The following is a 72,089-nucleotide window of genomic DNA, read 5'->3' on the forward strand; positions in this document are numbered from 1 at the left end:
GAATTCAGATGGAGATTTTCTTCTCACTACATATTTTTCTGTATTTAAGAAAATTTTTAAACCAAGAACTGTTATTAGTTTTACAGAACAATATTCCATTTAAAATGTAAAGTAAAATCCTGAAGAATGGTAAAGAGAAAGGAGAAGTAAGAAGAAAAGCAAATGATTCAAGCTTAGAATGCAACTTAATGTTGGGCTAGCCAATTCTCAACAAAACCACTCCCCTGAATTAAAGCAATGAATCCGTGGTGGGAAGGGTAAAGGAGCTATTTGGTAAATGACCTCTTCGAGTTCCCTTAATAGTAGTACTTAAGCGCATATGGAAGAATTCCTTACTTTCATGTGGGTGAGAAGATCACTCCCCCAAAAAGGATTTCAGTCAAAATGAGGGAGCATCCTGCAATTTAGCAACCAATAAGCCTCAGTTTCAAGCAAAGTGCTGAGTCAAACTGGTTTGCTCTCCCCTCTGCCCTAAGTCAAATTTCTGAAGTCTCTTCTCTATACAGCTTGTCCAAGTAATAATCATTCTTCACATTTCCAGAGAACGTCATTGATCCAAGGAGGTGTGCGTGTGGGACAGAGCATTGGACCCTGGGTCAGACAACATGTGTTACGGTAGTAGCTATCTCTGGGGTAAATTGATAAATTGTTTAATCTCTCTGGACTTCAGTTTTCTCATCTGTGAAGAGAAGGATTTGAATGAGATACATTACCTTAAAATGTCTTAAATGCTATAGGTCTCTGATTCTGGAAAAATACAGTTATCAGGCTGCATGCATATGAAGCCTTGTACACACTGCAGGCCAGTCATGGGTTTCCATGGTCGCACTTGACCTTCAGACAGCTGCATATATGAAAGCACTTTCTAACTTGCTTCTTCATCAATTAGGGATGATTGAATTGCTGTCCCCAAAATGCTATTCACCACCAGACCATGAAAGCAAGGTTCTGAAAGTACATTTGGCCTTGCCACGTGACAAACAGAAGAAACTACTACATTGTGAACTAAGTCTCAAAGGTGTCCTGGTATTGCTTTAAGACCTTAGGTGGCTGGCCCACTGCCCCATCCATCATCTGATAGGTAGAGGTTGTCACTGGAGGCTACATCCCTGGTTAGACAAGAAATGCTTCCAAAATGAAGACCTCTCTTCCCATTCTTCATCCCACTGTAGGTGTCTGGCATATCACAAAGTCCTTTCTCCACGTCAGGACAAAGTACTCTGGTAGAGCAGCTTCATAGTGATGTCATGGTCATGTGAACCAGATAGGCCAGAGAGATGGTGAGAGAAAAAGAATAAAAGAACTGCCAGGACAGCAGCCCCCATCAACCCACTTTACTCTCAGGTGAGAAACTTAAGAACTCAGTTGTTTAGCAGCCAACCTGAAACACATCTGATTATTTCTCTGTGAATTTCCCCTCCTCCAATGTTTCCATTCAAAACATAACTGTTCCTCATTTCTTTCCCCACATATTCCAATTCATCATTGCTGTGTATGTCCTATTCTTCTCAACCCTATAACACAGTCTTGATTGGTCTTTCCTATTTGTCTGTGCTTTTGAATTTATAACCCTGCCACAACTTCAGTACTCTAATATAGCGATGAAAAACACAGATTCCAGAGAGATAATATAGGATAGGGGTTGAGAACATGAACTGTGGGGGCTTCCCTGGTGGCGCAGTGGTTGAGAGTCCACCTGCCGATGCAGGGGACACGGGTTCGTGCCCTGGTCCGGGAGGATCCCACATGCCGCAGAGCGGCTGGGCCCGTGAGCCATGGCCGCTGAGCCTGCGCGTCCGGAGCCTATGCTCCACAACGGGAGAGGCCACAACAGTGAGAGGCCCGCGTACCGCAGGAAAAAAAAAAAAAAAAGAACATGAACTCTGGTGCTAGAACACCTATCTCTGGCCTTTACAAGATGGCAGCACCTGGATGGACCATTAGGGACCAGTAGCCTTGGATGTACTGCTCATGGAGGAACAGGAGCTGTTGGACTGGGCCCAGCTCTATCCCAAGAAAGTTGTTGGTCATTAAGAGAATTCTAACAACAGTATGGAGGTTCCTTAAAAAACTACACATAGAACTACCATACGACCCAGCAATCCCACTAGTGGGCATATACCCTGAGAAAACCATAATTCAAAAAGAGTCATGTACCAAAATGTTCATTGCAGCTCTGTTTATGATAGCCAGGAGATGGAAGCAACCTAAGTGTCCATCAACAGACGAAAGGATAAAGAAGATGTGGCACATATATACAATGGAATATTACTCAGCCATAAAAAGAAATGAAATTGAGTTATTTGTAGTGAGGTGGATGGACCTAGAGTCTGTCATACATACAGAGTGAAGTAAGTCAGAAAGAGAAAAACAAATACTGTATGCTAACACATATATATGGAATCTAAGAAAAAAAAAAAGGTCATGAAGAACCTAGGAGTAAGACGGGAATAAAGACACAGACCTACTAGAGAATGGACTTGAGGATATGGGGAGGGGGAAGGGTAAGCTGTGACAAAGTGAGAGAGTGGCATGGACATATATACACTACCAAACGTAAAATAGATAGCTAGTGGGAAGCAGCTGCATAGCACAGGGAGATCAGTTCGGTGCTTTGTGACCACCTAGAGGGGTGGGATAGGGAGGGTGGGAGGGAGGGAGATGTAAGAGGGAAGAGATATGGGAACATATGTATATGTATAACTGATTCACTTTGTTATAAAGCAGAAACTAACACACCATTGTAAAGCAATTATACTCCAATAAAGGTGTTTAAAAAAAAGAGAATTCTAACAATGAACAGCTCCTTGACAAGACATCCAAAAAAGTTTGAACTAGATTTGTGAATGCTCCAGCTGGTAGTAATGTAATGAAATTATAGATTCAAGTGAATGAAAAGGTAAACCTTATGGCTGCCAGGTTTAAAATATTTGGCTGTGGTTCTGAAATTGATCCAAGCTCATTAGCCATTGAATGGGTCAAAGGAAAAGGGTTAAAGAAGCCATGACAATCAAAAGCACAGATGCTACCGAGGAACCATGCCTTCTTCCCAAGGAGCTGCACAGCCCCATGCTAACTGAAGATACAATCAAGATGTCCCTGGTAAACTCTAAACTGAAAAGTTATCTCAAGGAAAGAGAGAGAAAGAAGAAACGAGCCGCGAGCCCGCAGATAAACCTTTGTTGGACCAAGTCAGTTGTTTTCCCAATCTCAGTGTAATCACCTTAAATGTCAAAAAGACTGTTACACGGTCATAAAGGATTATAGGATAATATACAACATTTTACCATTCAAATTATTGCTCTTATCCAAGTGAAATACATAGATTAATTGTTCAGAATCATTTGGTTTATTTCAGCCTGACTGTATTGTCTTAACCCAATTGGTGTTTACTTTGAAATATGTGATTGTGGCTGAAACAGCTCCTTGATGAAATCAGTAATGATTTCCAAAGAGTGCTTATGTTTAAGAGTAAAGTGTGTAAATATCCACATTTTCCTGAATCTGTTGTTAAGGAAAGAGATGTTATTAGGCTTAAATGAGTATTTGAAAGAGCCAATCATTGCCCATAAAGCAGATGCACATTAAATAATACATTGGAAGAATATAAGAAAACAATAACAAATCACAAGCTTGCCTTTTACTAGCTGTGTAAGCTTGGTAAAGTTCTTAACCTGTCTGTGCCACAGTTTCCTCATCTGAAAAATGGGATGATGATAGATCTACCTCACAGTGCAGCGTCAACTGTTAAATGATTTAACATAGGTAAAGTGCTAAGAAAAATGCCTGACACATAGCACTATGTATTAACATTATTATTATTATTGTTGTTGTTGTTGTTAGCTCTCTTGGATATTAGATTATCCTTGAGGCCTTGGCTCACTGTTTTGGGTTCAACAAAAAAAAGTAAGGATGCTATTTGTGAATCTTTCCGGACTTTCCAGAGCCTCCGACTACTTCACCCCTTCGTCATGACTGTCATTAGCTCTGTTTCTTCATGTGCAAATGTAAAGCTTCATCCATCTTTAGTGACACATGTTTACTTACTTACATACCTATCCCTCACTTGTCCATATCCTCTCAAAAAAATAAAGCTTGTCTTGCTCTTTAATTTTGAATCATTTTCCTCCACTTGCGTGTTCAAAGCTCTCCTAGTATTTAGATTGGAATACTAACAGAATAGCTGAAAGTTTGAAAGGAAGAGTCAAACTAACGATAATATTTCATGGAATTCTTGTTTCCTCAACATCTTTGTTTCTGTAAGGCAAAATGTTCCATTTGGGTCTGCTCTCAGTCAAGGGAAATTAAGGAAGGCATTTTTCCATGTGAAATGAATAGGGTAGTGTAGCAGACACTGTTCATTATCTACCTAGCATCCATCTCCCCATCTTACCTGCTAATTACACTCCAAATATATTTAGGTAGCCAGCAGACTCCATACTTCTGAAGAAGTTTAGCCCCTTCTCCAGCCCCACTTGGCATTCCCTTCTCTTTGCCAGTGATCAGAGGTTGGCATGTGACCCAGCTCTCGCTAATGACACAAAAGAGAAAGTCTGCTGGGGGCAGGTGAGAGAAGCTTCTAGAAACTATTTTCTTTCTTTAAAAAAAGAAGACAAAAACTCTCAAGGAGCAAAACTTTCCTTCTATCCCTAAATGTAACGAGGTGAGAATGGGATGCTGGGAGCTGTGGCAGTCATCTTAGCATAATGAGGTACAAGTCTAAGGACGAAAAGACAACATGCTGACAATGGTAGAGTAAAAAGAGAGGAAAAAACAGGGCACTTTGATAATGTAACTGAGCCACTCCAACTGCCCTGGAACAGTTTATCTCCAGAATCCTTTTAGAAAAGTGTAAAGCAACTGTAATTTGGTCTTCTATTCTTGATAGCTGATCATAATTTATGATCAGATCACAAGGTATGTCAAGTCCTTTGTAATAGCACATTCATTCATCCTTGAGAATCTACTGTGAGAGCTAATAAATTATTCATACTTTTAAAGATCTTTCTGTATTTCAAAGTATTATCACATCTCTATGATTTCTTCTGTATAGATTTTTCTCTTAAAATGTACTTATCATATAATGTAATTATCTCATCTCAGTTTACTCCAAATTTTTATAAGTACAAAATGTTTTATTCTCTCAAATTACAAATTTAAATTATTATAATTTTTTTATTTTTCTGTTCCCTGTACTTATCATTCCCTCCTAGGGAAGATTTTGCTAAAAGCATGGATTTGGAATCAGAGAGACCCAGAGTCACATCTACTAGCCCTGTGAAGGGTAAATTACTTATTTTCTCTGACACTTAATTTCCTCATCTAGAAATAATATCTAGGGCTGATACCTAGATGAAATGAGATGACATCAGTAAAATGCTTGTCTAATCTTGTTACAGAATGAAAACTTTAAAAATTGTACAGGAAAAGAAAAGAGGAAAGTGGGGATAGGGAAGAAAAAAGTGAAGGAGAAGAAGAAAAGGGAAAAAAGAGGAAAAGGAAAACATCAAGAGAAGAAGAAAATGAAAGGAAGAAGGAGGAGGGGCAAAAGAAGAAAGGGAAAAGAAAAGGAGGAAAAAGAGCCAAGAAAAAGGCAAAGGAGGAAGAAGTTAGAAAAGAAGGAGAAGAGGGAAAATAGGAGGAAAAGAAGAAGGATAAGATGATGAGAGGAAAAGTAATGACAACGATGATGATGACGATGACGATGATGATGATGATTTTCCAAAGAAGAACTGAGAGGTTAAGGTAAGTTTTAGAGCCCAGACAAAACCCCTATCATCTACATCTTAATACACTGTGATTTTTTTCCCCCTAAAGCTTTGATATTATGTATGGCTGACTGTCATGCAGCTTGAATCTAGTTACTCCAATATCACTACAAAGAAAATTACAAAGGATTATAAACCTTGGGCAATAGTCCTCATATTTCAAAGAAGTGGTTGATTCATTAAGATTCCAGTGCAATCAAAGAACTTGAAGAAGTCCCTGGAGTTTGTTTTTGTCAAACGTGAGGTACAGCTAAATTAAATGAGTAAAAATTAAATGAGTGATTCATTGGATTTCTTCTATAATGACCAGGTGTCCTCCTTCTTCAGTGATGACGCAACAAGAGGAAAGAGGCTTTTTTCCTGACATGAGAGAAAGGTCTTCTTGACAGTGAGGGCTAATAGAAACCTTTTAGTTACCATCCCGTTGGTTACAAGTCATTTCCTACAGAGTCTAAAAAGCTGGACTGATTTTATGTAATCAGGGCAAAGTACAGGGCAAGTGACGATAGGTAGAGGACTAGAAAAATCTCTCAAGGACCTTCTAGACCCACACTTTTGTACTGCAGTCAGTTCCCATCTATTTTCCACTATGGGGAACTGGGGGAGGGGTCTTCCTTTCACTTCTTTAGGTTTGTTTGTGAGCATCAGCTCTCTCCCCTTGTCTTCCTTTCTCTCTCAAATGCTGGCATGGATCCTACATCTGAAGCCCTCTCCTTCCTGCTATGAGAAACACATCTACCCTTCCCCTTTTATCTGTCCTTCCAGCTCCACACCACTTCTGTTTCAAGCTTTTATTGGTATGCATTCGAGCCTGAGATTTTCTGACTTTCCCAAGTACCATATTCCCACAAGAATCCTCTTCCATGTCAGGTTGTATTGTCATTAGCAACCACTTCTCAGACACATTCTTGGATGTTATTGCTATTTCTCATTCTCCCCTCTACAAGGTAAGAGCTTAGTCTAATGCTATCCTTCATCACCATCACCCCAACCCCCATCCTCTAATCCTGATGCCCCTACCTTCTGCAGGGTAAAGCTTAAAAACTTAAAACCTTCCACTTTGGAATTTTGTTGCCTTGCATCACAATTCCAGTACAGTGACTTCACCCAAGAAAGGCAAAGGAAGGAAACTCTTGCACTAGCCTGAATTAATAATGAAGAAAGGGGAGAAGTCTAATCTTTCCAGTGCAGAAGATGTGTGTATTGTTTGTTGCGAGTAGCCCTCGGGGAGGGAGAGGTTTCAAGTTCAGCATTTATGTGGCACATTTTTCAATTAGACAATATACTGTATGGCATTTCCCTTCCTCCCCCAACCCCTTCCCTTTTATTACCACATGACTTCATCTCCCCATGTGACTGACAGAGCCCATTGGGCTCAACATTGATAAAAAACATCTGGGGAGAAAAATTGCAATTTAGAAAACAATTAAGTATATCAATTTCAATTCATTTAGTTGGCCAGAGAAAGAAAAGTTCTTTCAAAGAGGTAACTTGATCTACAGTGCTCATGGATTAAAGGGCACGAAGATCTGTTTTCTCCAGGTCATAGTGTGGAGGAATGCATCTTAGCTCAGAGCTCTAAATGCAGACATAAACTATTTGTGATTTTTAACAAAGAATAAACCACTGAGAGTTTCCCTAATTTTCTCATTTCTTCGACATTTTTTTCCCTACTCTTCCCAAATTCCCAAGAACTTAAGAGCTTCCTCAATGGATATGTATTTCTCGCTCAAATGCTCACCATATGGTCATTTGTTATGGGAGCTCTGTAAGTGAACCTCGGTTTACTATTAAAGACCCTATTTGAGGGACTGAGGTTTGTGGGGTGTTTATGACTTTCCCATCCATTTTCCTCACTAACTCTGTGAACACCCATGGGTCCATTATCTTAAGGTGTTCAGAACCTTTATGAATCACGGTATAACTTTTCATTCACAAAACCTTAAATAAAGAATTTTTTTCCAGTTTTACCGAGAAATAATTTATATACATCACTGTACAAGTTTAAGGCATACAGCATGATCGTTTGATTTACATCTGTCGTGAAATGACTACCACAATAGGTTCAGCTAACATCTATCTTCTCATATAGATACAATAAAAAGAAAAGAAAGGAAAAAAAAATTTCTCCTTATGAATGAGCAGTCAAGATTTACCCTCTTAACAACTTTTCTATATTTCATTCAGTAGTGTTAGCTGAACATGTAATTACATCCCTAGTACTTGTCTATCTTATAACTGGAAATTTGTACATTTTGATCACCTTCCTCCAGTTCTCCCTCCCTCAACCCTCCTCCTCTGGTAACCACAAGTCTGATCTCTTTTTCTATGAGCTTGGTTTTGTTTTGCTTTGTTTGGGTTTTTTTTAGATTTCATATATAAGAGAGATCATACAGTATCTGTCTTTTTCTGACTGACTTATTTTACTTAGCAACACGCCTTCAAGTTCCAAATGGTAGGGTTTCCTCATTTTTTTGGCTGAATAATATTCCATTGTGTGTACATATACAACTTCTTTATCCTTTTATCCATTGACGGTTGTTAGGCTGTTTCCATGTCTTGGCTATTGTAGGTAATGCTGCTGTTAACATGGGGATGCAGATATCTTTAGAAGTTAGTGTTTTCATTTCTATTGGATAAATTCCAGAAGTGGAATTTCTGAATCATATAGGAGGTCTATTTTTATTTTTTTAAGGATCCTCCACACTGCTTTCCATAGTGGTATCTTATCCTTGAATAGATAATATTCTTCTTGTGAGGGGAAGCAAAGTTAGAAACAATCTATGTCATCATCTTGGTGATGTCACCTCCCAAATAAAGAATCTTAGTACCAGCAAGGTTGGCATATATCTAGGTAAATATTATAACCACTGCTCTCATTTATTAAACACCTATCATAGAACAGTCACTGTAATTCACATCTTGATTATAATATCTAATTTACTTGTCACATCAATCCCATTAAGTAGGTATTATCATTCCCATATTTTACAGATGAGAAACTGATGATCTTATTTTAAGATTATTAATATTCTCACCCACATAAAAGAGGAAACACTTGAACACAGATTTCTCAGCTTCTTCGATTCATGTTCTAAATACCACATACAGAAAAAGAGCAGCCTAGGAAATAAACTCTAGAAGGTAGAATTCAGTGATAACTTTGAATCAAAAGTCTCTAGCCACATTTAATTAAGAGAACGTGTATAAAATAACTAGCTAGCGCCTGGCCCAAAGTAATTCCTCAATAAATGATAGCTTAATTATTACATAAAACCATCTCCACTTATTCCCCAGCCCTTACCCTCAATTTCCCTCAACCTTTACAATACACTTGGGATTATCATATACACTGCTGAGGTTTTATTACAGTCTCCACTCAAAATCATCACCTATGTGGTCTAAAGACCTCAACATGAGATCCAGAAGCAGGTATTTTATGTGATCTGACTGAGAAATGTTAACTATCAGGAAATCCCATTCCAGGAAGGAGCCAAGAGGTAGAAAAGGTCCTAAAGGTGACCTCACTCATTTTCTATTAAAGTCTGCCTTGGGAACCAGCTTGAAACACACCCACTCTTACAGCATGTGTTTCATTTTGCCTACTGTAGATGGAGAATGCAATCACAATAATATCGTGAGGCCATATGGAAGTGTGGGGTTAGGGCATACTCATTTTGTAATGAGCCAGAGTCGACTGATAGGATCACTCAACAAGTGGACCACTTTGGCACTAGGAGGGCTGGAGGCTAGGAAACATGAACAAAGAGTGGATTTGATGTCAGTGAATAGATGGTAAAGTGAAAAGAAAAATGATGTGTGGATTAGAAGGCATTTGAAAGGCAGAGGGAGCTGACCACTGGAGGCGTTACAGTTGAACAAAGGAGCCTACAGGCTACTGAAATTCAAGGGTTTGGGTTTCTGGGTAGGGAATCCAGGCATGATCTGGCAGCTCAGAAAAGTCAGAAGGTTGCTGGGAAGAGTTTATTTGACTTAATTGTAACAGTAGAGAGATGGAAAAAATACCTAATTCCAACAGAAGAGTACTTGGGTCCCTGGAAAATCTTGGCTATAGGTGAGCGATGGGGAGATCACTGTGAATTGGAATATTTAAGGGATATCTGTTAGAGGAGGCCTCTTGGTAGAATTTGATGAAATGAGAAATCAGGATGGCCTGCTTCTTAAAGGTGAACAATTGAACAATAGCAGGAAAGCAAAAGTGGACACGGTGACAGCAAGGAAAAGATGGAACTAAAAATGTGTCTAAAGACTGCTGAATCCCTCACCATTCCCCACCCCATCATGAGTCCAATAAGTAAGCAATGAAGAAATCTTGTGCTTGGTTTCTTGATTAAAATAGGAAGAGAACAGCTACCTTTCCCTGGCTCAAATTTGCCTTCTGAGAAAGGAAAACGTTGTTCATGATATGCTGGTTTCAGTTTTCGTTTTTATTTCTTGTTTATTTTGGTTGGGTTTGGTTTTTAACCTCCCCAGGTCAGTTCAGGACAATAAGGCAATTCAAATTTAAAGGTATTGCTGAACTTATCAGAACCATTTGTCTTCTTTGACTTTAAAAGCCAGGCACAAAATGTTGCAAAATAAGATTTCCAGTCTTCCTGGCCTCTGTTCGTGCCAAGAATGCCCCATGACTGCCCTTTCAGAGGTAACAGCCTTTCAGATCATCAAGAAACCCCGGAGGTTGCTAATAAAAAGAAAATGATTTTCCATACAAAGTAAACAGATCCCTACCGCACGTCTAAAAGGACTTGGCTTTAGATGCGGGTAAAGGTTTGGAGCGGAGTTTTAATTTTTATATTACAGAAGCTCATTCTGAGCTTGAATTTTCAAGTTATTCTTCAAAGCACAACAGAACCCCCTGTCAGGATATATCCAGCAACTGCATTCTTGGAACAGCTGTAAATTAGCCTGCTTTTCTTTTCTCTCTTGAACTTGAAGTCCCTTTTAGGGACCCAGCAGAAACCCTTTAGGAAGAAGGAAGTGAAGTTTAGAGGATCTGTCCTCTTACCTAGAAGGATAGTTTCTATGGAATCTAGTCTTCTCTAGTTTCCCCCCCAAAACTGAAGCCTACTTTATGGCATCAACAAATCATAACAGGCAGATTCTGAACCAGAAAAATCATCTTCCTGGGCTAAATTCTTTGTCATTGCACAGCTGAGCAGAAGATTTGTACAATAAATACAAATAGTTTTAAGTGTGGCCCATTATAATGGGTCACCAGATGTATTGTTACGTCAGTCCTTCCTGGCATTGTAAAAATAGGAAAGTCTTTCAGGGGTTGCGAGTATATGTGGAAATGCAGGGAGGCTGATTGAGCTTTACAACTCTGAGGAAAAAAGGAATCCATGAGGAAGCCTGATTTTATACCTGGGATATAAAATACAAGAAAACAAATAGGAAATGTGTTCAATCGTAGTACCTTTGTTGTCACATGTAAGATTTCTGACTGTTATTTTGGTTTTTTTGTTTCAGAGTTTTGGGTTTTTTTAACCTCCCTGCTGGTTGCATTTCATTTACTCATTCGGAAAATATTCATTGAGCATCTATGTTGGGACAGCACTCTACTGAATTCTGGGGATGACAATGAAAAAGCAAAAGCAATGCTTTCCAGAGCCTATATTCTGTTGTATAGAGATAAACAGATATATCCATGGTATGTTGCTGACATAATGTCAGATACTGATAATGCTCTAGAGAAAAATACAGAAAGTGAGGAGGAAAGGGAAGAAAGAGGAGAATTAGGGAAGTCCTCTTTCAGCTGAAGGAAGTAAAAAGGTAAGCCATATGCATACCAAGGAGAGGAAACAGCAAATGCAAAGGCCACGAGGCGAGAGTGTTCTTGGTCCTTCCAGGAGCAGCAAAGAAGTAACAGCCTAGAGTATAGGTCCCTGTGAGAGATTCCAGCTTTATTCAAACTTTTCTGAAGTTAAAGATAAGGGATGGAAGTGGAATGGGATAGAACTTGGGTTACTGTTATTTAACTGAAAGTAGAAATTAAGGCAAAGAGGCAACAATTAACCTACTTTCCAAGCCCCCAGGGAAGTAATCAGAGAGGATGGTATATGGTTAACAGGGAATCAGAGGGTGAAGGGAGAGAGGGAAGAACCACATTTTGACTGAAGACTAGGTGAGTATTGTGACGCCCTACCAGGCGGGCATCTGTAGAAGGAATCACAGTCATCACATTCCAGATTAAAAGCAATCCACCATAATTTCCAAGGGACATTAAATTTTAAATATGCCTATTTGTACACTGAGTCACCTGGCCTCACCCTTCTTCCTGATCATAGTGGCTTCAAACTGCAAGGGAAAGAGTGACTGTGTTGATTGCTCATCTTTCCTTAGCCAAGGAGCTAATACTCCACTGTGGACAATCTGGGCTCTTGGCTCCTTACACCATTTCTTCTGAAGCCAGGCTTGTGGTCCCAGGATCTGCTCACATTACAGAGAGGGTTAGGCTTTCTCATTAATCTCTGTCTGGACCCTGTCCTCAGATTAGCAACCACTGAAACATAATCCCTGTGATGAAGAAATGGAGGGCCTGGCCCAGAGGATGTTTGTTTGGCATTTGTTTGTTTACTTATTTCTTAATATTTATTTATTTTATTGAAGTATTATTGATTTACAATGTTGTGTTAGTTTCAGGTGTGCAGCAAAGTGCTTCAGTTATACATATATGTACACATTCTTTTTCAGATTCTTCTCCATTATAGGTTGTTAAAAGATATTTAATATAGTTCCCTGTACTACACAGTAGGTCCTTGTTGTTTACCTATTTTATATATAGTAGTGTGTATACTGTAATCCCAAACTCCTAATTTATTGCTCCCCCCTCCCCCTTTGGTAACCGTAAGTTTGTTTTCTATGTCTGTGAGTCTGTTTCTGTTTTGTAAATAAATTCATTTGTATCATATTTTTAGAGTCCATATATAAGTGATATAAGATATTTGCCTTTCTCTGTCTGACATATTTCACTTAGTATGATAATCTCTAGGTCCATCCATGTTGCTGTAACATATATATATATATGTTATACATATATATGTTATATATATGTTTTTTATATATATATATGATAGATATATCACATCTTCTCTATCCATTCATCTGTCAGTGAACATTTATGTTGCTTCTCTGTCTTGGCTTTTGTAAATAGTGCTGCTGTGAACACTGGGGTGCATGTATCTTTCTGAATTAGAGTTTTTGTCTTTTTCGGATATATGCCCAGGGGTGGGATTTGCTGGATCATATGGTAGCTCTATTTTCAGTTTTTTAAGGAACCTCCATACTGTTCTCCACAGTGGCTGCACCAATTTACATTCCCACCAACAGTGTAGGAGGGTTCCCTTTTCTCCACATCTTCTTCAGCATTAGCTATGTGTAGAATTTTTAATGATGGCCATTCTGATACGTGTGAGGTAATAACTCATTGTAGTTTTGATTTGCATTTCTCTAATGTTTGCTTATTTTTTAAAGAAATAAAAAAGGCTCAGTTTCCTATTTCACAGGACTGGTGAAAGAATTAAGTGAAATAATGGATGTAAAGAACTTAGCATTCACTGAGTGTTTACTACTATGATTATTTCACCACTTCAAAAGAAATTCCAAAGGGTTGAAGAGAGGAAGAGACAGAGAAAAGTACTTCTCATGTACCTTCTGAGCCAGGGAGAGGGCCAAAGGGCTAATATTCCAGAGACAGACTAAAATTTCACGTCAAGAAATGGTAGCTTGACCCAGTGCAACACCCAGAAAGGCCTAATGAACAGGACTCAACATGCCACTGGATATTTCATTGTTTGGTGGGCTGGCTCTCATAATTTAAATGTAGTTTTAACAATACATATTGTCAGAGAACATCTGGTAGACACAGAGGGCCTGTCTGCCACATTCCTTTTTCCTTCTTGACAAATATTCCTCTAACCCTAGAGGGGGTGAGAACCAGACATTCTTCCACGACATCCTTTTGTTCTTCTTACAATAACTGAAATCCTTTCTGTACACATATTTAATCCAGCAGTGCACGAAAATCGCAGCCTTTTTCGTCTGGCAAAAAGTCCCAAGTGCAGGTGTTGGCTGCCTTCCCAAGACACTCTTTTTAAGAGTTCCTATCAAGAGACTGCTTCATTTCATCTCTAGTGCACAGCATGAAGATGTTTCGTGATTTAAAATTTTCTTATTATTTCCTGATCTCAGTCACTAAAGACACTCAGACACTGAAGACAATTTGGAATATCTTCCCAGCTCTACCCCTCCTTTAACTGTGTCCCTCAACTACAGCCCACAGCTGGGGGGAGAGAGGATGGGATACACACAGTCATATCGCACAGCTCATGGGACAAGAGGTGAAACTCTAACCTGTGCCAGGTCAATTGGTGACCCTTTCCAGTGAAATGAGAATTGAGAGAAAGATCAAGGGCTACTGAGAAAGAGTCAGCCGCTCCCTGTGGCTAAACCCAGAACATGCAAACCAGAAAGCCATGGTTGCCCATGTTTCCTGTTATACAAAGTAGCGAGCAGAGAATGCCACCCACAGGGAAAGAGAAAAGTGAAGCATTGAAGGCAAATCCAGCCTCTGTACCCTGACACTGAATTAAATCTCAGAGACAGAGTTTTGGGTGAAGTAGAAACGATTAGCTTTATTGCTTTGTCATGCAAAGGGGGCCACAGCAGCCTAATGCCCTGAAAACTGTGTGTCCCCGCCTGGAGGCGGTAGTGAGAAGTTTTAGAGTAATGGTTCAAAGAGGGCGTGATCAGCTCGTGGACATTCTTCTGATGGGTTGGTGGTGAGGTAAGTGGGAGTCAGCATCATCAACCTTCAGGTTCCAACTGGTCTAGTGTCTAAGTGCTTGTGGACAGCATACAGTTAAATTCTCCCACCTGGTGAGGGTTTCGGTATCTGCAGAACAGCTCAGAGATATTGTTATGTGTATTCCCTGAGGGGGAACCAGGACCCTGCCCCAAGTTTGCACTGTTGTATCTTTCGACTGTTCCTCCCGTGTCTCCACATCCATTCCCTTCCCTAATTAGCGACTGTTTGAACCTGCTCATTGGAACTCAGGAAAGGTCATGGAGGCTGAATAAAGCCTATTTCCTCTAATCAAGAAATGGGGGCACAGACAGGTTTTTGTGGCCAGGAGCCCCACAGGAACCTACTTTGTTTCAGTGTCTGTGCAGAGAGAAGAAAAGGCTCAAGATAGAGAGGGTCTATTTCCTGGTTCCCAGTGGCTTTCTTGCCTCTGGTCCCATCCTGAGACCCAGCTGTACTCTGCCCTTGAGTTTTATAAGGCACCCTTGCATCCATATACTAAACCTTCCCCTTTTTAACCCAGCTAGAGAGTGACCCAGTATATTTCCTGAGTCCTCTATCTTCCATTTCCCTCAGTACACTGACCCTGCATTTCGTACACAGGGGGAGACACATTCTCCTATTTAGGGTCCACAGATGACTAGGTTCCTTTACCTGCATTTATATCTCCAGTTTGACTGTAGCTAACATAGAACCTGTCGTTGCTAGGGGAATGCTTATTACTCCATCCCTCAGTTTCCACAGACTTCCATTCCACTTTTAGGAGAGACAGTAGGGGAAGGAGGGAGCATTTCTATCCCTTATGGTCTCTAACTCATTCTTCTGCACAGAAAGAGCAGCTACTTTTTTCACTGAGATTGGGAGAAGTGACTGGAGTCACAGAGTAGGCATTTTTTTCTCTCTTACTTGCTCTTGTTTCACTGTGGAAAGAAAGTGTAGAGGCCTCACAATCCTTTGCCATCAGTCCTTCATCCTCCCTGGGTAAAGGGAGATTGCAGATCTCCTTATACATGTCTTGGCAAACGTCAACTCTTCAGACCTGATTCTTTCCTGGGAGTTGGTGTGGGGAGGAGGGGAAGCAGTGGGATGGTGACGGCAATAAAGTCTCAAGATCTAGACTTGTGGAGGGGAGACAGAGCATGTGAGGAAGGCTTATCTGGGCTGCAGATCCAAGATACGTTCTCCAGCCTTCCTTTATACACAGTAAAGTAATATTTGATCCTTGATTCCTGAGTCTATTTCTAAATTGGGTAAACCATTTAGAGGAAAGAATACAATTGGTCCCTCAGAATCCTCACCAGTCTTGAAGATACTTGAAGGAATGCTGAGTTCCATGAAAGAAATAAATATCTAACTACAGAATTAGGTGCACTCATTAAGACTCTGCTGTGTGATTGCCTATTAAAAGATGTGTAATTGGGCTTCCCTGGTGGCGCAGTGGTTGAGAGTCCGCCTGCCGATGCAGGGGACACAGGTTCGTGCCCCGGTCCGGGAAGATCCCACATGCCGCGGAGCGGCTGGGCCCGTGAGCCATGGCCGCTGAGCCTGCGCGTCCGGAGCCTGTGCTCCGCAGCGGGAGAGGCCACAACAGTGAGAGGCCCGCGTACCGCAAAAAAAAAAATGTGTAATCTACCAGGGTATCTTAGTTGTTCTCCTTTATTTCCTAAACTGGTAATAGGTAACATATTCTACCTAGTGACTGTACTTGAAAATATTCAAGTCTTTCTTGATTCCTTTTTCTCATTAACCTCATCAAAATCAACAACTCCTATTGATTTTGCCTTCCCAGGGTTTCCTCTGTTCTTATGACACTGCTTAAGTTCAGGTCCTTTTATCCCTAGTTTTAATTACTGTTGAAGCTTTCTGGTTGTCTTCCTGCCTCCAACCCCTTTCACATTGTAGCAAGAGTTACCTTTGTGAAATAAACCTGATGAGGTCAGTGCCCTGACTAAAAACCTTAGGTAGTCCTACAACCTTTTGCCTGTAGGACAATCTGAATGTACAAGACCTATCACAATCTGCCCCAATCTACAATCAGCAAGTTCACTTTCTTCCATCATGCTTTATGATGTCCCAGCATCTCTACATCTGTAGCACCATGCCCCAACCTGATACCCCAACAAGATTTATATACTCACCATTTCTTCGTACATGCTATTAAATGCCCAACCATTTCACTATGCCTGAAACATTGTTTTGCAGGCCCCTCTGACTCAAGAACAACACTTTTATCCATGGCTAAAATTTAAATCTTATGGGAATTTGGTACCCTTCGTGCTCCTCATTGCTATTTCCAAACGATTCTCATTCTCTTTCCTCCCTAGACACTCTCAGAGTTGTCTCATATAAATAAATTATATTACTCATTGTTCGTCATTGTTGATGTCGCTAACCATCCCCTAGATAATACCCCTTTATTTCCCACTGATTTTAGTTCTTGGTTCACTTTCACTCTCTCCAGTACTGCTAATGTCTCAATTCTTTGAAGACTGCAATATACACAGTAGACGACTCAATCCAACACTCTAGACTCTCAGTTTCTTGAATTCCTCTCTTCCAGTGATCCAGCCTTCCTCCACACCACCCAGGCCATTCATTTATATATTCATAACCCTAGACCTTCTCATTACCAGTAATCTCTCCATAATCTCAATTTAATTCATTCCTTTCTCTAACCATAACCTCCATCCATCCCTCTAGTGCCCCAGTTCCAACTTCACCAGGATCTCTAGTCCACTGATCTATCTTTTCACTGTCTCTAACCTTCTTAATAGTCTCTCTTTCTCCTCTCCTTATTCATCTTAAATTCCACAATCAATCAATATACTCACTTCTTTTCATATACCCTCAGTTCCTTGTTGTACTCACTTGACAAAACCACAACCCTGGTTAAATTCATCTCTTTACCTAATTTGTGCCTTCATTCATGCAAAAGAATGCGCTGAAGACAAATGCTCTTGATTATGAACCTCAAGTGAACCCATATGCTGCTTGATGATCATATTATTTTTCTCCCATCTAAAGTCAATTCCTCCACTTGCAAACTAGATCCCATCTTGTCTTACTTACTCAGTGACGTTGCTCTAGCAATTCTCCCATTTCCTCTCCTCAATCACAGATGTCTCCCTCTCTACCAAATCTTTCCCATCAGTCTACAAACTCAATCAAATTCTTTCTCCCACCTTAAAAACAAAAACAAAAAACCCTTCTCTTAGCCCTACTTCCCTTGCTTGATACTGCCTTATTTGCAAATATGTTTCCCTTTCTAGCAAAACTCCTTGAACAACTTGTCTATATTCATTCTCTACAATTCTTTTTCTCCCATACTCATAACTGCTCCAATCCAGCTTTTGTTCCTACTTACTTATCAAAGCTGCATGGTCAATTCTCAGTTCTCCTCTTACTTGACTTATTGGAAAGAGTTGATATAGTCAATCCCTCTGTCCTCCTTGATATACTTTCTTCACTTGGCTTCCAAAACACTCCACTCTAGCTTGACTTTATTGTTCATGCCTTAGTCTCCTTTGCTGTTTTTTCCTCTCCTTCCCAAACTCTTAACGTTTAACTGCTCCAGGGCTCACCCTTTGTCTTCCTATTATCACTCGTCCTTTTGGTGCTCTCATCCAGAATCACAACTCTGAATACCATCTCTATGGTAATTTTCCATCTCCAGCCCAGACTTCTCTCCTGAACTTCAGACTTGCCTATTCAGTGAGTTCCTCAATATCTTCACTTGGTGTCATCTAAAAACTCACACCTGTTGACTTTAAGCTGTTCTGATTCCTGAGCTTTCACCACGAGAATGGTTTCACTACCAACTTTCCCTACCTCAAATGATAGAAACTATGTTCTGGTTCAGGCCCAAACCTTTACTCTCATCTTTGACTTCCCTTTATTACACTCCCCCACACAATCATTTAGCAAACAGAATTGGCTTTAATTTCAAACATAGCCAGAATCCAAACACTTCTCACTATGCCAAATGCCTTCTCACTTCATTAGTGCTGCCACCCTGGTCTGAGCCACCATTACTTCTCCCCTGAATTACTGCAATACGATAATTTAGGGATCAGGAAAGTTGTGGGGGGGTTTTGGTTTTGGTTTGTCTGTTTTTGTAAAAGGGCCATATAGTAAATATTTTCTGCTTTTCAGGCCATATGGTCATTGTGGTAACTCCTCACTTCTGCCATTATAGTGCAATTGGGCATAGCTGTGTTCCAGTACAAGTTTAGTTACAAAAAAGCAAATTTGGAGCTGAATTGGACCGTGAGCCATAACTGAATTTGGACCGTGAGCCATAACTTACCAGATCCTGGTCTATCTGGTCTCTTTGCTTTTATCCTCACCCCGACTATTATCCTTTCTCAACACAGCAGCCAGAGGAATCCTTTTAAAACACAGGTCATAACATGTCACTTCTCTGCTCAAAACTCTGCAAAGGCCTCCTTTCTCGATCAGAATAAAAGTAAGAGCCCTTTCCATAACGTACAAGACCCTGTGTGATCTGGCCCCAGTCATATCCCTAAAGCTCCTATCTTATTACACTCTCTCCCTCATCCACTCTGCCGCAGCTGCACTGACCTCCTTGTTGTTTCTCAAATAGTCCAGGCACACTCAAGACTTGGGGCATTTGCACCAGGTGCCCCCTCTTCCCCCAGGTGTCCATATGGTCAGTGCTCTTACCCTCTTAACTTTGCTCAAATGCCACCTCTTCAATAAAACCAATACTGGCAACTATTTGACATTATAACCTTCCTCCATGACTCTCAATCCCCCTCACTCTATTTTTCCCTTTTACTTTCCAAAAATTTGCCATCTAACATTAAAAAAATAATTTACTAATTTCTATTTACTGCATTCCTATTTCTCCTAGAATACAAGCTCCACAAGACCAGTGATCTTTGGCTTTTATTCCCTGTGTAACCTGAGACCCTAGAGCAGTGCATGGCATATTTTTTTCAAAAAATATTTGTTGAATGAATGGAATCTGTGTGGCCTCCCTCAAATCCCAGAGATGTAGTGAGTCACTGTATTCTGTATATTACTTTAACGCTTCGTTCATGCTATTGTTCTAGTCCTCTTTATCCTGATTTATAATTATTTATGTATCTCTCTTGCCCGTTACAGTGTCATGATCTTCTTGGACATTTTCTGTATGTATATTTGCAGTAAGTAATACAGCCTGTCACACAGCAGAAGGACAAATAATGCCAACTTAATGAACATACAAAGGCGCTGTATGTGTGTAGTTCTCTGACACCAAATCATTAACTCTGCAAGTCAGTTATTATTTTAAAAGTCTCTCCTCAACCCCAGCTCTAGATACAAGTATATACACACACTACTAATTGAGATAATTTAAAACTATTTTTCACATATTTGCTTAATTAACTTGCAGTGACCTCTGCAAAAGCACTGGCCTCTGATGATTATAAGGGGTAGTTTTCTGGCATAGACACCAAAGCATCAAAGAGTCAGCTAGAACTAAGGAAAGCAATAACACAACTGGTTTTAATTACTCATGACAGGCAGCTGAGTATATCTGACACAGGTCTTCTCCCCAATACATCACTCAAAACAGGCCAGTTACAGGAAATGGTGGAGAAAAAAAAAAAAAGCCAGAATCGGGCCAAAATGTGTCCGCAATATAAAGCAGATCATCTTTCACGTGGATGACCTTGTTCATTTTGTGTTATATTTTTACGATGGTCCTGAATGTATAAAATTGCTGACCCCTTAAGACTTGGCGTGCTTCTACACTGATGCTGAGGAGGGGTGGCTCAGGTTCTCAGAAGAGGAGATAGGTGAAGACTGTGCCTATTCATGAGTCACTGTATAAACCAAGGGGTCCTCCAAAGTTAATCTAGAATGGCAGGCATGTTTGTGATGAATTCATCTGTGAAGGAGAGGTGAGCAACTTCTACGTCTCCTCAACATTCACAGAAGGATTAACTTCATCTAAACCTGGTTGCTTCTTTGGACTTGTTGCTTAGCAGGTAACAGGTGAGGATTCACCTGTGAGTCACTTTGTTAACACCTACTCACAATTTTAACATATCTCTCTTACGAGGTACATCCTCCCACCTAATGAAACGATGGGCTTTGGTTGGCCATATCCTTGAGTTGGCTCCTGTTGAAAAAAGAGATTTCCTAATCAGGCAGGGTTTTACCGCAGGACCTCATTTTCTTGCTAAAGTCTCCTCCCAGATGCTTGTATGATGCCTGAGCTCACTGTCTTCTTATTTCTGTGCATTTCCTGGTGCTTGCCAGCTTGCACTGTTTGATCACTCTTTTGTCCAGTCTTGCACATTCCAGTGCTCGTGGAACTTCAGAAGCCCTTGGTTTTTCCTGCTGCTTTGCTGATTCCTGTTTGATGCCTCCAGAAACACAGACTGCCTCCTGAGTCTTTCTACTTTTATACTTTCAATAAAAGTTGGAGTCCCTGCAGTGTGCTAGGGCATATGCTAAAGACTGAGACTCTAACATGAATGCTCCATTAAGAAGCTCAGAATTTAATAGAGGAAATGGCAAGTAAGCAGGCAATTACAATGCACATGATAAGTACTGTAATACGTTAAGCAGAGGGTATGAGGGTAGCATATAGTAGCGGCACCTAAGCCAGCACCTGGGGGGTGAGGGAAGCTTTCCTAGAGCCAGTAACATCTATGCAGTCTGAGCCAGACAAAAGAAGAATGAGAGATGTTCTACGCTAAGGAAGTTAACGTCAATAAATGCCATGAGCCATAAATCATAGCTCCTTTAGAGATCTGTATGTATTGATAATTAAGTACGGCTGCAGGGGATGTGGGAAAACTGAGGCTGGAGAGGGAAGCCAGGGTTAGATCACAAAAGGCTTTATATGTCATTCTAAGGTGATGGGAATTCATCGTATCAGTGATGGGGAGTCACTGAAAGTTTATACATAACATGGTCAGATTATGTTTTAGAAAGATTGGCATCAGCGTGGAGAATAGATTTCACCATCTAGCTACTTCCCTGAACCTGGCCCGCTTTCTTGCCTGCCCTGTCTTATCTTCCTTTGACTCTAAAGGGCCCAGTTCGACACCCCTTTCCCTATCAGTGTCCTTAAACAAAACTAATGATCAGAATCATTTTGAGACCTTACGAAAATACAAGTTATTTGATCCCATTTCACAGAATCAAACTCTTATGGAGACAGAACCTGGGAATCTCTATTTTATAAAAACTGCCCAAAGGATCCTGGGGCAGTTGGACTATGGACAGAATTTGTGAACTAATGTAGATTGTCACTTATAATACAACAGAGATGTGTTGATAAACATTAGCAATGTGTATGGCTTACTGAATCAGATTGAAGATGGCTGGAGTAGGTCTCACTCCTAATGTCTTCTTTCTACAGCATTAGAAGACCAAAACAATCAGCCCCTTACTTGGAACCTCAATATCTTTCCCTCGTTCTTTGAATAACATGTCCAGACCTTCACATGACCTGTTAGGCAGCATGATTTGGCTCCGATGGCCTCACCTCTCAAGCTACTCTTCCCTTTACCTTGTACTAATTATTAACTTGTTATAGATAGGGGATATTGATACATTTACTCACCAGTTTCTACATTCTCAATTAAATTACAGATAGATACGGTGTGGGGAAACTTTGTGAAACAATAAAGATCTGGAAATTTTCTAAGGAGAATGGAAAATGATTTGATTTAGGATGAGAAAAGGACTGCTGCTCAACTTCAAAGACTCACCTGAGTTAAAGATCATACATCCATATTCATAGGACAATTCTGTTATTTCCTCCTCGAGGAGCCAAGGAGCAGAGAAAATGGACAATTTTGTCAATCAGCACGTGAGTACTGGCAAAGCGTGAAGTCAAGAAGTAAGAGAATAAGGGTGCTCAGGTAAACGAAACAGAAAATTCCTGGGATGGGCCAAAAAGGAAGATTCAGTTAATTTGCTCCAAGACACAAAGGATGAAAACCTGAGTTCCCTTGTTTTGTCATACTACTTAGTCTGTTTGGTAATGATCCCCCATTTTATTTAATTCTGGTCTCTGGCTTCTCCACCAATGGTTCTAACTCACATTCTGTTACGTTACCCTAGAGCACTGTGAATAGCACACTGCAGCTGGAGGGTGCCAGTGGCAGAGTAAGTGACATAATTTTCCAGGACATAAATGAAACTACCTAGGTAAGGTTATATCAAGGTAGTAAATGTTTTATAACAATTGTTTTCCTCCTAAGTTACAGATATGACTTACAGACATAATTTTTATGGTGATAGCATATCCATATAATAGACTTTCTTTACTTAAATTGACTGCATTTCATAGAAGACTCAATATATATCAAAACACAAATATGTCCTTCACAGGAAGATATCAGAGTGTTTTAAATACAGTAGCTGTTATATTTAAACATTCTGCTAATAAAAATTAATTACATTTTTGTTTTTGAAAGATTTCAGATTATTTTTAATTAAACCAATGCCTTAAATTAATCCAGTTGGTTCAATTTTCAGGCTTATCATTTCGTTTCTCTTTCCAATGTACAGTCATATCAATCAAGGAAACAGGAGCAGCTGCAATGAAGCAAGTTGTGTTGGAAGCCAATGGCTAAAATTAGATTATCAATGACATTTACTTATATGTTCACAGCTGAAATTTCAAGGGTAAAACATTTTCTCCTGAAAGGAGACACTTCCCCATCACTGGAATGCAGACTTTTGTTATCAAATTATATCCATATTACATCACTGGGTGGTGAAACTGACCCAAAATAGAAAGTGAAACCATAGTCTTTTGTTCTGCTAAAGCTAAAGACAAAATTAAGTAATGGAATTGTTTTTATAAGATTATTTTGACTGGTGCCTTCTTAATTAGGTGGAGATTTTTATCTAGAGAAGGAGTATTCCCAAGGAGGAAGGAAGTATAATGTATCTAGCATGAGGGCAGAGAAAGGTGGTCTAGGCTTTACCCCACCCACCCTAAACTACTCTATAATGCAAATCTTCAGAGACCAAGCAGTTTAGATTTTGTGAATGTTGCTCCCTTTTCTGTTTTTTACGTACACTTCAGCAGTTTTTCCAGATACCACTTTCCATTTCTCTTTTGGAAAATCCACAGAGTGTGCGCATGTACTTACATAATTAGTGGAAACATGTACATATTACATCAGTCATTTCCATACATGCTGTAGTCCCTTCCCTTCACTCCTACATGAATTACAAGGGGCACCTCAGAGGAGAACACCTCTTCCCAAAGCACTACTGTGCAGTGCAGCCGTTCACTCCCACTGCTGGTCAGGAGTGTCCATCGCTATGCAGTGCAAACATCCACACTGGGATGCACTGCTCTGGAAAGCCGTCCTGCTTCTCCTGGCCCAGCACCACTAGCCCACTCTTCCTAATGAGGCTCTGGAGGATGTCCATATCCCGAGTCACACAGATGGAAGATGCAGCCCACCTGAGCCACGCTGTCCTTCAGTATGATGACGCCGTTTTCTTTCAGGCCATGTCGGCACCGGGAAAGAAATGCAAGAAGGTCTTTAACCAACAGGTGAGGCCAAGTAAAAGGGGGAACAGGATGAAAGGGTGGGTGGGAAAGGAGGTGAGTAGGAAAGACGGACCAACGACAAGGCTACAAATCAGGAGCTCATTTGTTCACTCATTCATGAATTACTTAATAGCCTGAATTGTTTTGCTGCAGGAGGCTTTGAGAATTTAGATAAGAGGACAGGTATCTTCTTTGAGGTGAATCAGTGTACGCTCTAAAAAATAGATATTATCTTACCTAGTCTATCTACCTCCCAGGCACAAGATAAACTATTGCTCATCCCTTGGGTTCCCTCCATGTCCCGTGGACAGCCGAACTCTGTCATCATTCCTCTGTGTCTCACACACACACACACTCAGACCAAAATCCAATTCACCGCTGTCTCATTTCCTGGGAATTTAAATCTAAGAAAGTCTAGTTTTTCCAGTAAATGGGGATAGACTCTTTTTGTCCCCACTTTTTAAAGTTTTTCAAATATTTAGGTTTCTTCTATGATGTAGGTTGGTCCGAAGGCACTCCATCCCTAAGGATGGGAATTGTCAAGCTTGTTCAGAGGATGTTATGGGAGAAATCTGGAGGACCAGAGCTTTGGGGGAGTTCCCATGATACCTAAGGCTAGCTAACTGTTCTAAGCACAACTATAGCCAGATCTCCCTTTGTGTCCTTGTTCTGCCTCCACAAATCCTCCAATCAGCTCCATGTGTTTTCTTCTTCTCTATCTGGAAAGGGAAGAATGGCAGATGCAATGCCATGCAGGACTAACCAGAGACCCACTGAATCCAGATGGCATCATATCTCCCCAGTGGGGGTGTGAATTCCTTCAGACTGTAGCAGTGGTAGGTTTCTACCTTGTCCCCTCTGACCTGCAGGTAGTTCTGTGCCATGAGGAGGAACGATTCCATCATGTCCACAAGTTCCACAGTGTTGAAAACCAGCAACAGGACATGCTTGCTGACCCTTCCTATCCCAGAGCCGCAATCCAGGGCACAGTCTGTCCCAGCTCTCCCAGGCCCCTGCAGAAAGGTACCTTGTGGAATACTTCAGGAACAGACACTCACCCTGAGTTTGGACACTCAATTACCTCCTTAAATAAACTTTATTTGGGTCAATTTCATATAATTAAATGTACTATTTTAAGTATACCATTCAATGAGTTTGGACAAATGTATACAGGCACGTAAACACTACCACAATCAAGTTATAAAATATTCAATGACTTTTTTCAAAAAAAATCTAATCATGTCTAGTTTTTGCCTTCTTTATTTTATTCAAAATAGGTCTTTCAAAGAATTTCAAAATAGGATTTTAGAAAATAATGTCTTAAGTTTGAAAACTGGGTAATTTTCTCTAAGATAAATGGGCCTTTGAAAGCCCTATGAAAATAGAACTTTGTTAACTGTAAATTTGGGTCAAACCCACAGCTAAATGGACCTGCACCATAGCTTATTGCCTTGTTAAAAAAAAAGAGAGAGCAAAGCAGTGAGAGTCTTTCAGAGTTTTAAAATTACTTTTCAAATTCATGCAATGAAAACATTTCAATTCATACTGGGATGGATAACTGAAATTTTATTTTTTTCAGAACTGATTTTGGGGGCTCTGAATTATCTACTATTCTTGTGTGGAAGATAATTTTTAAGACTTGAGCTGAGGAAATGCAAACTGTTCCATTCTCAGGCCAGGATTTTACTTCAAACTCAGCCTCAGTGACACACAGCACATTCATGAGGATAAAAGGTGGTTGCAGCAAAGTCCCCTTGTCTCTTTTCATGCTAAAAATTGTTTTCTGCTTTTATACCAGAAGCTACATGATTTATTGGGCACAAAAGCCCTGAAATTTTTTTAAAGTAAATCTCTGCATTAAATTAACTGAGGGTGAAAGATGGATAGGGGGTAGAGATAGGAGGAAATCAGCCAATAAAAACTTTCTCAAACTTGCTTCTATAAAGTAATATACACATAAACATATATACATGTATGTATGTGTACATGACCAGTATATATCTATGATATGTATATGTGTATATATGTGTATGTGCATATATACATATATATGTATATGTGTGTGTGTGTGTGTGTGTGTGTATATATATATATATAAGATTCAGCTGGTCTAAATTATTTGGTCACAGTTGGGATGGCTGCTGAATAGGTTTTGTGCTAGAAATTACAGTAACAAGATACTTGAAGTTGTCAATCAAGATCTTAAGGAGAAAGTCTACTCTTGATTTCTCAGGACCTAAGGGTTTAAAAAAAAAAAATTGGCTAAGGATCAAAAGGTGAAGTTTAAGCAGAAGGAAACATCAGAAACGCTGCTTTCCAGTCCACTCAAAAGGCCTTCCTTACAGCAAGAACAAAGAAGAACAAAAAGTGAAGTAATTGTAGTTTCTTTTCAGAGGAAATAATAATAATCACAATTTATTGACTGCTTGTGTGTAGCAAGCTCTTTGCATCCATAATAACTATAGTAATCAAAAAGCCCCACAAGATAATGATTATTCTCCAATTTGGAGATGAGGACCCTTAGACTTTTTTAATATCACCCAGCTAATGGCAGAACTAGAATTTGAACAGTGAACTGTGTGAATCCAAAGCCAGTTCTACCTTAGGGCTGTCACCTCCAGTGCCACAACTCTGGTTCCCTTGTTAGTAGCTGTCTAACGTTATGTTGAAGAGAATTCTAAGGCTTCATTCAGACTTACCAGGAAGAGGTCTATGATTGATTAGTTATGTCTGCCTTGATGGGAATGGGAAGTGGTAGTACATGTGCCACTTGTTTGCCATTCCTACTTACAATATGCTACATCCCTCATTCAGATATTATAATATAAACGAAGCTAATTCATTAAAAGGCCTAGGCTAAAGTTTTATGTTATGAAGGCCATAAAAGTAGCATCATTTAAACAAATTTATAACATAAACAAGATGGAGGGAAATACAGGGAAATTATTTTAAGCTACTGAAAATGACTTCAGTTGAAATGTGTGTGCTCAACTAGAGATTCTCATTATAATTTTTTCTTATCATTATTTAGCCCTAAAGCCTCTACTGATCGTGTTGCTCACATTATTATAGTAAGTGGTTTTAAAAATTGAACCATGGGACAATAAAACAGAGACAACAGAGATCTATGCCAGAGGATTTCAAGAAGTTTAAAACAGCCTAACTCCTTTTTCTCAATGAACAAATAACTATGAAGCTGTTCTGGTTAAAGTGAGGCAGGGCCTCACCCACTCAGCCTTTCTATCATTCTCCCAATAAGCCCTTGAAGGATATCAGTACAACCCTGGAGTTTTGAAACCATTCATGTCTAGTCTCCCTACTTTTTCAGACAAGGAAACTGAGGCCCAAAGAGGTGAAATATTTGCAATAGAACTTCCTTGAAAATGCACATCCTCTGATGTGTATTTTTCATCAACTTAGATGTGTGATATCTGACCGCAGTTATCCTCGAAACAAGTTATTTACAAATACAAAAGATGCCTTTCACTCAAATCCTGAGCACCTTAGCCCTTCGCCACTACTGCCTAGTTCTCTTTATTGCATATCACTCCACATGGTTGGCACTACCTCTCATATCCTGGCACCACATTTATTCCTCTGTCTCTCATTCACATGCAGCACCTCTGGGAAGGGACATTTAAAGGCTGATCTTGGGAACAACATCTCTAGCCTCTTGGATACCATGGCTGCCCACTACCGTGATTGGATTGAAATTTGATGCTCTTCCATGAATGTGACCAGAACTACATACAATGTGTGATTTCAAAACAAGATGTTTTGTTATTTTCATTTATTATCCTATCTTCATATTTATGGATTCATATAAAAAAGTGAAATATTCTTAGAAATTTCATTTTCATTTTGATTCTGCCTATGTATTTTGTCTTGAAGAATATTATTTTACCTTCTTTCCACTGGAGTTTAAAACTAAAATGAGGGCTTCCCTGGTGGTGCAGTGGTTGAGAGTCTGCCTGCCGACGCACGGGACACGGGTTCGTGTCCCGGTCCTGGAAGATCCCACATGCCGCGGGGCGGCTGGGCCCGTGAGCCATGGCTGCTGAGCCTGCGCGTCTGGAGCCTGTGCTCCGCAATGGGAGAGGCCACAACAGTGAGAGGCCTGCTTACCGCAAAAAAAAACTAAAATGAAAGTGCTAAATGCCACTTCATAAAAACCATGAAATACAAGTTAGCCCCCAATTTTTTAGTCATCCAATCTCTGAGAAATGTCAAGAGATAAATATCATCAAATACCAATTACTTTTTATAAATTTCTATTTTCCCCAATAGACAGCTAGAAGTAAGGAATGTTATCAGCTATGCTGTTGACATCATCTTGGTATCATTTGTTTATTTGCTAAAGTAAGCACATTTGCAACAAGTTTAAACACCTTTTCCCACTGTCTCATGTCACTAAGTGTTGAAAGGAAAGAAAAACTTTAAATTAAACAATCTGTCTTTTCCCAGTTGACACAAGGATAAATCATGTCAGATACTCATATTCCCTAACTCCTTGTATCTTGACCTGGATACTAATTTAGCATATTATTAAGGTCAAAGTACCAAAATATCATTTCTTTAAAAAGACTGTGTTTGTACTTAGTTAGAGGTCACAGCTTCACAATGAGCCTAGTCTACTAAGAAGGACTCCTTATATTTGTTTGAAAAGAGCAGGCTGCTCTTTTCCAACATAAATATGCAAGCACAAGGCTGTTTCCTTTCCCGGGTCCATGGGCATGTGTATGGGCTCTGTCTGACCAGCATCCCTGTGGTCAGCTTGGCATTCCACATGGAGTGACAAGACAGCTGGATTACTAACTAAGCTTCTGAAATGCATTGGGATCAAAGTCAGCCTCACCATGAGGAAAGCAGGAGGGATTGCTCTTGGCCAGACTGGAGGAGAATTGAGGTCTGTGGTCCACACACACACACACACACACACACACACACACACACACACACACACACACACACACACAAAGCAGGGATTTTTCTGCTTCATGAGACAAATGGAAAAAATATGTCGTGGATAAGAGCAGGGAGTTTGGTGTCAGACAGACCTTGCCAGGCGTAAGTCCTAGCTCTGTCTCTTACCAACCGTGTAACCTTAAAAACTTATTTAACCTCTCCAAGCCTCAGTTTCCACAACGGTGAAAACAAGAAATGATAATAGTACTTACCTCACAGAATTATTAATGAAGAGTAAATAAGACAGTGCTTCTAAAGTGCTTATCAGAGTGACTGACTATCTCAGAAAAAGTGCTCAGTGAAATCAGTCAGCAACACTCATTTAAAAATATTCCAGGTTAACCTGACCTAGAAATAGCCCCAGCCAACATCCCTAGCTCCATAGTCTTTATGGCCACAGTTGATGTCCACTTTGGCCCAATGGGTGCTCCATCATTATCCTTTTTTCTATACTCAGGCAAAGGGTGCTCCAGGGAAGTTGGATGTGAAGTGAACCTCACCTCAACACTAGGGATATTATTAATGTTATGCTTCTAAATAGGTTGACAACATAACCCCAAATATTCATAATATTCTTAATGTTTCCTTCATTAGAATAAAATGGACTCCAAATTTCAAACAAATGACTTCATAGTGAATTGGAACAAAACCTATTTGCTGGGTAGGACTTTGTTCTCAGTAGAACCAACAATAGCTTCATTGTGTGGGTTAAGTCTATTCTAACAACTGAATGAAGCTCCTTAAGATATAATGAATGCATTTTATGAAAGCTTGTTAGTAGTAGTAGTAGCAATAAATTAGATTTATTGGGCAATAATTATTGCACTAAAGTAAGCACTTGACTTATATTATCTCATTTGAGCTTCACATTATCCTATGATGTGAGTTCTGTGGTTATGCCCTAGTCACAGGTGAAAAATTGAGGTTTAAGAGCATTTAAGGAATAAGCCCAAGGTTGCTTATATAGTAAGAAGAACTGTAATGACTCTAGAGCCCAAGATTTTGGCCCCTACAGTATATGATCCATCTTCATATGGCGTGGAAGTAAGGAAGTGGAGTTTCACCCAACACCAAGTCTACAAAGGGATCACATTCTTTCAAGGCAATGTCCCAACTATGTATAGAATAATATAAAGAGATTCTACTATACTTACCACTTTTAGACTGAACATAAGCTTGCATTTCCTTACAACACTGAATTTTTATTACAGGGACTCAAAAAATCACCCCAAAATCTAAAATGGCATGATCTCTCATCAATCACCTGGGTATCAACTGTTTATCTATGAGACTCTGAAAGAGAAGTCTTCTTAATCCACTAATTGTAATATTAACGCTGCTAGTTCACCTTCCCCTGTAGCATAAGAAATTAGCTGGTGCTAAGAGGGTGAAATGCCAAGTGGGACAAACCAGTCATTTAATGTGACCTATCCTTTCCGAACATCTTAAAACAGGCTTTCACACTACACTCTTGGCTGAGCCATATGGCTTTAATATGACTTAAGCAACAACACAGAAGCATGTGAGCTCAATGTTTGCAAGGACTTTGCCTCCTCATCAAACTGCAGTTGGATAACTCACCCCAACGAATTTCCTAAGAAATTCCCGAGAGGCCTGGATATCTGGGTTGGACAGTTCGATGAAATTTCCCATCATACCCTCTTCTGTAGCTGGTACTTCTTGGTAGAAGAGTTTAGCTCTGGCATAGAAGTGCATCTCACCATTGATGACTTGACTTGTTAAAGCATACAATTTCACTGCAAATGAAATATTATTAATATTTATCAGTATTTAAATGGCAGAACAAGTTTATTCTTATCATGCATTGAATTTCCTCTTAGAAGCCTGCAAATCTGTGCTGTGGGAGAAAAGGTATTAGTTTGATGTCAGAAGATCTGGGTTTGAGTTCTGGCTCAGTGACTTACTTGCTATGTAACCTTGGGTAAAGTTCTTAACTCCTATGATCTTCAGGTATCTCATGCATAAATCACAATCATGTGGCATTTTCATGATTTAATAACACTAGAGTTTAATTTTAAAAATAGCTTGTCACTGTATTAAAAGAAAGCTGAACAGTGTTTGCTAGAGTAGAATAAATAATATCGCAAGTTTCAAAGTAACTTTTACCTTTGACCTCCAAATATTTTATGAGAATTTAATCACTAATCTTCTAATCATGAGGTAGATTAGGCATAGCTATTTTTTCATCTCTTTTTTTTTATGCAACTCATACCCAAATATCTCTTTGTACCAACATTACAGAAAATGGGTTTGAGCTCTATCTTCTGAAAATAAAATAATAAAAAGAAATATAATATTTATTGAGCAACTATTCTGTACCCGGTAGTGTACTAGGCATATTCACATATACTATGTCATTTCATTATTTCAGGTATTTTAAGACATTTATTTTTAGAAAAACATGTGTTCTACTTCTGAGGGGTAAATGAGTATGCATTTAAGTGTGTTTTTTAAACCAAAAGGCACACTTGCAGATATAAAATATTTTCATTAGAGGATATTCAGAAGGAAATGATAGAAAGTGAGATAATAGGGAGAAACTTATGGTTCAAGACTGTAGGCTGAATATATGCATTTGTCCTCCCTCTTCCTGGTACTCCCCAAGAATCATTTTAATAAACTCAACCCTTAACAGTGAAGAAAATGAGAAGGGGCCATCAATGGATTCATGATTTCAACAAATTTCTGGAAGACAAAAAACAGATAAAGCAGATGGAACAGAGCTAAAGAATTTACAGCGGGCTTCCCTGGTGGCGCAGTGGTTGAGAGTCTGCCTGCTGATGCAGGGGACACGGGTTCGTGCCCCGGTCTGGGAAGATCCCACATGCCGTGGAGCGGCTAGGCCCGTGAGCCATGGCCACTGAGCCTGCGCATCTGGAGCCTGTGCTCCGCAACGGGAGAGGCCACAACAGTGAGAGGCCCGCGTACCACAAAAAAAAAAAAAAAAAAAAAAAAATTACAGCTCAGGATAGTTGCAAAAGGAAGTAAGAGTTAATAAAACAAAAAAATCTGTCTACAGGCCAACTGGTGAGGCAACCAATGCACTCCCCACAAAAGTGACAAGCAGCACAGCTATAATCCTAGGGAGGGTAAATATGTCTCTTCTCTAAAAAAAAGGAAAAAAAATTAAGTGCCTTAGGAGAAAAAGACCAGTTAGTGTTGGAATCCTAGAGCACTACTCATTCTGGCATATAGAGGATTCCAAGTACCTCATTTCCTCATATTCAGAGTCTCGCAAGATCTACCGGCAAATGTAGAGCTTCTTGTCATCCTTTCTATTCAGTGGAGAAGTATATACAGAGGAAACCTTCTCCATTACCTAAAATCATTGCCCCTGTCCTTCATTTCTAACTATGGATAAATAATGATTTCCAAACACATGGGGGTAAAATGGCAGTCTGAAAAACAAAGATACAGATAGACAATCAAAACTGACCCCAAAGGAAATAGAAATAATCCAGGAAATGAATGAGAATTTAAACCAAAACTAAACAAAAACTTACACCCTTGAAGAGGTATGAGAACAGGTGCATCCATAAATCGAAGATGTCAAGAAAATGATAATTTAAAGAATAATAAAGAATTCTTAGAAATTAAAATTTTGATTACCAAACACTTTGGAATATAACGTTGAGTACATTATCAGGACATAAAGGAAAAGATTGATATGGAAAACAGAAGTAAAAAGATTAGAGCTATAAAGACTTAATTCATGTACTTCCCTGGTGGCGCAGTGGTTAAGAATCCGCCTGCCAATGCAGGGGACACGGGTTCGAGCCTGGTCCGGGAAGATCCCACATGCCGTGGAGCAGCTAAGCCTGTGTGCCACAACTACTGAGCCTGTGCTCTAGAGCCCATGAGCCACAACTACTGAGCCCACTCACCACAGCTACTGAAGGCTGTGCACCTAGAGCCTGTGCTCTGCAATAAGAGAAGCCACCACAATGAGAAGCGTGCGCACTGCAACAAAGAGTAGCCCCCGCTCACCACAACTAGAGAAAGCCCGCACGCAGCAATGAAAACCCAGCGCAGCCAAAAAAATATAAATAAATAAATAAAAGTTGAATGAGTTGGAAGTGCTAAGTACATTCCATCAGTGCTCAGAATTCAATGAAAAGAATGAGCTATAATCAAAAAGAAAATTTGAAAAATATTTTTTAAAAAAAGACAATTCAGAAGACCCAACATCAAGCTAATTAGGATTCTCAAAAACTGAAAATGGAGGGAAGAAAATTATTACAGAAATAATAGAAAAAAATTTCCCAGAGCTGAAAGAGACTATAAGGTCCAAAAGTACTGAGCAGTATGGATTTAAAAATACTAATAATTAAATAAAAGTCACATTTATATACATCCTTAGGAAATTTCAAATCACAAAGAGTAATGAGAAGATCATTAAGTTATTTAGAGGGAAAAAGTTTGTTGACCTTCAAGTAGGGTTGCCAGATTTAGCAAATAAAAATACAGGACACACAATTAGTTTTGAATTTTAGATAATCAATGGATAATCTATTAGTATAAATACAGTTGAAATATCACACATTGCATGGGACATACTTATACTAAAATTTGTTCGTTGATTATCTTAAATTTAAATTTAGCCGGCCTTTTATATTTTATCTGCAACCCTATGTTCAAAGAACTAGAATCAGGCATATAACACAGATCTCATCAGAAACCCTGGAAAACAGTGGAGCAGTGTCATCAATATTCTGAGGGAAAATTATTTTGAGGCTAAAATTTGTTACCATTCAAATGGTGAAAGAATAGTTACCTCCCATGGATTCATCCTTCAGAAGTTTTTTGCAGCTATATTCCAGCCCAATGAGGGTTAAAATCAAGAGAAGATATACAATGAAATTAACCCAGGAATCCAATGAAAAGAAATACCAAAATGACAGATACTATCAGATCTAGAAAGAAATCAGTTTATATTACAACAGAAAACATAGGCTTTAAAAAAATATCTTTAGGAAGTAGAATGAACTGGATTCTGGGTAATAGATAGTAGGTAAGAAGTAAGGAGACATAGTGATATTCTTAGGAAGACATATTTTTAACCGCAATCAACAAAAATAAAAGACAGTTGAAAGTTCTAAGTAAAATATACAACAGTATAAAAATGTTACAATCAGGATATGAAGCAAACCAAAATATGACACAATTTTATGTAGAAGGAGTATAAGAAAAGACAATCTATTTAACCTTAACTAGGAACATTTTTCTTCAGGTAAACAAAGATTGTGACATTGGACTAATGCACTACTTGGCTTTGAATTGAACAATGGTTACATAATCCCAAATTTTGATTCTAAAAGTTAAAAATCCAATAAACACTACTACTATCCATTTTAGTATGCTTCATCTGTGGAGTTAAATCAGTATTTCCCAACTTGAAAACACTGGATGTGGCCAACATTTGGACCCTTGAATGATCATGAATTTGCTAAAAGGGGTACAGGAATCAGTTCCCATGTACTTTATTTCCTAGAGACTAACAATGTTATATACTATATCTCCCATATATATTAACCAACAATAGGTTGTCATTTTAAAAATACAAATCTTTTAAAACTATTAATAATACATAGATTTTTTGACATTTTATACTCAAGTTAGTTACTGATTGAGAAAATAAAACATTAAAAGAAGCACCCTCATGTTCAAAAACATTGGAAACCACTGACCTACACCAGTCCCGCTTCCCTAGTACTTGGTAAAGTGTTGTGTAAACAGGTAGCTCAAGAAATGCTGATAATTTCAACAGGGACGACAAAAATTATTCATCGCCATGCCAAAAACATGACTGTTCCAAATTCTTCTGTATGCCTCAGAAAAGCAGGCTAGGAAATCACAGCTTACCAAGTCTTCCCAGAGTTGAATGCTTCTTGAGATCACAGGCAAGCCACAGCCCAGTACTCTCTCGTTGATCCAACCAAAGCAGCAAAACAGCCACACTCATCATCACCTGGTTAAGTCAACAAGTTGGTGGAGTTTATTAAAACCCTTAATCTGGAAATGGGAATGGTCCATTATGCCAGCAACATTTAGACTACAAGTGAATGCCAAGCTCAGCAGGGGTCAGACTCAATAGGTAAGTTTTTATGGTTATGGGCTTGTCACCTAATTGACAGGAACATTTCACTAAAAAGATATATGAGGTGTAATGGCCAGCCCCAGGTTCTCCCTTCTTGATAGCTCCTGCAATGGTGCCAGCTGATTCAGATAAGGGTATCAGTCATCAGCCTGTGCCTTTTTATTACAGAAACACATCTAGTGGCTTATTCTTGCATGATTGCAATGTTTTTGTGAAACTTGGGGTAGTCTAAGACGGCGGCTAGACACTCTATTAGTTCTTGATATAATATGGTACTTATTTCTTGACCTACGTTATAAGCTGAACTCCCAAGGACCTTCCAATGGCTTACTTGTTACAAAAATAAAAATAAAGTATATGTGAATTTGCCCTGAAGAAGAACAAAGATCTCGTGAACTCTCTAAGAAAAATTTTGTTGAGAGATAAGTGTCTATGTTTGCTGAGTAGCTTTTTCTTTTTCTCTTTTTAATAGTTGGATATAACTATTTTAGACTTTATTCCAAACTTTAGACCTGTTTGTCAACTGAAAATTGACCTGGGAGTCTTCAGAGGATATGTAGGCTAGATTTAAATGGTAAGTTTGAAATGATCGGAGATAGAATATTGAATCAAGTTAGTCTATAAGAGAAAAGAAAGTCCAACTAGAAGATGCCCTTATGAAGTGTAAGATCTTCCATAAAAGAGGTTTGTAGGTGATGACTTCTCATTTTAGCCATTAAAGAAGAAATGGTAAAAATTTACGGAAGGAAGGAAGGAAGGGAGGGAGGGAGGGAGGAAGGAAAGAAGGAAGGGAAGAAAGAAGGAAGGGAGGAAGGAAGGAAAATGTACTTGGGCACAATGGAATATTACTCAGCCATAAAAGGAAGAAAATCCTGCCATTTGTGACAACATGGATGGATCTTGTGGGAATTATACTAGGTGAAATAAATCAGAGAAAGATAAATAATGTATGATCTTACTTACATATGGAATCTAAAAAAAACCAAAGTCATCTGTGTTTTCACCAACAGGAAAGGGTAGGAAGTGGGATTTTATCAATGTTCCCGGTAGAATCCAAGGGTCTGTGTGTGCCAGAATGCTAGAAAGTCATCATTAACAAGTCTCAGAATTACCCTGACAGGCCCTCTAGGTTTTATTTCTTCCCTGCATGCTTTAGGTGTCTGGTGTTTCTTGCCTCTAAAATAATGCACTGCCTACCCTGAAAGTTTTAGTGGGTTTTTTCCAACTGAGAGCTATTTCAGTGTTCCCTAAATTCTTTTCAGCCTTCAACACAAATAACGTAAGCAGAGGTGGGAAAGGAGGGAAAATACACTTTCCCCTCTTTAGCAAGAATGTACTCAAGCTCCCACCACACATCACATCCCCTGCCCACTGGGCTGAGTGTCTTCATAACTCTCTATTCCAACTTTAGTGTTCTACCTGACCCACTGTCAAATTTGAAAAGATCAGAATTCAGGTGAAGATACTGGGGACAGATTTTTCATGGTGAGATTTTGCATCAGAAGAGTCAGAAGCTGATTCAGCAGTCACCACGCCTCCTCTGCACCTCTGCAGCATCCTGTAGTAGTCTCTATCATGACTTCCACATTCCACAAAAATTATCTGTGTGGGTCTCTCTCCTACACTGAACTCTCAGGATAAAGCTCTATTTTATTTTCCTTGTAATCCTAGGACTTACAATTACACTTAACACATAGCAGACCTCCTTTAAATGTTCACTGAATAAAGGAATATTGTCTAGCTTTTTGTTCTTTGAATAATACACAGGTTCAGCAAAGTAGTGAATGGCTATAAGGAAAAACCAGGATAATCACAAATAAGTCACACTTTTTGTAGTTTACGAAAAACTATAGGAGGATATATCTTCTCTCCTAATTAGGCATACCCAAATAATAAAAAATATTAACTATCACTGATCAAATATGTATATATGTGCTACATATGCTAAGCATTTATATCTAACTGAATATGTAAGATAAATGTGATTATCTACAGAAGAAAACAGGGCATCAAGAGGTTAACTAAACTGCCAGTGAGTGACACAACTGGGATTTAAACCTATTTAAATCCAAAACTCATATTTCATCCATCTAACACAGTGTATCTGAAAGTCTGCTAAATAAAGGGAAATTATCTGGTTCTTCATTTCTTTAAAGTGAAAAAATGATCTTACAGCATTTGCACTGCAAAGGTAACAATAAACATTTGGAAAATGTATCACTGTACAAAAAGTTGTGCAGCAATGCCTACCACAGGGATGAAATCGATTTGAAAAATGCCAAGAGTTGTATGCTGAGTTTCATTTGGAAGTTCCAAGTGTATTATAGGAAATGTTTTTATTAATTCTAGTTTTTAATTGCGATGGCAAAGGCGTGGCCATTGTTCTCAATTTCCTCCTCAGAGCCTAATTCTTCTAAAAAGGGGTAAGTGAAGGGGGGTTGGTTACTAACCATTAGTGGGTACCTATGTTCCAGGCATTAGGCTAGGCACTCTCAGGTCATCTCTTCACACTCTGATCCTCACAACAACACTACAAAACTGGGATTATAATCATCATTTTACAGGTAAGTAATGAGAAAATCAGAAAGATTCAGTAACTTACTCAATATTACACAGAAATGAAGTGTCACAGCCAGGCCCTAACCCAAACCTATTTAAATGCAAAGCCTTAAGTCAGTCAGAAAGAGAAAAACAAATACTGTATGCTAACACATATACATGGAATCTAAAAATATAAGCGGTTTTGAAGAACCTAGGTGCAGGACAGGAATAAAGATGCAGACCTAGTGAATGAACTTGAGGACACAGGGATGGGGAAGGGTAAGCTGGGACAAAGTGAGACAGTGGCATGGACATATATACATCACCAAATGTAAAATAGATAGCTAGTGGGAAGCAGCTGCATAGCACAGGGAGATCAGCTCGGTGCTTTGTGACCACCTAGAGGGGTGGGATAGGGAGGGTGGGAGGGAGATGCAAGAGGGAGGGGATATGGGGATATATGTATACATATAGCTGATTCACTTTGTTATACAGCAGAAACTAACACAACAATGTAAAGCAATTATACTCCAATAAAGATGTTAAAAATAAACAAACAAATAAATGCAAAGCCTTTGTTCCTTTTGCTAAACCACGTGGAACTATTGTTCTAAATGTGAAGTTAAACTAAGCCTTTACCAATGTCCAGGAGTAACAGATTCTTGCTCAATATATAATTAATAAATATTCGCTGACTTCTATGTACTAGAAATATGCTGTGGATAGTGCTAGAAGAATTACTGAGGAGTAATTATCTGAACATCTCCAATTGGGCCATATATAGGCCCCTGCATGCACTGCTATACAAACTGGAGATTTATATGAATTGTTTTCCTATTCTACTTCTGATTTGTTCACAAACAGCCACCTTTGGCAAATTCATTGACTCCAAGCCTCCAACTGAATGTGGGCTGGTAAAACTAGACTATAGGAACCTGCTCACTGGCTGCCCATCCTGTTGATTATCTCAGTAAAAAGCCAGTGCTCCTCATACACTATGTTTTGTATTCCTGTCAATTCAAAAAAAGTGGTAAATCTTACATTGCTCCTCTCATGTGTCAAGTTGCCATTTACAATGGGAGGCAGCAGGATTTTGTGGTTAAAAAAGACAGACCATGGAGCTAGACTGCCTGGATTCTAATCCTGCACTACTTACTTCCTCTGTTCCTCAGATGTAGGGTGGAGAAAATAACGGCACCACATAATAGAGCTGTTGTGAGGATTAACTGAGATAATATATGTAACCCACTGAGAATAGTAATAAGCTTGCTCCCATTTCTTTGTGAAGACCTGTTGTATTCAATGGCATAGCTAACTTTTCCATTGGAGATTTTGAATATGCATGCTCTTGCTTCTCCATGAATCACTGAGGCTAGTCGGGGATATTTCAGCAAATGTCCCCATGACTGAATGTCACTGCCCGGTGAGCTGGTGTGAGCCTGGCTGCCTAACACAGGCAGTTGGAGGGAGGAAGGAAGGAAAGAAGGAATCAAAGAGTCCGGTTAGCCACTGTTCTTCCCATAACTACCCCAAACAACAAACTCTCTGTGCAGACTCTACAGTAGGGTTCCCCATCCTTTTAAAAGAAGGGCTTTATTTTCATTTCTATGAAGTCTTGAAATCATCAGGAGGAGGGAAAGCCAACTCTAAAACACTTCAGTGGGGCTGAGTTTTATTTCCAAACTGAAAAGACTAATATCCACTGCAGCCTGAAAACTCCCATATAGCAAATTAAGCTTAGCATCTTCGGTAATGCCTGTTCTAAGGAAGGCTACGTGATGACTTTAAAAGAGATCTGACTCTAAGGAAGGAGATAAAAAGCTAATGCTTACTGAGCATTGGCTAGTTTCACATATATAATTGCATTTAATCCTCCAACAGCCCCACAGTTTTGAAGAAAATGATGCTCAGAGACGTTAGTAACTTGCAGAGGTGATTTTCTCTACCACTAGCAGTGCCAGAATTTGAACTCAGGACACTGGTAACCTGCAATTAATTATTAGTAAAGGGCCCTTAATTTGTCTAATAAATATTTATTGGGGTCTTTTAATTCATCTTTAGCTACTTTCAGAGATGAGTTTCTTTTCTAATAGTTATTTTTAAAATTGGGCAGTCATCTGCCCCTTAGTGAACCTCTCATAAGTTATTGTAATTAGTATCTTTCTCCAGACTAATGCAACACGAGCCAACAAGCTACCGTTATTGAGGTGTGGCCCAAAGAATGTCTACAGAAAAGCAATGCTCTGACAATATGTGGAGTGGTCAGAACATCATCACCTTCCAAATAGACTGCTCTAACTTTTCCATTTGAATACAAATGAGATGTACACTATGTCCTAAAAGAATTACTCATGTGTAGTGCTATCCACCAGAAAGAGCCCTGGTCTTGGGTTCTTGCTTTGGTATCTAGATGAGACCTATCTAGATTAGATCTCATCATCTCTGAATTTTCTTTTCCTCACTTGAAAAGATAAGATAGGGGGCAAGAGTGAGAAGGTGGGTGGAAAAATAATAATACCCTATCTATCGCATAGCATGGCTGTGAGGATCAAATAGAGTCATGAATGCGAAATTTTTATAAGAAATATATATAAATATAAGATGAAAGTATTTGTATGTCTAGAGTTAAAGATTCCCTTCAGAAATGGACTTATAGAAAGAGACTTTGGTAAGCTGCTAACATAGTTTTGAATGCAATACAAAGAATTATGTAGCTCGTTTCACGTCTGGAAACCCTGGCCACATCAAGTGTACAATGGGGCTTTCAGCAACCTTAACAAAGCAGACTGGGGTTGATACACACTGTTCCTGCTTTCATGGGGGGGAAATATAAATCAAAGGGAGATACTTTACTCCTTAATCGCAAGTTATTTCCTCTTCAGTGTTGTTAAGAGCGCCCTGAAGTAACCATTTTCACAGAGGCTGAGAAAAGTGGTGTAGACAAACCAGATAAGCTTTTTATTGCCCTATTGTCCAATTCCTGAAAACTAGAGGAAATAACTAAAATGGAGACAGACTACAGCCCAGTTTTTTTCTTAATATTCAAAGACCAAACTAAAATCTGCTCCTTTTAAGCTCTTGGACTATTATTGTAATTTAGAAAGGCCAGAAAGGATTATGTGGAGTGTGTACTCATGCATACAAACACACACACACACACACACACACACACTCACAGCCGCACACACCAACAACCTTGATCTATTATTGTTTAGCCTTTTTAAAAAATTCTTTGTTGATATGCTTCTGTATTAATATTCTCATCTTTGAGTTACCTAATTTGCCCACCTCTAAATTTTTGCAAATGCTAAAAATGTCCTTCCAAACTCAAGAAATTAATTTCTATAATCCTGACACTCAGGCAACCAACACCCAGAGAAGCAAGTTACCCATGTCTGAGGTGCATGGAAGTCCCCAAATAGAGGCTTGTCCTGCCAGGCAATACTTGGTCTTTGCACTTTCCATAAAAGAATGCCATTGAAACATTTAAGCCCACGGACATTGGTTGTGTGTCCTTTTTATCTGGAAAGTGTCCTTGTTCTAATTCCTTTTGCAAAAGCCCCACAGTCTCACACAGTTGCTCCAGTCATTTCTTGTCCCTTATCTAGTAGCTCTGACTCACTTACCCAGGGGAATATTTTCCAGCAGGTAGAGATAGCTCTGAAAGAAGTCATTGCAAATAGCTTTGTGAAGAATAAAGGGCAAGCTATGCCGACGGAGCTCATCATTGGTCTTCTGCCTGCGGGATCTGAAGGCAAAGTGGGTTCCCAGGTAGGCCATGGTGAAAGGGGATAATAGTTATTCCTACAGAAGAAGGAAGCTTGTCTGGCTGTTTCTTTGAATTAACTTTCTCTTCCTACACGAACTTGAAACTGTCATTTTAAACCAGCCCCTGTCCATCTGTATCAGGAGAGGTGTCACGGGGATTGGGGGGAGGGGCGGCAGACACGGGGAGGTCAGACACTTGGCACATCTACCATCTGATTGCTCGGCTGACACCACTCTAAGCCAACAGGTGCTAACTAAAGATGAAAACAGGCTGAGTGAGATCCTGCCTCATCCAGGAAAAAGCACGCCTCCCTCCTTTAGCTGCCACTTCAAACAGGCAGGAGCACAGCTGGCTAACACCCTGAATACTTGCTTTAATTTGATTCCTAAATTGGAATAGCCTAATTTCCATTTCAAAGAGTTGTGAATATTTTGCACGAGATCCAGTTCCCTGATTTCCATCACTCCTCCTGGAATGCCATAACCTCAAGTTACAAGGACCCTTCAAAGTCATCTTAGCTACCCACACTTCTTTCATCAGTACAGTTTTGCCCAAATCATTTCATAGAGATGGATGTGTGTTTCCCATTTTTAAGGATCTTCAAGAGACACAATTATATGAAAGCCTGTTCTGATGTTAAATACCCTTCTCTGTCAACAAACTCTTCCATCTAGCTTGCTCTAAAACAATACCTAGTAGTGTAAGCCTGTTTCTTCCTCTCTGCCTATAATGGATATGATTTTCCTCATAAGTACTCATTTTATTTCTGTACTGGGTATCTTCTGATTGTCCCTCCAGGTCTGCTCTCCACTCTTCCCACATTACTGTGTGCATCTGGAGACTCGACTATATTGACAACATCAGTGAACTTCCTTGCCTTCTGGCTTCTGGTTGGGCTCTGCCAATGGGTAGTGCCAGCAGGAGGCTGGAGGAGAGTGATTCAATGTACTTATTCCCCTGACACCTTCCCTGCAGAGATGCCATAGGCTGACTGCTTCCTATGGTGAAAAGTCATAGCTCCTGTCCAGGGGTCTTCTCATACAAATATCCTCTCCGAGTTCTGATATCTGCTCCCTCCTCATGCTGCTTCAGGCCTCAGGGGAGTGATACACCAAGCTGTCACAAACCCTGGAATAACATACTATTCCTTGTAATTTCTCTATACTTAACTTACCACACCTTTGTAAATAGTCCCTTTATTAAGCTGGCTCAGATTCTCAATTTGTGAATGTCATACGTTTCCTGTAGGGATAACAACTACCATTTTAACCCTCCAATACTCTTAACAGGAAAATCCATAAGAACTCATACTCTTTTGGCCCCATACCATGTGCAACCACTGACTACCCAGTGTCCCTGAAAACACATGTACACACCCACATACACACAAATGCACACTTTATGGTAGGCAGCTTCTAAGATGGCCCCATAGATCCCCAACTTCTGCATGATATTCACACCTCTGTGTCCTCTTTCCTGAGAAAGGGCTAGACTTACTGACTCACTTCTAAAGAATAAAATATGGCAGAAGTGACACAATGTCACTTCCAGGATTAGGTTATAAAAAGACTGTCTTGGGCATTTTCTTTTGCTTTCTCGCTTGCTTGCTCTCAGGGAAGCCAGCTGCCTGTTGTGAGCTGCCCTAAGGAGAGGCCTACATGGCAAGGAACTGCCTCAGGGCAACAGCCCAGGTAAAGCTAAATTCTACCAACAACCATGAGTGAGCTTGGAAGATCTTTCCCCAGCAACCTGATAAAAGATGCTGAGCCAGCTAAGCCACACTCAGGTTACTGACTCAGAAATAAATGCTTCTTTGAAGCAGCTAAATTTTGGAATTTGTTACAATGCAGCTAATGGAGAGCTAATTCACACATTGTCAGTGGAATTTTTTTAAGATTTGGAATCTAACCATGATCTTTCTTTTAGTTTAATTTATGTGTTACTCTTTTAGTGGGAAAGGAAGTAAGGATTCCATTTGATTGATTCTGACTTACTTTTTTCATTTTCCTGTGCTTCTATATTTCCATTTCCCCTCTCCCTACCTCAAGGGGCAGCCACTCAATTTCCGTGGGATTGTTCCCATCCCTGGCTTCAGGAATTACCTAAATTGCAATCCAAGTTATCCATTTTCCCCTTGCCACAGTGTGTGGTTCATGGATGGGTACACCATCCTGTCCTGGGCCAATGAATACATGGTGTTCCCCCAGCTCCAGTTTTCACTTGGAAGTGCGTACATTATCTAAATCTGTTATTAATGCCAGCTTGAGTTGGGCTTTCTGTGCTAGCAATATGGAATCTCATCTAACACAAATACCATCGGGCTTCATTTTTACTCAATTCTGATGAGGATGGAGATAAAGTAGATGATATTAAACAGAACAGGGAAACTTCAAGACTATTTCATGGTGTTAAGAGGAAGGCTCTTAACTACAGTTAAACATATTTGACTAAGTTAGAAACTCATTCCCACCACTTACATACTTGGCAAACTTGACAAATTCTTAGCCTTTCTGAGCCTCACTTTCATCTTCTGTAATATGACGGTAATGATAATAGTATATACGTCATATGTTAGCTGTGAGAACTAAATATACTCCATGTAAAACACCTCAGTGCCTGGCACACAGTCCATGTTCAGTAAATGCAAGCTATTATCAGTATAGTCTTTGGAAGAAAGCTGATGAGTTATAGGTCCTAAAAACACTTTGTCTGTCTGGCTCTTTTGGGGTTATATTCAATGTAACATTGCCTCTTACTGTGAAATTTCACCATATATCCAGGAGACTTTTTCGCACTGTATGCATTTAAAAGTTGAAAAGAAAAGAAACTCAAATTAAATATGCTATTGGAACTCACTCATCATCCCTTCAGAATTTTCTGTTGTTGTAGGAAAAACTAAGCAACAGAAGAAGAAAACTCAGGGAACCTCCTTTGTTACTTGATTTGTCAATACATCTAACGGGAGGCAGGTTCTTAACTTCAACATCTTAGTAGTATTTTGATAACCTCTCATATGCTGAAAAGGTTAGGATGTATGGTCCTAGGAGAGAGACTGGCAATCACTGACTCCAGCTACTCAGTATTCTTTATTTGCAAGATATTGCAAGATATTGGCAAGCTTCTCCACTTTTTACAAAACTAATTTTCTTTCACTATAAAATAGACGTTAATTACTTATGTTTCGAGAAGGATTAGTAAGTGTTCTAAGATCTCCATATTTCAGACCTATAATTCCTGTGTGGGAATGAAAGACAGATTGGCTTATCCAAAATGCCTTTGTCAGCTTTTGTTTACCTCTGTGAGTCACATTAGGTTTTGCGACTGTTTCTCATACTGGTATAGTTTGTACCAATTTCTGGTTCATTGTGTTTATTTCCTTATGCAAATAATTTTTCTCTCATGGCTGAAATGCTCTATTTGCTAAAACCTCATACCACTACTCTTGACTATATTCATAGTAAGTGAATGAGGGTATGATATAGATCTCCAGTCTACCACGGGCATCCAGTTTCCAGGCAGGAAAGGAAAACAATGAATGTAGAGGAAAGAAATAAGACTATAGCAAAAGAATGTGGAAACTCTGAATTTATCCAGGTTGGTTTGCCTTCTAACAAACAGCGGATTCCTTAGTGAGGAGTAAAGCACTGTTAAATAATAAATTAGCATGGAAAGAGACTCAGAAGTAAGAAAGATAAAGAAAGAAAAAATTCATAGAGGAAGTATACTCATTCAGTAGTATGATAAACTAAATATTTGGGGAAATCCAATCAATATAAAATACATATCAAATTAAAATTCCATAATACTTCAAACTGAAAATTCAACAGAGAAGATAAAGTAAAGATATTTTCAAATGAAGATAGAACTTACCATTCATAGATGCTCACTAAAAGGAATAACTGAAAATATCTACTTCAGGAAGAAGGAAATTAAAACAGGGTGCTATTAGCATAAGAATAGCTAAAAAGATGACTAAAGCAGAATGCAGAGCCCCCAAACAAATCTATTCACATATGTTAAGTTGATATAAGACAGAGATAATGTTGCAGTAGAAAAAAAGATAGTTTCAATAAGACCCCTGATGTTGGCACAATTGGATCCCTACCTCACATCCCACATACACAAACCAACTCCAGGTAGATTGAAGACTTAAAGGTGGAAAGCACAATTCTAAAATTCTTTGAACAAGTTACAGGAAAACATATTTATGACACCAGGGTAAAAAAAAAAAAAAAAGATATATTTTTTAAGATGCAAAAAACAAAAACCATAAAGAAACAGAGTTAATTAATTTGACTGAATTAATATTTGAATAATGAACTTCTGCCCATCAAATGAAACCATAAAGAAAGTGAAAAGTCAACCAACAGAAAGATAAATATTTGGAGCATTGATAATCAATAAAAATTTGGGTACTAAATATATGAATAGTTCCTATAAATAAATAACAATACAAATAATCCTACAGAAAAATGGAGAATAAAAAGTATATAGAGACATAGAAAACAAACTTATGGTTACCAAAGGAGAAAGGGAGGAGGGGAGGGATAAATTAGGAGTATGGGAGTAACAGATACAAACTACTATACATAAAATAGATGAGCAGCAAGGATTTACTATATAGCACAGGGACCTATATTCAATATCTTGTAATAACCTATAATGAAAAATAATCTGAAAAAAATATATATGCATATATATATAACTGAATCACTTTGCTGTATACCTGAAACTAACACAATATTGTTAATCAACTATATTGCAATTTTTTTAAAAGTATATAGAATTGGTGGTTAAAACAAGACTGAAATAAAAGTACCTGGATCAAGATTCCCAACTCCAACCCAGGGAAGTAGATCTAGAAGACTAAAACAACAGGCCAAAATCATCTAAATTAAATTTAGGATAAAATCAATGCATTTTATTGTATATAGGTTTTAATGAAAATTAGTGGTGAGAATACAGAATGAGTAATTATTGCTTGATAATCTCTATGTGTCTTTGTACTAAAATGGGCATTTAAGTAGACTTTAAGCTTGGAATGAGACAGCAGTATGAAAAATAGGGCAAATAGGTTTCTATGAGCAAATCTTAAAACAGACCACCTCACTTCACCCTATACTGGTGTAACCTCATATGAAGTGTTTGCCTCTTTCTTTATCCTGCTTGTTTAAGAAACAGGTAGCCAATAAAGATTACCCCTGATTATAACTTGGAAGTCAGTAAGAGAGATTATGACCCTGTATGTGCTTAGAATATATGGTACAAGAGGAAGTTTGGATGACTATTTTCATCTAGTGCAGTGCTTCATGTAGTACAGAAAGGCTGTCTATCCACTGAGTTAATTAGATTCAAGGTCAACAATCAGATTTCCACTTAACAGTCATTATTAAATAAAAATGGGGCTTGAGGTAAATGACCCGTTGCAGCTAAAGAAATATTTAAACTCATAATTTTCAGGTTAAGTCATTCAATTAAACAGACAGAAAGACTGGAGTAGCCCTTGAAGAACTCCTTCCTGTCGTACTGAGGAGGAGAGAATTCAACTGGGCTGCTTAGTTCTAATTAGGGTTTTGATTCCCCAAGAATTTAGATTAAAAAAATACATTTACATCTCTAACTAGGGGAATATGTCCTTGCCTGAAACATCTGTTTGGGGGTGTGTGTGTGTGTGTGTGTTTGTGTGTAGACTTTTCTCATTTCTCATTTATGTTCATTTAAGGAATTATAAAACATTCAACTTGATTTCAAATTCTCCTTTTAAAATATAACAAAGCTTGATTTCACATAATTTCCATAATGTAATATTTCAATATGATTTTGGATAGATAAAAGTGCATACATAGAACACTATCTAGGTAAATTAACTTTTGTACATTTTCCCTAACCAAAAGATATTAGGCAATTATTAATAAAAGAAAAGCAAATTATCCTTCTTTTTAAATCTTACTTAAAGAATTAAGAAATACGATGAAGTGTCAGATTGATATCCTAATATTTCAGCTTTCCCCTCAGTGTATCAACCCTTATTTTCTATTTTAGTAGGAAGGCAAGTTGAGGGAGGAAGTAGATATATGAGCTAGAATGTAAAGAGAATATGCCTTATCAGTAGTACTAGGTCTTCGTAGACTTGGGCAGAGAGCATGATGAGGTGAACAAGTAGGTGGGCTCTGGTCTTCCCACCCTCACATTGGCCAGAGGAGCAGATTTTAATTTTAATATAGAATTCTACATAGACTTTCACTTGAAAACAGTGTTCTGCTCTCATCCCCTCCTTTCATCATGCTTCCCCTTTACCTGATATCCTGGTTCTTATTCAACTTGACCTTGGCTTTCTCCTCAACAATGTTTTCGTATATATACGAGCCTCCATAATTACCCCATTGTGCATTTAGCAAGCTATATTTTGGGATAAATATTCTATTTACACTACCCTCTGATTTCAGCTGAAACAACATATATCACTGCCAGATATAAGTTTTTCAGAGGCCTAAGTAAAAGAATATGCTGTCCAATCCACAACACGTAATACGAAATAAAATTCCCTCTGTTCTGTCTCTTAATCTCAATCCCCACCCCCTGTCTCTCTCTGTCTCTCTTTCTCTCCCCAACCCCCTGCCACCCCACAAGCATAGAAACTTGGACTCTTGATGTCCTTTGGATAACCCAGCATTGACGACAGAGTTTCTCAAAGTGTGAACCTCACACAATGAGCATCAAAAACTTCTGGGGTGTTAATTTTTTCCAACTAAAAGCTAGAAAAATAAGAGACTTTCTTCTCTGCCACAGTTATGTTTTTTATTTTCTAATTGACTGGGTTTTGAAAATTATGAAATAATTCAGACTTCCAGAGATTTACAAAACAAGCATTCATGTTACCATCCAATGTTAACAAATGTTATATTATGCTGTATAAGCTTCAGATTTGTCTTTTCAAGAATTAAACAGTTATACAAATACAGTTGGGAGCTCTTTCCTACCCGCATTGTTCTACTGCCTTTCTCAGAAAACACATGCCAATTTGAGGTATGTATCCATCCTATATAGGTGTTTGTATTTTCAGTATATATGTACATATCCACAAATTGTCTTGTTAATTTTTAAATGGACACAAGTTGGTATTCTGTAATTCACTTTACTCAGTCAACTATATGCTCTTGATATTTTATCCATGACATTACATATTCAATGCACAATGGGGAGAGGGGGAGCAAATACACACACATTCATTCATTCGTTCATTTTAACTACAATATAGTGTTCTATCATATAACTGTACCACTTTTCATCTTTCCCTATTGATAAACATTTAGGTTGCTTCCAATCTCATACTTCACCAACATCCTTCTAAAATCCTCCTGGTGCATATGTGTGAGAGTTGCTCTAGAGAGTATGCTCTACTGGAATCTGTGGGTTGTAGACTACGCACTGCTTTAACTTTGCTACACATTCCAAAGCTGCTTTCCAGTGTGGATACACACATTTATCCACCAGCAGTGTGAGACTTTCAATTTCCCTATATTATTCCTAAAATCTGTGATACTTTTTAAGTTTTGCTAATCTTTCTTTATGGGCATTTCACTGATAATACTAAGTAAACATTTATATAGCACCTAAATTATTCCAGGCATTGTTGTATGTACCTCTTTGAGAAGGTTCTTTTTTAAATTTCTTTTTTAAATTGAGGCATAGAGAGGTTGTATAATATGCCCAAGGTCACACTGTTGATAAGTTGTAGAGTTGGGAGTTTGAACCCGGGTAGCCTAGCTCAAAAGTGCATTCTCTTAGCCTCTGCACCATTTAATCATTATTCAAGAGAGCTGCCTGTAAAATGGGGGGAAAAAATGGCTTTAAATATATGTCATATTATCAGTAAAGTAGCAAGAAAGTCTTACTGTTGCAATTTTCCATCTCAAATTATTTCGATGAGGCTCTTCTGTAGGAGAAGAAAAGAAATATCTTCAATTGTGCAAGCTGCACCAGGCCCTGGGAAAGCAGACAGGAAATGGCTGAGATGGCCAAAAGCTGTCACTGGGGACTAGGGATTAGAACCTGGTCAAAGCAGCAAATAAAAAAAATTTTAAAAGCTCTTAAAGGAACCTGACAAGGGAAGCTTAAATCTTATTTAAAGGGTTGAGTTGTACTAAGCCTTGAAAAATTCAATCCTCTGGAGGACTATATCTCACCAAGAGAGCTCCATGTAAGTTTATCATGTATCCAACACCTAGACATTGGGCCTTGGAGACCACTAGGATAATATTTCCTCTGGATTAGCACTGAAGTTTGGAAGTGACATTTGTACAAGGCATACTTTAAACTCTAGGGCTTTTCTGATTACCAAATGATAATTCTGAGGGGGGAGAAAGTGCTTACTGCAGAAAGAAGTTGCCATGATTTATATGTCTTGGACAATCTTCCTTTTTCACACAGAGTAACTTATGAGACCAAGTATGTTTTGCTTTTCCTTTTGTTTTTAACTAAAGTTGTCTTTTGATTGATATTAAGGGTAGAGCGTATTTGTTTTAGTGTGTTTTTATTTTTATAGTTCCACCAAGTCCAAAAGAATGATTGTATAAATGCTAGTTACAGGTGACATTGGCAATTAAATTGTACACATAGCACAGAAACGCCAACGTTAAGCCAGGGTAACCTCTGAAGCTTCACTGAGTGGTCCTTCCCTGCACAGACTCAATGCTCTGGCTCTCTGATGAAAGACAGACAAGAATGAAGTGAGGCTGAAAAGCTGTCCCTCCCTTATTTTTGGTGCATCTATCAAGATCTCCGGAATCACTGTAAAACCTTCTATCGTTCCATTTATAAAGGGTACTTTGAATGAATTAAATATCTGGTGACAGCCAAGGTCATAAACTGCTTGATTCCCTTGGGTCACTTTTCCCAGGCTGATTTTAATCATACTTTGGCCACTATGTATATTTTGTGCAGTTGTGAATACTGATGGGTTCAGTGACATAATTTAAAACAGTACATCTCTATATTTGCATATGTATGCATACATCCAGGGTATCTAGAGAGTAAGCAAGACAGACTTGCATTTGAAGCCAAAGGAAGCCTTCTAACTTTTGTTTTACTTCTTAACTGCAGGCTGGATTCCTAATTGACTCACCTCTTTTGTAAATCTGTGCAACTTGCCAGTACTGGGACTAACAGATTATGGCTAGATCACAGCAAATCCATCACCTCTGGTAGAAAAACAACACCTGGACTTGCTGACTAGATCAGTAAAATCATCATTATATGGAGAATTCTTCCCTCTCAAAACTAAAATGAATCTTGAAGCCAAATGTCAGAAGCCAAGTATCAGAAGACAATAAATTTTTTACACTTCCACATATTCTATAGAAAGAATTAGAAACCTGGTGTGAAAAAATTCCTGGCTTCGCTTCTCTACTCTGTGCTCACCTTGCTTTTCCTTTTTTCCATCACTCATTCCCTATTCCTATCCTCAGCTCCAACACTTCTTTTATCAAGATTTTGAAAGTTTTTACTAAGGCCTGAAAGGCGTAGTCAGTTCTTGAGATATATGAAAGTCCGAGCAATTTTACCAAATTTTTAAAAAGTTAGAATACACACATTTTTAGGAAGCAGAAAATTTGGTGATTCTTAAAGTTAGACAACTCTAGAACCACATTTAAAATCAGCTTTAGCCAAAGTGACCCCACAATAATATAAAATTAATATTCAATTACAGTGATTGAAGTCAAGATTCCAGTTTTGAAGATCCACATGAGGCAATTATTAAGAACTAGAGGAAGACCAGCTGAAGAGCAGATATATGCAGAGCTGCTATGACTTTGTAGAATTTGGTGTGTATCACTTGAGGGAGAGAGAGCAAGCCCTAAAGTTTAGAACGCTAACAGTTTGGAGGAATCGTGGAACATTGGTGGTTGGATAAGATCTAATACAGAATGAAAGTCAATGACTAAACAGACAATTTTACACCCATGCATTCATTTAAAAATATTTTTTGAGGGAATTCCCCAGCAGTCCAGTGGTTAGGACTCAGCACTTTCACTGCCAGGGCCTGGGTTTAATCGCTGGTGGGGAACTAAGATCCTCCAAGCGGCATGACGAGGCCAAACATTTAAACATTTAAAAAATTAAAAATAATTTTTTGATCACCTACCATGATACTGTACTAGGCACTCGAGTCAAATAGTGAACAAAAGTATCCTCAGTCCCTTATCCTCCTGAAGTTTACAGTCTAGGAAGCAATAGAAAGTAGCCAGGTAATCAGAGCCTTGTGAAAGGATGCGTCTCTATGACGAGTGCCGAGAAGGAGAAGCACACAGGCCATGAGAGCCTGTCAAAGGTAGAGATGATCTATTTAGGGACCACTGCCCTGAGAAAGTCACAGCTGAGCTGAGATCTCAGGAATAAGCAGGAGTTAACTAGAAGGGAAAGGGAAAGACAGCTGCTTCTCATTAAAGTAAAACAGAGTGTCTGTTTTTTTTTAACATAATTAATTGATTTAATAGTTTTTAAGACCAGGATTAAAAGATATTAGAAGAAGCAGTGTGAATGGGTGGTAACTTTTTTCTTTCCCTGAGTTTATTGAGGTACAACTGACCAATAAAAAGTATATAAAAATATTTAAGGTGTACAATGTGATGCTTTCATATACATATACATTGTGAAATGTTTGCTAATTAACATAGCCATCACCTCACAGTTACCTTTTCTTTTTTTTTTTTTTTTTTGGTGAGAACGGAAAAAAAAACAGATCTACTCTCTTCACAAATTTCAAATACACAATATAGTTGCTTTTCTTTTCTTTTCTTTTCTTTTTTTTTGGCTGTGCTGCACAGCTTGTAGGATCTTATTTCCCTGACCAGGGATGGAACATGGGCCTGCTGAGCCCTAACTACTGGACTGCCGGGGAATTCCCTACAATACAGTATTATTAACTATAGTCATCTTGCTATTCATTAGATCTCTAGAATTTATTTATCCTGCCTATCTGAAACATTAAAATTTTATATGTTTACTCCCCAACAAATCAAAGGAGCCTGCTCAGACCCCCTTGTCTGGTCCTATCTCCAGGCTCTCTCCTCCACTGTTAGGATGTGGCTTTGATCCTGGAGATAACTGAGCAAAGAAAGGAGGGAAAAGCATTCCAAGAAGAGGGAACAGCTTATGCAAAGGCCCTCTGGCTTAGGCAAGAAGCAGTCTGTGCAGAGCTTTATAAACTGTGTCAAAGAATTCTGTCAAATCTAAAAACATAGAAAGCCATTTAGGACATCTTAAGCCAAAGGGAAGAAGGTGGAGACGGGGCTAACATTACCAGGTTTGCATTTTGGAAAGATTATTTTATCTACAATATGGAAAACAGATGGAAGGAGTAAAATGATGAAAAGTTTGATTGTATATATAACCTCTGCCTCAGAAATGTTACTAAAATGAATGGCTTCTGTCACATTATATGGAAGAAGGATATAATCATCACTCTTCAGTTTATTCATTCAAATGACATTTACTGTACACCGACTGTACTGATTTGGTAGTGGTGCTATAACAGTGACACAATAGATAAAGAAATTCTGTGCCCTCCTAGAGTCTACAAAAGAGACAAAATATAAAAGTACATATTACAGCTTGTTAGAAGTTGATAAGTGCCATAAAAAAATAGAGCAGGATAAGTAAGATTTGGAGTGAAAAGAGAGGAAAATGGCATGTAGTTTTAAACAGGATAATCAAGATAGTTTTCCTTAGCCAGGTGTGTTTTAGCAAAGGCTTGAAGGAAGTGAAGGCATCCACCTTGCAGAGGTCTGGGTGAAGAGCCTTCCTGGCCGAGGAGCAGCCAGTGCAAAAGCGGTAGCATATCTGACATGTCTGTGGAACAGCTGGGAGGCCACTGTGCCTGGAGCAGAGTAAACATGGGGAAGGACAGTAAACATGCGAACGGGGAACACAGGGCCTGGAAGGACATTAATGGTGCTCTGAGTGAGGCAGGGAGTCATCATAAGGTTTTGGGCAGAAGAGTCTCATGATATGACTTCTTTTTAAAAAAGGATCAGATCACCCTGCTGCTGTGTTGAGAACGGACTTTAGCAAGGGGGGGACCAGTCAGGAGGTTTCTGCAGTAAACAGGTGAGAGATGATGATCGTTCAGACCACCATCACCAGACTTATGAATGGCAGCAGTGGCGGCTAGAAGACAATAACAGAGGAAGATTTTCAAAATTGCGAGAAAAAATTATTTCAATACTAAAATACAAATACACAACGAAACCATCCATTGTGACATGAAGGAAGAATAATGTCATTTTTGACATGGAAGAAGGCACCACAAATTACCTCCCATGGACCATTTCACTAAAGGAAGATACTAAAAAGTGTGCTACACCAAAATGAGAGTGTAAACCAAGAGGGAGACATGGGATTGCTGATTCTAAATTAGACAAAACTCTTACAATTTTGACTGAATAAAAAACACAACAGCATCATGAATTCTTTTTCACTTATAATCTTTTTCTAGCTAAACAAATAAACTTCAGAAGTACTTATAGTTTTCAACACAAAAAGACATGTCCATTTGAATATTATTTGAATACTATTACTGAATACTATTATTTGAATATTACTGACAGGTTGACAAATTAGTAAATAGGACAACCAGTCAGATCTGTAGATTTTGGAAAGAATATGATCTATTTCATAGGACATAGCAATAAATTCTATCCGGGTGTCTTTTAAGATTTTTTGTAGGAATAATACTTCTAAGAACAGTTTTAAACAAATAATATAATAGACAAATATAGTTTTACTCAAATCTTAAGACTGGACAGGAGCGTAAAAATTGAGACTTTTGTAAACTTTTCCAATCATCATTTTATCAGGGTGAGTTTTATGATGCAGAGATTCTCTCTTTTATGCAACTGTAAGGAATGAGGGAACATTTTCCCATTTTGATTTGTCTCAGATTTTTTTCACCAACTGTTAGAAAGGCCTGACATTTTTAAGGCTAAGGATTGGAGCTCTATTAGCACTGAGGGAAAAAAATTGGCCAACCCTTGAAGCTCAAAGCTTACATTATGAAAATTAAAGGGCAGAATGTGATTATTGAAAAAGGAACTATAGGGCATATAGTATTTTGAATCTACAGGATCCAGGAAAATGGGGAATCATGATAAAAGAAGAAAAAAAATCCCCAGGATTCTAGTGAAAAGAACCTCCACAATGGCAAGTATGCTACAGTTCTAGATAATCACCAGCCAGTTTAGAGCAAGAGGGTGGAGGTCTCTGGGAGGAAATAAATATGTTACCTGATATGTTGGATATAGTAGGAAGAGACCAACAGAGTGTAAGGAGAAATGCGTGATAGGTACATAGAATTCTAAGGAACTAAAAAAAGGAGGTTTTTACTGATTCCAGAGAAAACCAAAAGTTATAAAAGAATAAAAAATGTAAGTTATTATAACTACACAGCACAGCTATGAATATTATTCATATTACTGAATATGAATTTAACAAAAAATTATGATTTAACATTTTGAAAAATGTAGAAGTGAAGTGGGGATGGGAGGCAGGAGTGTAAGAAATCTAAATGTTCATTTTCTACTACAAAGATGTCAGTATATAATATCTAAACAGAAAAATATCAAGAAATAGAATAGAAGCATGTTATTTAGAAATAAGCTGGTAAATACAGAAGAAACAGCTACAAGAGTAACTTGGAGAGCAGGAATAAAAACTGGGTGGTTGGGCTGAGGTGGGGGACCAATGGACCTTTAATGAGCATCCCCATCTCTGTCATCACAATCCATCAACTCTCCGGGTCTGAGTTGGTGCAAGAAACTTAAAGGCTATATAGGGCAGGTCTGTGGTTCATCAATGCAAAAAAGATACTTAGGATTGGGGAGGAGATTAGTAGAGCAGATTTGGGCAGGTACTTAATGGCCTTACTTCTGTTCCTCTTCCATGAAGTTTCGGGGAAATAGGCAAGTTTGAAACAAGACAGGATAAGGGACAGACAACACTACTTCAAGGTGCAGTCAAGTATTTAAGGTTTGGAGGTAATGTTAGTTTTACTAGTGACCTACCCCCTTGACTCTACACAGCCCTTGGCTGGACACCTGAATCAATAGATTTTTCATCCTCCCTGATGCTGACCTATAGTTTCTGACCCTAGCTTAACAATCCACCTTGTTTGTCCTGTTTTCTGATTTTTCTGTGGTCCTCCTCTTGCCTTAACAACTTCACTCTTATCATTAATGTGCCTAACTTTGGCCTGGAAAACTGATCTGATTTTCCGCATTCTTGATTTTCTTCCAGTTTGCTGCATCTGTTACTTCCTTCATGCTAATCTGTTTCTTGGGCCACTGGTAACCTAACCTTGATTCTTTGGTTGCCCCATTGGATTCAGGATTTGGTTTAGTACTCATGACACTATTTCTGATGAATGCTGCCATGTGCTCCAAACTCTTCTCCTGACAGTGGTATTATTGTGCCAGTATTGGTTGGCTACTTCTTACAAGTGGTATTGGCCAAACTACGCTTATGCAGCTAAACCAGAGGACTGAACAAGTTAGATCGGATGCTGACAACACAGAAATTAAAAAGTGTTCCTAGAATGAACAAAGCACAATCGGAGACCCTTAGACCCAGACAGATCCAGACAGAACTGCTCTTTGTGTCCCTCCAACCCCAATCCCACAGTCAGGGGAGAGATTTTTAGAGGAGGAAAAAATATAATATAAATTTTATATTTATATATAAAATATATATATATTATATATATATATTATATATATTATATATATATTATATGTATATTATATATATTATATATATATTATATATATTATATATATTATATATATATATTATATATATAATATATATTATATATATATATTTATATATAAAAAATATATATATTATATAAAAATATAATATAAATATTTATAATTTTATATTTATATAAAATATATATAATATATTATAAAAAATATAATATAATAAAATATAATATAAAAATATAATATAAAATATAAAGTCCAAAGAAAGAGCTGGAAAGGTCATACAGGGACTTCAGCTCTCAGAGGAGTTCCCTGACTTTACTTTAGGGTTAGGAGGTTTAACTCTCAGGGCTCCCACAGTGTCTGTAAACCTAACTTCATGTTGGAATTTTAGAAAGCAAAGGATACTTAGGCCTCTGGATAGTTCACAGCCTCCCTAAATATCAGCACCACCTCACAGTGGATGAAATAGCTCTTGCCTGATTAAAGTTCAGTAGATTAATATTGAGACACTCATATTTGACATCAGGGATTCTTTCTTGACTTTCTTTTGCCTGGTTTTATTCAATAGCCCCGGAGTGAATTAATTAAGATAAGACCAGAAAAAGAAAAGAAGAGAAGGAAGAAAAGAAGCAACTTAGTGACATACTGGCTCTAGGGGAAGGAAATCCACATAATTGCTTGTTCCTTCTTAGAGAGTCCTTTTAATAGATGGTAACTCTCATCCCTTCTTGGAAAAACAACAAAGAAAGGACAAGAAAGTACTGAAGACAATACTTGCCACTTATTGAGTGTATACTAGGTGCTAGGTCTTTGTACACATTAATTAAATTAATTTTTATATCAACCCAATGAGATGGGTGACATTTAATGAATGAGGACAGTAAGATTCTGAGTCATTAAATATTATAATTTTCCCAAGGTCATTTAGCTGCTAGCTGAAGAGATGGGACACAAAACAAAGACTATATGATGCCAGAGACCATAATCCTAACTTCAAAGGCATATGCTCTTCCCAGCAACATTGGGAATAAAAGGACATGATAATTTAAACTTTTAGGGGAACGATTAGGATTTAGATGATGTTCAAATCCAAAAAGAAATCATCTCCCTTTATCATTCAGTCAGGAAGTCAAAATATCTCCCAGGAAATCAAGTGAGAATTTCAATTCAATTCAACTAATATTTTATTGAGTGCCTTCTAATACCAGACTCTACACTAAGGTTTGGAATATATAAGAGTGAGTTAAGACAGGCATAATTTCTGCCTTCAAGAAAGCTGCAGCCATTTTAAAAGTAAAAAATATATGTATAGGGCTTCCCTGGTGGCGCAGTGGTTGAGAATCTGCCTGCCAATGCAGGGGACACGGGTTCGAGCCCTGGTCTGGGAAGATCCCACATGCCGTAGAGCAACTGGGCCCGTGAGCCACAATTACTGAGCCTGCACGTCTGGAGCCTGTGCTCCACAGAGAACAAGAGAAGCAGCTAGAGTGAGGGGCCCGCGCACAGTGATGAAGAGTGGCTCCCACTTGCCACAACTAGAGAAAGCCCTCGCATAGAAACGAAGACCCAACACAGCCATAAATAAATTAATTAATTAAAAAAAATTTTTTTTAATATATATGTATAATAATGATTACAAACAAAGAAGGGGAGCAAAAATCTGTGGGAGGGAAAAGCAAGGGTACTTTATAGTCTAGAACATAGAAGCTCTTGCTTAGGAGATGAAGGTTGAGCTAAAATGTAAATGATACTGTGAATTAGCTAAGTAATGGCTTCAATCTGATGTCACAAGTTAACCTAATGAACTAGAATCAGAAGAGTGACAAGCTCTTCTCAGGAGACATAGCACACACTACTGTGTCTCCTTTGCCAGAGCAGCAGAAGGGAAGGAAGGGTAAGAAGAAAACAATTGAAATTTTAATAAATGTCAAAAAGCTACACATGGGCTGGTGTGACAGTATAGGATCCTGAGAGCCCCAGACACAAGGAGAGTCTGAAACATTCAACAACTACGAAAAGAGTTCATAGTTCAACTCTTTCATCCTTAACTGAGAGCTCATGAAAAAGACCAAGAGCACGGCAGGAGAATTGAGAGAGTCATCTGCTAAATCACAGGCATGCAGGGTATGCCTAAGACTGAGGACAGAGTAGAAAGACTGAGAGAAATGCTCTGTGCTCTGGATCCTGCACGACGTATAAGACAGCAGCTGTCTGCCACTGGGAAAGAAAGAAGAGACCCAAGAGGGGTTCCCTCTGAGGCTCACGCAAGCAGGAGCTGCTTAAGTCAAGGGCAGAGACGGAAAACCAAGTGAAACCTTTCCACCTCCCCACCACCCCTACACACACACTCCAAGCCTCGCACCAAGCACTAGACCACAGCAGTCTGATGCTAAGGGAAGTGAAGAAGCATGGAGAGAGTCACCATTCTGAAGACACAAGTACACAAGTCTCCCTATATCTAAGGAAGGAGCAGCAGAACTGAGAAAGCCCTCTTACCTTCTGAGCATTGCCAAACATGCTTGGCATTGCCAAGCATTGCCAATAGCAGTCTAATTCTGGAGGAAAAAAAAAGAAAAGCTTTGAGAGGGACTACCTTTTGGTGAAGATGCATAGACTTGCTAAATTCTGAGGCCACAAAAGGAGAACTGAGATATATGTTTGGCACTCCAGGCCTTATAGTAAGTACCAGACAGCATCAGGCCACAACTGGGAAAATGTGAAACCTATGGTTCCTTGAACATAATTAAAGCATTCACAAAACCCAGACCCAATAAATCACAGGCTAGTTTAATGTAATGTCATGTAATGACCTCATAGAAGAAGAGGAACGCCTTTTTCAGAGAGTAAATGTTATTTACCTTACAATCTACTATACTTCTACTCAGTGTCTTGCATTCAATCAATAATTATGAGACACGCTCAAAAAATAAGAAAAGATAACCCATAATGAAATTATAAAATGGAACAAACCCAGACATGGCCCAGATGTTGGAATTATCAAACTGGGACTTTAAAATAATTATGATAAAAAGGTTTTTTAAAACGAATGAAAAAATTAACAACTTACATGAACAGATGGGGAATTTTAACACAGAGATTAATATTATACAAAAGAGTCCAATGGAAAATCTAAAAATGAAAAAAACATGATACTGGAGATGGAGAATACTTTCAGTAAGTTTACCAGCAAAATGGACACAGCAGAGAAAAGAATCGTGGAACAAACTCAGAAGGATGTATTGGTGAATTCTATGAAACATTTAAAAAAGAAATAATATCAATATTGTACAAAAATTTCAAAAGTAGAGGAGGCGGGAACACTTAGAAACTAATTTTATGAGGCTAGTATTACCCTGATACTAAAACCAGACAGAGAAAAGAAAAGTAAAAAAGGAATGAAAACTGCAGACCAACATACCTTATGAACATAGATGTAAAATTCCTTAACAAAACATTAGCAAATTGAATCCAGTAATACATGGAGAGGATAATACACCATGACAAATTGGATTTGGCACCAGAATGCAAAGTTTATTTAACATTTGAAAATTACTCAATATAACTCACCACATCAACAAATTAAAGAAGAAAAATCTTATTATTTCACTAGATGCAGAAAAGGCATTTCACACATTTATGATAAAAACTTTCAGCAAGCTAATAAAAGAAGAAAACATGTGCAACCTTATAAAAGTCACCTACAAAAAACTTAGTATTATACCTAACAGTGAAATAGTAAATGCTTTTGCCCTAAAAAGCAAAGCAAGCCCTATTTACTAAACTAAACAAAATGTTCACTTTAATCACTTCCATTGAACTTTATACTGGAGATTCTAGCTTGTACAAAAGGACAGAAGAAAAAAATAAGAGAAATTGGAAAAAGGAAGAATCGTCTTTATTTGCATATGACATGATTGTGTATGTAAAAACTCCTAAGGTAAACTATAAGAAAACTACTAGAATTAATAAGTGATTTTAATAATGTTGCATGATATAAAGTCAATATACAAAAATCTATTGCATTTCTATATATTAGCAATGAACAATTAGAAATAAATTTTTAAGCAGTACCATTTACAATAACATCAAGAAACATAAGATCCTAGGGATAAATTTAACAAAAGGTATATAAGACTTCCGTTTTAAAAAGTACAAAACAGGAGAGGTTTCAAGATGTTGGTGTAGGAAGATCCTGAACTCACCTCCCCCACAGACACAACAAATCTACAACTACAGGTGAAATAATTCCCTCAAAAGGGGCCTGAAAACCAGATAAACAAAGCCTCCACAACAAAGGGTAAAAGGACAGCATCCAAATGAGTAGGAGAGGCAGAGATATGGTCTCAACAAGGAAAAACCCACACCCTAGCCACAGTGATCCACAACCAGAAGGGATCACAAAAGTATGGATCTTTTCCCTGAGGAGCAAGGGATTTGAGCTCCACATCAGGCAGCCCAACTCTTGGATCCTGTGTAGGAGAGACCCCCCCCCCAAACACCTGGTTTTGAAAACTAATGAGGAATATGTCCAGGAAAACTGTGTAACTGCAGGGAACAACGACAACAAAAAGAAAACTTTTAAAGGGTTGGAGCATATGGTTGCTAGACCTTAAAACTGGCACAAAAAGCACCAGCTTGAAATGCACATGGTCTGTACGTGAAGGGAACCCTCTTACTAATTTTGAAGCATCTGCCAGAGAGGCAGGAAACATTTGGGATGTTCCCCAGGACTGAGAAATGAGCGGGAGCCCTTTTTGTTCTTTCAGGCTACTTTGCTAATACTGCCACTGGCTGGGCACCATCTTGGAATTCTCCCTCTAACCTGTTAGTGCCAGAGGGCACACACCACTAAGAGCCCTGTCCACTCCTACACCTTGGCTGGACCTCAGAGATGGCCCCACCATAGATGGCAGCCACAGGCAGACCCAGTAGCCACACTGGGAGCCAACTCACACAACAGCATGCTTTTGCAGCAGCTGTGGTCCCACCACAACGGAGGGCACACACGGCTCACATATGGGACATCCCTTGAGCACTTAGCTCTGGTGGCCAAGCAGGATTGCACTTCTGAGACCCACAGGACCTCTTCTAAATAATGCCACTCCTCAAGACCAGGAGAAATAGATGATTTACATAAAACACAGAAACAAATGCAGAGATTATGGTGTGCATACAAGAATGGCTAAAATAAAAACAATCTACATCAAATGTTGGGACTCTAATACATTGCTGTTGGAAATACAAAATGATGTACCCTCTTCAGACAACTCTTTGGTAGCTTCTCAAAAGGTTGAATATGCATCTACTATGTAACAGAGCAATTCTACTCCTGGGTATTTAACCAAAACAAATGAAAACGTATGCCCACAGACACCCTTGCTTATAGCAGTTCTATCCCTAAAGGCCATAAAATGGATGTGTTATATTCAAAGGAAAACTATTCAGCAATAGAAAAGGGGCAATGTATTGATATATACAACAACATGAATAACTTTCACAAACATTTTTCTGTGTGAAGGAATCCAGACACGAAGAGTGCATACTCTTTGGTTCCACTTGTATGAAATTCTAGAATAGGCAAATTAAGTTATAGTGGTGGAAATTAAATCAGTGGCTGCTTCTAGGAGAGTGGAACTGATTGCAAAGGAGTACAAAAGAACTTTCTGAGATGGTGAAAATTTTCTGTCTTGGCGTGTGTGTGGCTTATACAAATGTAAGCATTTGTCAAAACTGAAAGTTACACTTGAGATCTCAAAAAATTAAACACTCATTCCCAATCTCCACACATTTGGAAACTAGATAACATTTCTAACTACATTAGGGTTAACAAGTAAAGCATTATTAAAATCAAGTATCAATGAAGGCACTAAGTATCAAATCTTGTGAGACATACAAAGGTAAAGCAATACGACCCTCAACCCCTCATCTGTAATTCTGAATGCCCCAAATCCATGAAAGCCAATTTTTTAAAAAGTTTGACACCAAAGCCTGAACTGATGTGATATGAGGCTAATTATAGTCTTTATTATGTCAGTGTATATGAACACAGATTATTGGCACAGGTCTCACTGGAGATTATATTCAGTATATACCACACTGCCATTCTAATATCCAAAAACACTAAATTCTAAAACACATTTGAACCCAAGAATTTTGGATGGTGGAATGTGGTTCATGTAATATATAACCTTAATTAAATATACTAGTTTAAAAAATTAAAAAATAATGAGCTAAACATTCCACACATAATAGAGAAAAATTTTAAAAACAGAAATGAATAAAATAAAAAACAAAGATATGACAGAAAAGAACAATAAACCAACAGCTGATTCTTGGAAAAGATTAATAAAATAGTCAAACATCTGGAAATACTGACTGAAAAATCCTAGAGAAATCACATATATCATAATGTTGGGAATAAAAAATGGGACAAAACTATAAAGGCCAACAGAGAGTCTAAAATTTATATATAATGTCAATAGTTTTGAAAACTTTGGTTAATGGGCATATTAGAAAAATACAAACAACAAAAATTAAAGAAGAAAGAGAAAATCTAAATATTCACTTTAACTGATCTCTTTTCTTGCCTTAGTGCATCAATGAATAGATGTTATGATAGTAGGTATTCTGATATATTTTTTAAATCTTTTAAAATGTTACTTTATTAGTCCAGATTCTCCAGAGAAACAAAACCAATAGGATAAGGATACATAGATAGATAGATAGATACATACATACATACATACAGAAATAGATAGGTAGATAGGGATGGTTTTAAATTGGCTTGCTTAGTTGTGGAGACTGGCAGGTCCAAAATCTGCAGGGTTGGCCAGTCGACAGAAGAGGGAAGAGTCAGTGTTGTAATTCCAGCCCGAAAGCCATTTGTCGGTGGAGGTCACTCTTTTGTTCTATCACACCTTCAACTGACTGAATGAGGCCCACCCACATTATGAAGAGCAATCTGTTTTACTCAAAGTCCACCAATTTAAATGTTAATATCATTGAAAAACAGTCTCACAAAAACATCCAGAGTAATGTTTGACCAAATGTCTAGACACTATGGCCCAGCCAAGTTGACACATAAAATTAATCATCACAGGGGCTTCCGGGAAATGGCAGAAGAGTAAGACGCGCAGATCACCTTCCTCCCCACAGATACACCAGAAATGCATCTACACGTGGAACAACTCCTACAGAACACCTACTGAACACTGGCAGAAGACCTCAGACCTCCCAAAAGGCAAGAAACCCCCCACGTACCTGGGTAGGGCAAAAGAAAAAAGAATAAACAGAGACAAAAGGATAGGGATGGGGACCTGCACCAGTGGGAGGGGGCCGTGAAGGAGGAAAAGTTTCCACACACTAGGAAGCCCCTTTGCGGGTGGAGACTGCGGGTGGCGGAGGGGAAGATTTGAAGCCGCGGAGGAGAACACAGCAACAGGGGTGCGGAGGGAAAAGTGGAGAGATTCCCGCGCAGAGCATCGGTGCCGACCAGCACTCACCTGTCCGAGAGGCTTGTCCGCTCACCCGCCAGGGCGGGCGGGGCTGGGAGCTGAGGCCCGGGCTTCGGTCGGAGCGGCGGGAGAGGACTGGGGTTGGCTGCGTGAACACTGCCAGCAGGGGTTAGTGCACCACGGCTAGCCAGGAGGGAGTCCAGGGAAAACTCTGGAGCTGCCGAAGAGGCAAGAGACTTTTTCTTCCCTCTTTGTTTCCTGGTGCGCGAGGAGAGGGGATTCAGAGCGCTGCTTAAAGGAGCTCCAGAGACAGGCGCGAGCCGCGGCTAAAAGCGCGGACCCCAGAGACGGGCATGAGACGCTGAGGCTGCTGCTGCCGCTGCTGCTGTGCTGCCACCAAAAAGCCTCTGTGCGAGCACAGGTCACTATCCACACCCCCCTTCCGGGGAGCCTGTGCAGCCCGCCACTGCCAGGGTCCCCGGATCCAGGGACAACTCTCCCGGGAGAACGCACGGCGCGCCTCAGGCCGGCCTCTGCCGCCGCAGGCTCGCCCCGCCCTCCGTGCCCTTCCCTCCCCCGCGGCGTGCGTGAGCCAGAGCCCCCAATCAGCGGCTCCTTTAACCCTTTCCTATCTGAGCAGAAAACAGACGCCCTCCAGCGACCTACACGCAGAGGCAGGGCCAAATCCAAAGCTGAGCCCCTGGGAGCTGTGAGAACAAAGAAGAGAAAGGGAAATCTCTCCCAGCAGCCTCAGAAGCAGCGGATTAAAGCTCCACGATCAACTTGATGTACCCTGCATCTGTGTGGAATACCTGAATAGACAGCGAATCATCCCAAATTGAGGAGGTGGACTTTGAGAGCAAGATTTATGATTTTTTCCCCTTTTCCTCTTTTTGTGAGTGTATGTGTATGCTTCTGTGTGAGATTTTGTCTGTATAGCTTTGTTTCCACCATTTGTCCTAGGGTTCTATCCATCCATTGTTTTTGTTTTCTTTTCCTCTTAATTATTATTTTTTTATTTTAATAACTTTATTATATTTTATCTTACTTTATTTTATTTTAATTTATCTTCTTTCTTTCTTTTTTCCTTCCTTCCCTCCTTCCTTCCTCCCTCCCTCCCTCCCTCCCTCCTTTCTTTCTTTCCTTCTACTTCTACTAATTCTTTCTTTCTACTTGTTCTCCCTTTTATTCTGAGCCGTGTGGATGAAAGGCTCTTGGTGCTGCAGTCAGGAGTCAGTGCTGTGCCTCTGAGGTGGGAGAGCCAACTTCAGGACACTGGTCCACAAGAGACCTCCAAGCTCCACATAATATCAAATGGCGAAAATCTCCCAGAGGTCTCCATCTCAACACCAGCACCCAGCTTCACTCAACGACCAGCAAGCTACAGTGCTGGACATCCTATGCCAAACAACTACCAAAACAGGAACACAACCGCACCCATTAGCAGAGAGGCTGCCTAAAATCATAATAAGTCCACAGACACCCTAAAACACACCACCAGATGTGGACCTTCCCACCAGAAAGACAAGATCCAGCCTCATCCACCAGAACACAGGCACTAGTCCCCTCCACCAGGAAGCCTACACAACCCACTGAACCAAACTTAGCCACTGGGGACAGACAGCAAAAAAAAAAAAACAGGAACTACAAACCTGCAGCCTGCAAAAAGGAGACCCCAAACACAGTAATATAAGCAAAATGAGAAGACAGAAAAACACACAGCAGATGAAGGAGCAAGATAAAAACCCACCAGACCTAACAAATTAAGAGGAAATAGGCAGTCTACCTGAAAAAGAATTCAGAATAATGATAGTAAAGATGATCCAAAATCTTGGAAATAGGATAGACAAAATGCAAGAAACATTTAACAAGGACCTAGAAGAACTAAAGATGAAACAAACAACGATGAACAACACAATAAATGAAATTAAAAATACCCTAGATGGGATCAATAGCAGAATAACTGAGGCAGAAGAACGGATGAGTGACCTGGAAGATAAAATAGTGGAAATAACTACTGCAGAGCAGAATAAAGAAAAAAGAATGAAAAGAACTGAGGACAGTCTCAGAGACCTCTGGGACAACATTAAATGCACCAACATTCGAATTATAGGGGTTTCAGAAGAAGAAGAGAAAAAGAAAGGGACTGAGAAAATATTTGAAGAGATTATAGTTGAAAACTTCCCTAATATGGGAAAGGAAATAGTTAATCAAGTCCAGGAAGCACAGAGAGTCCCATACAGGATAAATCCAAGGAGAAATACGCCAAGACACATATTAATCAAACTGTCAAAAATTAAATACAAAGAAAACATTAACAGCAGCAAGGGAAAAAAACACACAAGGGAGTCCCCATAAGGTTAACAGCTGATCTTTCAGCAGAAACTCTGCAAGCCAGAAGGGAATGGCAGGACATATTTAAAGTGATGAAGGAGAAAAACCTGCAACCAAGATTACTCTACCCAGCAAGGATCTCATTCAGATTTGATGGAGAAATTAAAACCTTTACAGACAAGCAAAAGCTGAGAGAGTTCACCACCAAACCAGCTTTACAACAACTGCTAAAGGAACTTCTCTAGGCAAGAAACAAAAGAGAAGGAAAAGAGCTATAATACCGAACCCAAAACAATTAAGAAAATGGGAATGGGAACATACATATCAATAATTACCTTAAATGTAAATGGACTAAATGCTCCAGCCAAAAGACACAGACTGGCTGAATGGATACAAAAACAAGACCCATATATTTGCTGTCTACAAGAGACCCACTTCAGACCTAGAGACACATACAGACTGAAAGTAAGGGGATGGAAAAAGGTATTTCATGCAAATGGAAACCAATAGAAAGCTGGAGTAGCAATTCTCATATCAGACAAAACAGACTTTAAAATAAAGACTGTTAGAAGAGACAAAGAAGGACACTACATAATGATCAAGGGATCGATCCAAGAAGAAGATATAACAATTGTAAATATTTATGCACCCAACATAGGAGCACCTCAATACATAACGCAAATACTAACAGCCATAAAAGGGGAAATCGACAGTAACAAATTCATAGTAGGGGACTTTAACACCCCACTTTCACCAATGGACAGATCATCCAAAATAAAAATAAATAAGGAAACACAAGCTTTAAATGATACATTAAATAAGATGGACTTAATTGATATTTATAGGACACTCCATCCAAAAACAACAGAATACACATTTTTCTCAAGTGCTCATGGAACATTCTCCAGGATAGATCATATCTTGGGTCACAAATCAAGCCTTGGTAAATTTAAGAAAATTGAAATTGTATCAAGTATCTTTTCTGACCACAACGCTATGAGACTAGATATCAATTACAGGAAAAGATCTGTAAAAATTACAAACACATGGAGGCTAAATAATACACTACTTAATAATGAAGTGATCACTGAAGAAATCAAAGAGGAAATAAAAAATACCTAGAAACAAATGACAATGGAGACATGACGACCCAAAACCTATGGGATGCAGCAAAAGGAGTTCTAAGAGGGAAGTTTATAGCAATACAATCCTACCTTACGAAACAGGAAACATCTCGAATAAACAACCTAACCTTGCACCTAAAGCAATTAGAGAAAGAAGAACAAAAAAACCCAAAGTTAGCAGAAGGAAAGAAATCATAAAAATCAGATCAGAAATACATGAAAAAGAAATGAAGGAAACGATAGCAAAGATCAATAAAACTAAAAGCTGGTTCTTTGAGAAGATAAACAAAATAGATAAACCATTAGCCAGACACATCAAGAAAAAAAGGGAGAAGACTCAAATCAATAGAATTAGAAATGAAAAAGGAGAAGTAACAACTGACACTGCAGAAATACAAAAGCTCATGAGAGATTACTACAAGCAAGTCTATGCCAATGAAATGGACAACCTGGAAGAAATGGACAAATTCTTAGATATGCACAACCTGCCAAGACTGAATCAGGAAGAAATAGAAAATATGAACAGACCAATCACAAGCACTGAAATTGAAACTGTGATTAAAAATCTTCCAACAAACAAAAGCCCAGGACCAGATGGCTTCACAGGCAAATTCTATCAAACATTTAGAGAAGAGCTAACACCTATCTTTCTCAAATTCTTCCAAAATATAGCAGAGGGGGGAACACTCCCAAACTCATTCTACAAGGCCACCATCACCTGGATACCAAAACCAGACAAGGATGTCATAAAGAAAGAAAACTACAGGCCAATATCACTGATGAACATAGATGCAAAAATCCTCAACAAAATGCTAGCAAACAGAATCCAACAGCACATTAAAAGGATCATACACCATGATCAAGTGGGGTTTATTCCAGGAATGCAAGGATTCTTCAATATATGCAAATCAATCAATGTGATACACCATATTAACAAATTGAAGGAGAAAAACCATATGATCATCTCAATAGATGCAGAGAAAGCTTTTGACAAAATTCAACACCCATTTATGATAAAAACCCTGCAGAAAGTAGGCATAGAGGGAACTTTCCTCAACATAATAAAGGCCATATATGAAAACACCCATAGCCAACATCATCCTCAATGGTGAAAAACTGAAAGCATTTCCACTAAGATCAGGAACAAGACAAGGTTGCCCACTCTCACCACTATTATTCAACATAGTTTTGGAAGTTTTAGCCAGAGGAAGCAGAGAAGAAAAAGAAATAAAAGGAATCCAAATCGGAACAGAAGAAGTAAAGCTGCACTGTTTGCAGACGACATGATACTATACATAGACAATCCTAAAGATGCTACCAGAAAACTACTAGAGCTAATCAATGAATTTGGTAAAGTAGCAGGATACAAAATTAATGCACAGAAATCTCTGGCATTCCTATACACTAATGATGAAAAATCTGAAAGTGAAATCAAGAAAACACTCCCATTTACCATTGCAACAAAAAGAATAAAATATCTAGGAATAAACTTACCTAAGGAGACAAAAGACCTGTATGCAGAAAATTATAAGACACTGATGAAAAATTAAAGATGATACAAATAGATGGAGAGATATACCATGTTCTTGGATTGGAAGAATCAACATTGTGAAAATGAGTATAATACCCAAAGCAATCTACAGATTCAATGCAATCCCTATCAAACTACCACTGGCATTTTTCACGGAACTAGAACAAAAAATTTCACAAGTTGTATGGAAACACAAAAGACCCCGAATAGCCAAAGCAATCTTGAGAACGAAAAATGGAGCTGGAGGAATCAGGCTCCCTGATTTCAGACTATACTACAAAGCTACAGTAATCAAGACAGTATGGTACTGGTACAAAAACAGAAATATAGATCAATGGAACAGGATAGAAAGCCCAGAGATAAACCCACGCACATATGGTCATCTTATCTTTGATAAAGGAGGCAGGAATGTACTGTGGAGAAAGGACAGCCTCTTCAGTAAGTGGTGCTGGGAAAACTGGACAGCTACATGTAAAAAACTGGACAGCTACATGTAAAATATGAGATTAGATCACTCCCTAACACCATACACAAAAGTAAACTCAAAATGGATTAAAGACCTAAATGTAAGGCCAGAAACTATCAAACTCTTAGAGGAAAACATAGGCAGAACACTCTATGACATAAATCACAGTAAGATCCTTTTTGACCCACCTCGTAGAGAAATGGAAATAAAATCAAAAATAAACAAATGGGACCTAATGAAACTTCAAAGCTTTTGCACAGCAAAGGAAACCATAAACAGTACCAAAAAGACAACCCTCAGAATGGGAGAAAATATTTGCAAATGAAGCAACTGACAAAGGATTAATCTCCAAAATTTATAAGCAGCTCATGCAGCTCAATAACAAAAAAACAAACAACCCAATCCAGAAATGGGCAGAAGACCTAAATAGACATTCTCCAAAGAAGATATACAGACTGCCAACAAACACATGAAAGAATGCTCAACACCATTAATCATTAGAGAAATGCAAATCAAAACTACAACGAGATATCTATCATCTCACACGTCAGAATGGCCATCAACAAAAAATCTAGAAACAATAAATGCTGGAGAGGGTATGGAGAAAAGGGAACCCTCTTGCACTGTTGGTGGGAATGTAAACTGATACGGCCGCTGTGGAGAACTGTATGGAGGTTCCTTTAAAAACTACAAATAGAACTACTATAAGACCCAGCAATCCCACTACTGGGCATATACCCTGAGAAAACCATAATTCAAAAAGAGTCATGTACCAAAATGTTCATTGCAGCTCTATTTACAATAGCCTGGCGTTGGAAACAACCTAAGTGTCCATTATCGGATAAATAGATAAAGAAGATGTGGCACATATATACAATAGCATATTACTCAGCCATAAAAAGAAATGAAATTGAGCTATTTGTAATGTGGTGGATAGACCTAGAGTCTGTCATACAGAGTGAAGTAAGTCAGAAAGAGAAAGACAAATACCGTATGCTAACACATATATATGGAATTTAAGGAAAAAAATGTCATGAAGAACCTAGGGGTAAGACAGGAATAAAGACACAGACCTACTAGAGAATGGACTTGAGGATATGGGGAGGGGGAAGGGCAAGCTGTGACAAAGCGAGAGAGAGGCATGGACATAGATACACTACCAAAAATAAGGTAGATAGCTAGTGGGAAGCAGCCGCATAGCACGGGGAGATCAACTCGGTGCTTTGTGACTGCCTGGAGGGGTTGGATAGGGAGGGTAGGAGGGAGGGAGACACAAGAGGGAAGAGATATGGGAACATATGTGTATGTATAACTGATTCACTTTGTTATAAAGCAGAAACTAACACACCATTATAAAGCAATTATACTTCAATAAAGATTTTTTAAAAAATTAATCATCACAGTTACCTTTTCAGGATTATGAAAGAAGTAACATAATATGACATGTTTAACAAGATGATTCTGGCTTCTGATTGAGAATAGACTATAAGGTGACAAGTGTGGACTTAGGACACCAGTTAGGAAACTACTGAATTAATAGAGATAAGATATGATGGAGGCTCAAGCCAAGTTGTTAGCCGTCGAGTAGTGAGAAGTCACAGAGTCCAAATGTAGTTTGATGGTAAAGCTAATAGAGTTTTTTGACAGAATGGATGTGGGATATAAAAGAAAGAAAAGAACAAAGAATAACTTAAAGGTTTGGCATCCAAACTACTGAGAGTATGGAGTATCTTTCAGCTAACAGAAAAGGCTGTGGGTAGAGCAAATTTTGAGAAAAACTCAAAACTTTAAGATGTCAGATATACAAGTGGAGATGTTGACAAAGTAGTTGGCTTCACATCTGGATTGCATAATTCTGGATTTCATTTTATATTCTATTTATATACTGAGAGTTATCAGTATACAAATAGAATATAAAGCACTGAGACTAGATGAAATAAAGAAGGTACTGACGATAGATACAGCAAAAGACCTGTAAACACCAAAGACCCTGGGCACTCCAAAATTAAGAAGTCAAAACTTAAGTATTGTTCAGATCTCATAAATCATTTTTAAATAAAATGAAATTTTTATTGGAAATATCTTTTAATAAGATAGATTGGATCTTATATTTTCAATTAATGTATCTATGGATAAATAATTTACTAGTATAATGAGACAGGACTGATCATAAATTCTATTTCTTTTCATTTAATTTGTTTTAATAGGTATAGACACTGAGTAACAGTCTTCATAGTATGGGAATGAAAGTTTTATTACACCATATCTATCTATATATTTTTTTTTAAGTTGATGTGGACCATTTTTAAAGTCTTTATTGAATTTGTTACAATATTGCTTCTGTTTTATGTTTTAGTTTTTTGGCCGTGAGGCATGTGGGAACTTAGCTCCCCAGCCAAAGTTCAAACACACACCCCCTGCATTGGAAGGCAGTCTTAACCACTGGATCACCAGAGAAGTCCCTATATATTTATTTATATTTATTATTTTTATGTCAAAAATCCTATATGACCTATTATCAAAAAATGTTTTAAAATTAGATAACAACTAATAATTTAATTACATCTTCTGTCTGTTTTGTTGAAAGCAAAGAAGTGGAAATTTTATTTGCAAATGAAGCTGTAACCCAGAAGCAACCATTTATCAATACCACATTAATATTTCAAATTGTCCTATTGGTTGGAGCCACAGAGATTTTTTACACCTCAGAAAAATGTATCATAGTAATATCCTAAATGGGATATCCTGAATGTAAAGTGAGGAAAGAACAACTGTGAAAAAGAAGGTGAGAAAGTAATACCTGCTCCTTCAAAACAGGTGCTTTGTCAGGTAGATCAATTTGGGGAACAAGTATCAATATATATCAAAGTCAAAGATCTGGACATTTATTCCTTT

General features: G+C 38.6%; 1 protein-coding gene across 1 annotated transcript; it reads right to left on the reverse strand.

The window, feature by feature from the left end:
- Nucleotides 1-23,877: 23,877 nt before the first annotated feature.
- On the reverse strand, nt 23,878-41,534 carry NTMT2 (N-terminal Xaa-Pro-Lys N-methyltransferase 2). The gene is given in 5 exon segments (XM_060133561.1): nt 23,878-24,019; nt 24,021-24,137; nt 24,893-25,143; nt 30,677-30,852; nt 41,381-41,534. Coding segments are annotated over 5 exon segments (840 nt in total).
- Between the last annotated feature and the right edge of the window lie 30,555 nt (nt 41,535-72,089).

The sequence above is a fragment of the Lagenorhynchus albirostris genome, chromosome 2, assembly GCF_949774975.1.
Source record: "Lagenorhynchus albirostris chromosome 2, mLagAlb1.1, whole genome shotgun sequence".
In the NCBI taxonomy this organism is placed as follows: domain Eukaryota; kingdom Metazoa; phylum Chordata; class Mammalia; order Artiodactyla; family Delphinidae; genus Lagenorhynchus; species Lagenorhynchus albirostris.